At 42.6% G+C, this 72,089-nt stretch overlaps 2 protein-coding genes across 2 annotated transcripts; both read left to right on the top strand.

Moving 5' to 3' along the window:
- Positions 1–16,314: 16,314 nt before the first annotated feature.
- kat6a (K(lysine) acetyltransferase 6A) lies at positions 16,315–56,242 on the top strand. The gene is made up of 17 exons (XM_061071992.1): positions 16,315–16,418; positions 18,259–19,677; positions 31,924–32,032; positions 33,302–33,417; positions 34,532–34,613; positions 34,877–34,991; positions 35,966–36,279; positions 38,120–38,232; positions 39,961–40,076; positions 41,285–41,426; positions 42,895–43,056; positions 43,933–44,026; positions 44,738–44,969; positions 47,505–47,703; positions 47,803–48,534; positions 49,343–49,604; positions 50,495–56,242. The coding sequence occupies exons 2-17, from the start codon at positions 19,012–19,014 to the stop codon at positions 53,917–53,919; spliced, it is 6,879 nt and encodes a 2,292-aa protein (XP_060927975.1). The 5' UTR covers positions 16,315–16,418; positions 18,259–19,011; the 3' UTR covers positions 53,920–56,242.
- Positions 56,243–58,070: 1,828 nt separating this feature from the next.
- On the top strand, positions 58,071–67,583 carry ap3m2 (adaptor related protein complex 3 subunit mu 2). Its single transcript, XM_061071144.1, has 9 exons — positions 58,071–58,151; positions 61,481–61,765; positions 62,725–62,896; positions 63,239–63,376; positions 63,521–63,606; positions 64,059–64,192; positions 64,354–64,561; positions 64,778–64,922; positions 65,769–67,583. Exons 2-9 carry the CDS (start codon positions 61,493–61,495, stop codon positions 65,867–65,869), a joined length of 1,257 nt encoding a protein of 418 aa, XP_060927127.1. The 5' UTR covers positions 58,071–58,151; positions 61,481–61,492; the 3' UTR covers positions 65,870–67,583.
- Positions 67,584–72,089: the final 4,506 nt, after the last annotated feature.

Below are 72,089 nucleotides of genomic sequence, written 5' to 3'. Positions count from 1 at the left end.
TTTTTGCTACAGCTAAGACCATTTTAAGTGCAAGTGCGTGTGTGTCTGTGCGTGTGTGTGTGTTTGTGTGTGTGTGTGTGTGTGTGTGCGCACCTCACACTGAGCTGCCCAGTAACATACCTGAATACATCTTTATACAAGTCTGAACTTGTCTCAGTCTTCACTGATGCAATGTTGAAAACACGCTCTGCAGGTGGGGAATAGTAGAGTCTGTTTGTATGTTAACTACGCACTTACTCATATACAAAAACAAATTATTTGTCCATCTGTCCAATTTCAGTGTTGTAGGAAACCTGGGTTTATTAGACTGGATTGTAGAATCCTAAAGACGTAGATTGTCAAAGCAGATATTTCACTCAAGAAACAAACTGTAAAGAATATAAACATGAATGTCTGTAGTATCTAAGTTTCTTAATTGAAAATGGTTGTAATGAAGATGCGAGAAATGACACTCGGCTTAGGTCCGGGTCAGAACTGAACCTGCAGCTGCTGCACGGGAATTAAAACCCTTATTTGATCAATGCATCAAACTATGTATCTCCAATAGCTGCAGACAGCACAATAAGAAGCCTGTTTTTCCTGTTCAGCTGTTTGTTAAAGTTCACTGAAGCTCGTCTCAGTACACAGAACCCTGAACTGGAGAATCAGTTGTTGTTGCCGTTATGGTATCGATAACATTATTTAAATTGAAGTTTCCCATCCGCTGCTTAACTTTATTAAAATTGAATGTATCTTGGGTCCAAATTGCTCTCTGGGCCAATAACAATTCAAATGCCAATGTGAAGCAAATAACATGAATGGTTTTCGAGACCTGTTCCACATACAGATGGACAGAGATCTCTGGAATAGATGGACAGATATATAGATGTAGTCAGGACTAGGGTTGCAAAATTCCGGGAATATTCAAAGTTGGAAACTTTCCATGGGAATTAACGGGAATTAACGGGAATAAACTGTAAATGTTGTGGGTAATTTATACTAACTGTATTTACCTTGTCATATACAGACATAAATATAAACATTTTGTTGTGTCATAGGCTGATTTGAGCCCTGAGGAAACTTTGGGCACTTGACTATACGCTTCTGCATCTTTGTGTCATTCTTAACATAGGTCTTTGCACAGTATTTGCAAATGTTCACAGCCTTTCCTTCTACTTTGGATGGGGTGAAATGTCTCCACACATGAGATAGTGCACGTGGCATTGTTCTGTAGAATAAGATGAGAAAAAAGTTTGTAAAAAAACACTAATGCAATGGCAGAGATATAAATAGTTAGCCAAACAATTGGAATAGTCTGTAAAAATATTTTACAATTGATGGATAAATTAATGGAAATAGCCTAGATGAACAGATGAACAATCCTCAATCAGCATGCTAATATATTTTCCCCAGTGATATCATGGAAACTTACCTGACCAGTCCTGCACACTACAGCAGGCCTCAATAGCCCTGCTGTAGTGTGCAGGATGCTGGGAATTATCTGTGCATGTGATGGAAGAATGCACAGTTGAGGATTGAAATTCAACGTGCAGCGTGTGCTGCATTCCATACATCTTTAAAATAGTGTTTTGAATGATGTTTTTATTGCTCAGCGTTTAATTTGCGTAGTTGTTTTTTTTTTCAAAATTCCCAAAATTCCCGAGCTTAATATTCCCGTGGAAAGTTTCCGGAAAGTTTCCGGAAATTTACCGGAAACTTTCCGCCCCTTTGCAACCCTAGTCAGGACTGATCATGTATTTTCCATCACCAAGTTTATTATTTTATTTGATCATTGAGCCATTTAATATCCACAGCAGCACGTTGGAAACATCCTGAGATGGTGAGGTAACTGTATCATGGATGTCCTGCAGGGTTTGAATCTCTTCACATGAATTTCCTCCACACTCCAGAAACATGCATCCCCTCTGGACATGGATGTGAGCCATTCCTTTCTGGCTCTGAGTAGTGGACTATGGACCTGTCCAGGGTGTGAGCTCACGTCAGCCTGTTGCATGCTGGGAAATGTTCCAGACCCACTCCCTCTGTATGTTTCTAATAGAAGCAGCTATGAGGAAATAAACTACAAAAAGTGCTGCAGTGCAGATCTGCATCAGAAATTCTCAATGATATTAAAATCTGTTCTACCTGATGCATGCTGGTCCTGGGGGTCGAAGTCCGCTGAGGCAACATCAGTAGCATGGTGTCTCCTGAGGAAGCAGCCAGTCTACCATAGCAACTGGAAGACAAGAACTGTTGCTATTTCTTGAAGAAATCCCCGAAGAGATGCTCCATCTTCAACTCTGCTCAACTGTGTGAGCATCGAGCGGAAAGCAGCAACTACTTCTGCGAAGGGGCCTCAGAGATTTAGTTTAAGAAGTGTTGCAAACTCAGTGTTAGTAAATAAAAAATATGTTGCACTCACAAAACAGGGCTCTTCACAAGACACATTTTAAAAACAAACCATAGTAAAAATAAATAAGCTAAATATGTTTTTTAGACTCGATAACTAGTAAATATGTCATTGTCAGTCTGTCAGTCCTGTTATATTCCTGACTGAAATATCTCAGCTATTGGATAGTCATGAGACGTTCAGGGTCCCCAGAGGATGGAGGCGAGAATTCAATGGTGCCCTCATGTTTCCTGTAGTACCACCATGAAGGTACTAGTTGCTGGATGTTCCAAGATGGCGCCGCGGATGGCTGCCTCGGTGATTTGGTGCGCGAGGTTTTGTCTTGTCTTGTTAGTTAATTCAGTTTTTTGCCTAAAAACTGGGAGCTCTTTCACCAGAGAGATGCTCATGAACATCAGGGACACAACTCCGGATAATTTATTTCCGACTTTCATTGCCCCAGCTATCGAAATTTTGGACATTCTTGTAAAAGGTGCGCTCACCTTTGTTCATATTGCACATCCCCATTTCTCTCCTGCTTTGCATTTTACTTTTTAATTAACTTTTTATATCTTGTATATATCTGTTTTTGCATTTTACTCTTTATTTAAATTTTTAGGTCTTGTATATATATTTGTTTTATATACAGTTATTTCTTTCTTATGTGAAGTACTTATTGTGTTTTTATGCTTTATGTTAAATGTATGCACCTTTTTACCAAAGAAAATTCCAGGTAGGTGTAAACCTACTTGGCAATAAATCCTTTCTGATTCTGATTCTGATGATCTCCCGACTTTCCATTAGCGCCATCTGCAGGTCAGGGTTTTAATGTGTCCAAAACTTTGGTTTATGATCAATCTTTGCAAAACTGTTATAGCTCCCATCAGCCTCTACTGCACGTTGTATACCACACTAATGAAAGAAAGTGGGAAAGCTAAACACAATTGTGATACTTAGTCATGATATCTGCCAGCAGGACTTAAATGTCTAATTTAGGTTAAATATTTGCATTTTAAATTGAAGTGTCCATAGACATCAACCATGATCTCTTCTATTGGTCAGCTCAGTTTGTTTACTGGTTGCTATAAACTATAGACTGTATAGAAAGATGGATGACATGACAGCTCCTCAAAAGTGAAGCCAAAGTCTCATTCGCCACCTGGTGGCTGGCAGCAGTACAGCTCAGAAATCCTGCATCCTCCATGTCCATGAATTGGACACGGACCAAACGAAAAGGTCAAAGAACATCTCAAATAATATTTTCTCAAAGATGTTTTATGTCATTTTAGAAAATTCTTATCACACTTATGATTGTTCAGATCATAACTGTCCTGGTAAGTTTGGTTTTAACTAGTCGATGTTATAGAAACATGATTGACAGCTGAGGTTTACATGGGACACAGGCTTTTATTAAAATATTTAGTGCACAAGTTGCCTGCTAAATGCAACCAAACACTTTATCCACCAAGTTCAATAAAAGTATTTTTGCAGTGGCTTTAGCGTTCAGGAAGTTGCAGTAAAAACCCAGTCAAGCGATGGTTAAGTGTAACCTTCCATTGACGTCAACAATCTGTATACTTGGAATATACCCCAAAGACTCCATCAGAACAACGAAGCAATCGAAGATGGTTGACTTTGGACTTCTCCATGCAAGGAGAGTGATTGCACTATATTGGAAAAATGTAGAACCACCATCACTGGCAATATGGAAGAAGGAGTCGATGACTTGTCTTGGACTGGAGAGATTGACATACATTGTTAAAGGTAAACAGGAGGAGTTTGCTTGTATTTGGGAATCATTTATGTCATTTTTGACCAATGAAACGGATAACACTGACTGAACAACAGGTTGTGAAATGATCCTGCCTTTTTTTTTTATTCTTTTTCTTTTTTTTTTTTTACTCCATTAGTTTGATGTCAGTTGTCATTGTCCATTTTTATTTATTTATTTTTTCTTTGTCTGTGTGAATGAGTGGCTGTTCGAGGGGATATAAATGAAAATGTTTGTAAATTCCTCATAAAGTTTTATATGCACTTGAAACTTCAATAAAAAATTTTGTTAAAAAAAAAAGAAAAAAAAGCCAGTTAAGCTACAAGCTCGACTGTGTGAATGTTTTCACTAAACTCTGTATATTTTCTGTGTATTAATTCCTGCACTAATAAAGCCCTCTCGGAGCCAAAGGTGACCTGATGAAGATCTGCAGTGGCTGGCTCCTCTGTGAGAAATGGGCCAGGCCGACACGTGTCAGCCATGATTAATGAGCAGGTGTTTGGGTCGGTGTTAAGTAAATGGAGTCATTATTGATGACCTCAGAGCTCCCTGTGTGTTGCCAGTATCACCGATGACTTCCAGGCCCTCGCTCCAGTAAAAGGGGATGTTGTGACTCTGCGGGTCAGGGAAGGACTCACAGCCCCGGGGTCAGACTGGAGTGTCAGCCATGGTGGGGTTAAGTTGAATTTCTTGGACTGATGATGACCTCAGAGCAGGAAGTTCACTGGCACGCATGCAGGGCTGCCTGGCTCTCTGTGGACTCGCTGTGACTTGCTGCTGTCGCAAAGATTAGAGCTGAAAGTTTCATTCATGTTTATTACAAAGCTTTCGAGATGGCAGTGTCATTTCAGACTGAAATATCTGCCCAACAGAATGACTTGATTTTACATTTGGAACAGATATCTATGGTGGCTAGGGGACACATCCTGATGAGGTTATTGTTACTGTTATGTGATGTCTGTCTTAACATTTGGTTGCCTGTTATACAGTGTGTCTGGTTTTGATTTAAACTAGTACCTCTAAACCTGCCTCTTTGAAATGGGATATATTCTCTGACTGTGGTAATGCTGGCTGCTGCTTAATTTCTGAAACTGTAAAAATGACCCTCAGTAATGGAGGGCATATGAATATAAGCAAGTAAAGATAGAAGGCAAGAAAAGGACATAACACTTTAGTGCTGCTGTACAAAGAACTGTTCACCTGTTTATTCAAAATTCAGTGAAGCTTGACTTAGTATGCACAAGCCTGAACTGAGAAATCAGTTATTGTTAACTCCCTGTTGTTATGATCAACAATATCACTTGCGCTGATGAGTCCCAGCCGCCGCTGCCACAAAGCACAGGTCATCTGTTAATTCAAACTTTATATTGAACCCATCACGTGTCCAAATTGTACTTAATTCAACAGTGTACTTCCTTGGTTCCTTCACAATACACACACCAAGTGTGAAGCTGATAAAATGAATGGTTCTCGAGATATGCATTCTACATACAGACAGATTAGATTAGATTCAACTTTATTGTCATTGCACAGTACAAGTACTTATACAACGAAATGCAGTTTAGCATCTAACCAGAAGTGCAAAAAAAGGCAGTAAAAGTGCAGAGTATTGTGCATATTTAAAGTGGAATATGTAAATAAATAAGATATGTACAGTAAGAAATATATATGGAATATAACAGTATTAAGAGGTATTGTATGATATAAGAACGATGAATACACTATGAGCAAGACAAATATATAAATATATATAAATATGAATACACTATAGGTGGGATAATACAGTAGTAAAAAAAATAACAGCCTAGTGCAAATGTTCTGAGATTTCTGGAAGAAGATAGATGGTGATCATGAGAAGTGTTTTACTTCCTATGTAGGTTAGCGTTGTCAATGTAAGAAGGTTCGTATGATGACATTATCTATATTAGTATTTAGCTCAAAGCACCGCTATGCTGAGGGGAGTCATTATACCCCATGTAAACTGCTTGTCAAATAAACTTAGACATAGAAAACCTTAATACGTCCTCTGAGAGGTATTTTATGGTGCAGCACCGGACATTCAAATAAACATCCAATAAACAGAAACAACAATACAAATCATATATAACAGCCACCATAAATACTACCCTACTCCAGGCAGCCATTTAAAGTGTATAACAATAACCATATACCTGAAAATACAGCCAACAGTAAACCATTGAAAGAAACAGAAACCACAATGATCCAGCAGCCATTGTTAATATCATCAGTGTCCAGGCAGACATTTAAAGTGCACATCAATAACTGTTCACTAAGGATTATAATCAGAATAAATAGTGAGTAATATACTGCACATCCCAATGCACATCCACTAGACAATTGTTTTTCTCATCCCCTGCTCCAAGCATTGCCCCTCACTCGTCATGGCCACCACATCTTCTGTAATTGAGTTATTGCCATGGGAATAAGTGAGTTTAGCTCTTTCTCCTATCAGGGTCTATATGCCTGTGACGAGAGGGGACTGACTGGAGCTTTGCTGGAAGTGGACGGGACGTACCTAAGTGAACCTCGTCTGTCCTCTCAGTCGGCAAGGTCGGGAACAGGAGCTACAAGTCAGCCTGCTGCTCCTATGGTTGACCCACAGGTCTGAACCTTTTTCTCCAATTTGTTCTTGTTGAGTGATATTGAGATGTTGATACCAGCGTTCAATAAAAGCTAATACATAATAACAAATTTATTAAATATAATTTTTTCACATTTGCTTTCCTAAGAGAAGGGATGACAGTCAAGTTCAGAGCTAACTTTTGATTCCCAGAGTTTTCATCTTTCTTAGTGCAGTCTCAGCCTTTGAGCCTTCACCATGGTTGTTGGCTCTTGTCTGTTTCTCAAATCGGATCAGTCAGTGATCTTACATGTATTAAACTGTGTACACACAATACTCACTGGTGTAGAGTGTGAAGTTTGACAAGATAGTGTTGTCAAACACAGCCATTGTGCACTCACTGGAATTAACGATGTTGCAACAAGTGACCTTGATCGTCGGCTGCCAAAATAATGGACCGTCTGCTTTAAGCCTGGAAAATACATAAATGTGCACTGAAACCGATGTTTCCATGATTACCCGACTAACTTCAGACTATTGTCACTGCTTCAGCCAACACAGCAACCACTTGGAGAATCCGTTGCTTTTTACTCAGTTTCTTTCATCCTCCAGGTACTTATAGCGCGCTGCCTATGCCATGCCTGTGGATCCACATTTGCAGCAGGTGTGAAAATCAAAATCAGGGGACCACCAACGTCACTACAGTTCATTCTGATTCCTTGACAACCCAGACCAACCCAGACCAACCCAAACCAACCCAGACCAACCCAGACCAACCCAGACCAACCCAGACCAACCCAGACCAACCCAGACCAACCCAGACCAGACCAACCCAGGCCAACCCAGACCAACCCAGACCAACCCAGACCAACCCAGACCAACCCAGACCAACCCAGACCAACCCAGACCAGACCAACCCAGACCAACCCAGGCCAACCCAGACCAACCCAGACCAACCCAGACAAGACCAACCCAGACCAACCAAGACCAGACCAGACCAGACCAACCCAGACCAGACCAACCCAGACCAGACCAACCCAGACCAACCCAGACCAACCCAGACCAACCCAGACCAGACCAACCCAGACCAACCCAGACCAACCCAGACCAGACCAGACCAGACCAACCCAGACCAACCCAGACCAACCCAGACTAACCCAGACCAGACCAACCTAGACCGACCAACATACAGGACGGTTCAGTCAAGACCGTCTTGTCGAAGCTGGTGGCAAGATCGGAGATCAAATATGTCAGTGGGATTCATCAAGGGACCACGACTGTCTTTACAACATTTCATGGAAATGTGGAGGAGGGACCAGCTAATTAACTGACGATGCAACCAAATCTCATGATAAAAATATAATATAAATATATGTTATGGGTATTCAAATACTGACACGTACATTTGGACCAGTGTGCAGGTAGACTGTGTCATTTTTTAACTGTATAAAAATGAAAGATTTACCTATGCAACACTGTTAAGTGGGCAACCAACCATCAATACAACTAAAAGTCAATTAAGATATTTCCCCCTTTAAGATTTATGTCAGGCTGCAAAGTGGGTAATGAAAGTGCTTATGTATTCTGCACATAAATAGGCAGAAAATCTGATTTGACATGAGTCTACTCAATACTCCTACTCCTCCCATGTCGATGCCTGTTTCCAGGCAGAAAACATGCAGGAGGAAAACCTGGATGGATGAGACATGATATAATCATCGCTCTCAGCAGCAGGTTCTGTTGTCTTCTTCCTTATGAGAAACACAGCAAGCCCTCTGTCATCGTCACCTGGCCTATAGATACCGATATCCAAAAGCACTGCAGGTATTTATCATGTCACATTTGCCTCAGGATAATCTGCGAATCTTTCATTTCCATCAATATCATTACATAACATGCTCCATCTGTTGCTTCTTGTTCGCACCGGGGAAGGCAAACATGCATATCTTTACACTGACAAGAATCAAATTATTCAATTAGGGAGCATATTGAATGAGTAACTGATTCACCACAGTTTACGTAATGACAACGCTGATTATTACAGCCTCTGTAATGCAATTTAGGACGCGCGTGGAGGGCTCATCACTCATGGGAACGTACACTTCTTTGCCTTCATTACCCTGCAGTATTGTGAGAGTGGCATCATTAATATGAATGACTGCAATCTGAGGGGGCTTTAATATATATTGCCAGGCTCATATTGATGAAATCGAGGATTCATATCATTTTTGTTCACTCGCCCATTATCCAACATATCCTTTCGGACATAAATCTCTCTCCTGCCTCTTAATGGAATTCATTAAGGAGGTCTTTATGTTCTAATGTGAGAAAAAAGCTTGTTGTATAAGTAAATGAGTGCTTGGTTTTAAAAAAAAAAGGTGGTGGTTGAGGGAGGGGAGGGGGTTATGGGAGACTTAAACAAAGCCTGCCGAGCTCTAGAGGTTAAGTCCCCCCCCCACCCCCCCAATACCATGCCCACAGGAATGTGTGTGTGTGTGTGTGTGTGTGTGTGTGTGTGTGTGTGTGTGTGTGTGTGTGTGTAAGAGAGTCTTGGAGGCTGTATTGTTGTCTGTGGTGCATCCTGCTCTGCAAACACTGCAGAGCTGCTCCACTCCGAGTCTGCTCTGCTTGGACTTGGGAGGTCTGATTTCCAAACAGTCAAACAAGGCATCATGGGATATATTTGTTCTTTGTTGTGTGAAAGCAACAACAACAAAAAAATCATCTCTGCTGAAGTTGTGTGGTCACAGATGAACTTTTTCACTCTCAGGGAAAAACTAGCTTGATGCTGTTGAACCAGCGTGAACACGGCAAACCTCCAGAACAGATCGAAGCTAAAGGGCAAGGCCGTGGAAATCACTGTTGTCTAGTTATTCTCTTCCCCATATCTTAAGGTTATCTCACTTCCCGCCTTTATTCTTTCCACTCTCGTTTTAATCAAGCGCAGTATTTTGAATGGATGTGCACTCCATGCTTTCTACTCCACTGTCTGAACTTGTCTGGTTCGTTGGTGTTCTTTTGGCATTTAGTCAGTATATTCAGGTTAAATTTAACGTTTAGAAGATACGTACAGTTATTCACTTTCATTAAATGTAAGATTCCATTAAAAGTGGAAATAGTCTCAAAGAAACAAAATACACCGTCCAGCATTTCTAAAGCTTAGTAATTCCCACATTCTGTAGCTTTCTATAGCTACAAAAACAATTGTCTTGTCATCACTAACTTGGCGCCACAGTGGTCTATTGTTGGTGCTTTTCTAAATGCATAACAAATGATATCAGAATTCGCTGTAATGAGTATGTCAGTGTCAACCTTTATGCTGATGATCCAATTGTATTTGTTCCTGGCTGTCACTTAGACGTCAGTGTACCTCTAATGATTTCCATTTATCCCCATTGATCATTGACTTGTTTCAGTGACAAATAAGACCCCCATTATATTCTCTGCATCTACCCGAATCACATCTAACTTTAACTGAGCATTACAAACACATGATAATTTGACCACAGACCAAATACATTTGGACCTCAACTAAAAAACCAAAGGGGATTTGTGTATAGAGTTAAAGGAATAAGAACATTTTGGCAAAAGTATCTTATATCTTTCTCATATCTGTACAGTCAATAAAAAGTTGAAACCAGCAACAAATGGAAAGTGCTATCCTGGCTCAGTTTGCTGACCAAAATAGTTCAACACGAAATCTGCAGTAAAACTGTGAATAATGTGTTTTAAATTTGGGCTTTTCCGTGGACGGAACACAGACAGTGTAACATATTAGTAGTGAACTGCAGAGGCGCTGATTCAAATGGAATAAACTGCAAAATGCCATTAAGCTTGATTCTCACCCTTTGACCGTTTCACTGTTTGATGTTAGTTCGTTTGTATGCTGATTGCATGCTTGTCCGACTATGAAAGTTTTCTGTTCTCAGGTCTCTCTCGAATCGTGATTTCCATAAACCCACCAGATTAAATGTCTGCCGTATGACTCCTGCCTTTAAGAGTAAGAGAATTAGGAAACAGATGTGTCAGGGGTTTTCTTGCTTCAGCACCATTTATTACCTTGGCTTTTTCCTCCTCTGCTGCTTTTAATAGAGTTTAAGTCACAGCTATTTGTGCATGTTAATGGCCTTGTCAGAGGTCCCTGCTTGAAGTGTACATACACTTACAGCGACTGTGAACCACAGCAGGACAATTGATTTGTCAAACAGAGTAGTTCAACCACTGCTTATGTCGGGCGTACAAGTGTACGCTGTGGCACTCTTGAGCACTCGCCGGCTCAAGTGAGAGAGATGGTGTTTCCTGAGAGGTTTCAGACAGCAGGAGAATGAGAGGTGTCTGGTCTGACTTTCAGCTCAGCGCCCACAAGCTGCACTTCACCTTCCAGCTGCTCTCCGTCCCTTTGGATCCGAGGCAGGGGAGCGAGCAGGGGCCACAGGGAGGGAGGAGGCAAGTGGGTGGGGGTGGGGGGTTACTGGACGGGTGGGGGCATGCTCTTGGGCGCACAGGCCCCTGGAAATTTCCGTTTGTATGTTTCAGCTTTTTAGGATTGGGAGGGGTTTGGGATGGGATGGTGGTGGCAGGGGGGGGGGGCAGTGGTTGGGTTAGGGTTTGGGGACTTGGCTATGAGCCAGACACAGCAGGAAGCCTGCTAGTTTCACACGGACAAAAAAGCAGCCTTGGACAGAGGCTGGCTATCTGAGCACAGCCCTCCAGCCATCACCCGAAAAAGAAAAATAACAGGAACTCAGAGTAGTGGTGTGCAGGGTGGTGGCACAGATTGACTGGAGCGTACTCACAGCTGCAAATATGCAAATCTACGCATTCTATCAAGGCAAAGTTAAAGACAGCCACGGAGGATGGAGCTCCTTTCTTTTGGATTCCAGCTCAGTCACTTCCAAACCTGCTTTTGATCATGTCCGATTCTTCAGGTCTCATCAATTCCCCCGATATTCACCTGACGTTTCCACTGCTCTAGCAGCCAAGGTTTCACTTTGGGTTTCAATTAAATTAGCCGTGTGTCAAGTGACCATGTTTACTTGGAAAATAAATGTCCCCTCAGCTGGACTCAGTATATAAACATCCTCATTTACTGAAACTAAACAGACAATCAATCAGGTCCTATTTTAAGTCCATTTCACAATAGGGGACGTGACATTTAACCACAGGAGGGTTTAGAATAAAAAATAATCCTTTTTACAGACTGGAGAAATTGTCACAATTAAAACCTGGTAACAAAAAAAATAAACATCTACACAACAAGCATGGTAATTAAGCGTGAAATGTCCTTTTCTGAGACTGAAAGGGATGCCCTATGTTTATTTGCCTTGGCAAAGTTCCAGCTTTTAAAACGGAGGCAAGAAGAAAGTGAAGGCGATGGAAGCCTGAAGAGAGAGAGGTGCCGCTGTGCATCAGGTGGACAGGATGTGTGTGTTCATGTGTGTCAGAGAAGGGAGGGAGTGAGGCAGGGGGGGGCAGGTGGACACTGGTGCAGCTTGCTGGGGGCTCGGGGCCCCTAGCAGGTGGATGCACAGAGAATGGAAATCCCCCCAAAAAATGGAGGGATTAAGGGGATGAAAGGAAGCTAAGGATTACTAGTCTCCTTTTCTCCACTGAAGACAGAATCCAAACCAGGGGTCTCATACCAAAACATCCATTTGTGGCTGAGGGTACAACATAAGGCTAACTGTTCAGTTTTTCAATCACATTAACCACCAGAAACTCCTATTACCCGAAACTATATTATAGTAACCCGAAATTATATTATATTATATATAATATATATTATAATTATATTTAATTATGTTTATTTTATTTCATCCTCACTGTATAACCGTAATGCACATACCGTTTGTATTTTGTATTGTTTTTGTGACTGTTTGTATTGTACTGTTTTGTTTTGTGATGTGTATTCTGTTTTAGCACACTGAGAGCCACTTTACCGAGTCAAATTCCCTGTTTGTGCAAACTTACTTGGCCAATAAACCTTTTTTTCTGATTATTTGGAAAACCATTAAAATTAGAATTTATGTTATAAGATTGTTACTAACCCTAACCCTAACCCTAACCCATTTTTACACAAACGTGAGCGTTTATAGAAGCAAACACGTAATTTTTCTTCATCGATCAATATATCATATATTTCTTTGTTGAGTCGAAAAGTTATTTGGTCTGGAAAAAAGCAGCTTAAATATCTGCCATAGTTTTTTAGGGTCTAAGGCGACTTTTCTAAAAGTCTAAAAAGTTTACATCGAAGAAAAAGAAGATTCTTCCACTTGCACCTGAAGAATTGTTGACGTTTTTACTTAGTTAATTGATTTATTAGGTTTGACGTACTGAAAAATGCTCTTATTTACTTTCTGTCCAAGAATTAGATGAAAGGATTAATAGCACTCACAAAGTCCACTCACCAGCCCCTGTGAATCTCTCTGATTAACGTGTTGCACTGAACCGTCCGTCCTCAAAAAACAAATCAAAACTCTTCAGAACTGCTTTTAATGTTTGATTATGACATGTTGTTAAACGCATTATATAAATCAAATGTATTATTATTTATAATTATCAGTATCTTGTTTGTATTCCTCTACCTTGTAGATAGCCAAATATTTCTTGCACAGGCGTGAACTTCAACTTACTGGTTACCTGGCAACCTTCTGATGGCAACCACGCCTCAGGGAGTCACTTCTCCTGCCTGAATTAAACAAACAAGATATAACATTTGAATTCTTGAGGATTTTTGGGTTTTGTTTTCTCATGATTAAGCCATGCTAAGAGGCAACTGTCAATTTGAGTGTTTACAGTAAGACACACAGGTATTGGCTGTAGCTCCATATTTAACAGACAGACATGAGAGTTGTAATTAATATTCTTATAAAACATTTAAAGAGAAAGCAAATAAGGGTATTTCTCAAAAATCTTGAACCACCTACAAACAATGTATCAGTTTTCAGAATTGTTTCCCACTTGTCATTTATTCACTAAAGGTTTATGTTCTAGTAAGTTAATATAACTTGAGTATATGTACATGACTTTTATATTTTATATGATCGTGTACTCTGTATCTGTTGGCCCATCTGCATTTTTAATTATCTTAAATATTGTACAAAGCAAAGATTTGTGTAAATTGATATTTAAATTGATTCACCCGACTGCAAATCAATATGATCTTACAAAAATAACTGTAAAATTACTCTTGACGCCTCCACCCCATCCATGTGTTTGTTTATTTCTGTTGTGTATTGGTGAACATGGTCTCTGTCGTGGATCATGCTACACAACATTACTTATTCATAGCCGGGAACGGTAGATGTTGTGCAATTTTCCCCTGAGTATTGTCCATCTGTTGGCTGGACTACTGTACACACTAATGTGATACGTGAGTCCTCAGGAGGCGCCCTAATGGCCGTTCATGTGTTAACACTTCACACTATTTATCTGTGTAATAACACCATCATTAATTAAAATGAGTGCCTTGTCGTTGGAATGTGATTTATCTGTCCCAGAAGAAGGACAAGATAAACAGCAACTAAAGTGTGACCTTACTGGTTTTATTTGATCACCAGTGCACTGACACCAACTCCACCTCTCACAAGACACCTCTAACATGGGAAAACCTCAGGTCTAATTGCTTCCTATAAGACACTCCATAATCCGTCTCTGAGGACTGCTGTACACATCATTTTACACAAAGCTGCAGATAATTTAATTTCCACCCTGGGAGCTTTCAGCATTACGCTGTAATAGAAAAGGAAGATTGCTGCCAGATTTCCAACCCAAGTGCCTCTGTATCACTATGATCGTAAAACTGAAGCAGCGAAATCAGTTTCCCTTTATTGATTGTTTTTCTTATGAATAATAAGAAGACTGTACTTAAGCTGTTCACGGTTCCCAAATAAAGATTCTTAAGTTACGGCGCAATATGTTATACTCGACCCCTCCCAAATAGCTAAATACTTTGGGCCCAGATCTGGCTCACACTGCCACGTTGTCATTCAGCTCACATACAACGTGGAATGATCGGGTCCACAAGTAAGCCATAATAATACTTCATGTCATCCAAAGGTGCCAAAGGTAGCCTGAGTTTTTTTTTGTGTTATTTTGGCCATATTCACCATTTACCGCCACTTTCTGTTGTGTCCGAGCCACAAGATGGACAGAAGTGTCACATCTGGGCTGTGTGTTCTGAGCCGTGATTAATAGTCCCTCATTTTTTAAAACTGTAGTCTTAATTCTCTACAACACATTATAGGACTAAAAGTATCAATTACCTGTGCATATTCTGGAGCTAATCACATTTAAATGGAGCATGCTGCAGTTTTCACATGCACACGGCGAGTGACACCTTTACATTATGTCGCCTCCATCTGTCACCAGATGCTGTAATTTATGTTGCTGAGAAAAAAAATCCCTGCTTTCTGCAGCAAATTATGAAGAGAAGGTGTTCGACTCAACTGTCATTTAGATAGATAGATAGATAGATAGATAGATAGATAGATAGATAGATAGATAGATAGATAGATAGATAGATAGATAGATAGATAGATAGATAGATAGATAGATAGATAGATAGATAGATAGATAGATAGATAGATAGATAGATAGATAGATAACTTTATTCATCCCCGAAGGGAAATTAAGTCGTCATAGCAGCTGGTATATTTGAATACAATAAAATACAATACAATAGAATAAAATAAAAAATATTGAGGTAGAAAGAATAAAAACAGAAACACAAGATAAATAGGTAGATAAGGTGCAGTGGCAAGATGATGGTAATAGTATTGATGATATGATGGTAATGTTATTGTTACACAGTATATAAAAATAGTACAGTATATATAGTATATAATATAACATAATATATATTTATATATGATAGTAATTATACCAATATAATAGCAGTATATAGTAATAATTTAATGAAATGTAACAAAGTGGGTTGGCCGCAGACAGTTTACATAATCGCTTTCTTTGGTTGGGAGAGGATAATGCTCTGTCTCACAGTCTGGAGAGAGCAATGCATCGGCTCACTCTTCTGCATACACACATAATAACACCGGTTATCATGAGGTGTAACAGCTCCACAGCAGCGTCTGATAACCACGACTGGATCTGTGGCTCCAATACACTGCAGTGAGGAAGGGGATGTCTGCTTTGATCTTTAAATACCCTCTAACGCTAAGGCATGCTCATTGGCTTTGGTGTTTTTTTTTTTCTTCCCCATTTTTCATTATTAACAACTGTTGGGGGCAAAAAAATGCAGACGCTCCCTTGCATCTCCCTCATGTGGCTGTAGCAGCACAGCAGAGCGAGTGAGAACACCTCTGCTCCCTCTCTCTCTCTCTCCCTCCATCAACCATCTGTCCTTTTATTCCATCTCATGTCCTCCAGCAGTATCCACACCCCTCTCATAGCAACAGCACCCCACCTCCCTCCCTCCTTGCAGTGAATCTCTCCCCCCTTCCCTTCCCCTTCCCTTCCCCTTCCCCTGGCTCTTCGGCCCGCACCATGCAGACGCTCCCTGGGCCCAGCCTGACGGTTCGGTGTTCCCCCCTCCCCCACCAGCCGTGCTCCTGTTTCACTCAAAGATGGCGTCGGCTCTAGAGCCCCTGGTCTCTGCTGGCTGCATTTCGAGGCTTGTTGTTGTCTCCGTTTCGCCCGGTTTTGGCACCTTTTGCTCGGCGGCTCGTCACGATATCCCGGTGAGTAGAAGAAGCGGAAGCCGGACATGGAAGAGGGAGCGACGGGCTTGTTTTTGTTTCCAACACACGGCAACCGCTTTCTGCCGAGGTCTCTCTCTTCCCCCCTCCTCTGGCAAGGCAGAACCGGGACCAGCGAGGGTGTTTCTGGTTTGGGGTTGAACCGCTGAGAGGTGGAGGGAGAGAGGGGTACGGAGAGGAGGATGATAGCCGAGGTGGGTGGTGGGGGGCTCTGAGAGAGAGAGGGGAAGCCGAGGCCCTTTTAGCCACTTCGCTCCAGCGGCCTTGTCTCCAGCGCATCGCGGGCTGTGGCGGTACGTGGGAGGGCGGTTGTCGGCGTGGTGGTGTCCGCTTGCAGGACGCCTCCGAGCGGCCACGGGCTGCTGGCCGCCCCGGGGGGCTGCGGAGGGCGGGATGTGTGCTGCGGGGAATCCTCCGCCGCTTCCTTCTCGCAGAGATGGCCGTCTGCAAGTTGCATTGTGCCTTTTTTTTTTTTTTTTTTATACAAGGCCGCGATTTCAGGTTAATATCTGAATGTCATTCAAAATCATATTATTGGCCCCGGTCGCAGCGCCGTGGTGCTCGGTATTGCCCGGGTCTTCTTTTTGTGGCGGAGGTAGGGAATGCTGGGTTTGTCAGTGCACAGCCGCCGGCTAACCTATAGTTTCATGCTGTTTACATTTCGGGGTTAGCAAGTAACGTAAGTCACATAATGGCAACGTTAGCTCGGTGGCTAGCATGTGTCGCTAGCTCGCTAAACAACAGCAGTAAAGCGGGAAGGCTTGTTGTCGGACTCTTGGCGGCTTCACATCGCACCAGGGACCGCTAACAAGCAGGAAACAGTCCGGGGATGCGACTCTTATGTCCGCTTACATTTTTGAACCAGTGTCGAAGCTAATGTTTGCTAACAGTCTGTGTTTTGACTGCATCATGTTTACGTTAGCAACCCCAACTAGCCCCAGAGTCAACCTGCCAGTGCTGTTTCCAGGAAGATGTTTCCAAGATGTTTTGTTTACTCTTTTATTTCTCATAGTTTCAGTCATATTATGGCATGTATGTACAATTTCTAGTATTAACCAGTAGTTTTCTGGTCATACTTGTTTGTTGACAGTATTATGCCACACTGGCTGGTTGTGATAGTACAGTAATATTGCTGTAATAGGAAATCAAGCATGGTTACACACTAATCAGACAAGCCAGCTGTTTAGTGGTGTTGCTAAGATTTTTGCTCTTTTATTTCTCATAGTTTCCGTCATATTGTGGCATGTATGTACAATTTCTAGTAGTGTTTCTGGTCATACTTGTTTGTTGACAGTGTTATGCCACACTGGCTGCTTGTGATAGTACAGTAATATTACTGTAATAACAAATCAAGCATGGTTACACACTAATCAGACAAGCCAGCTGTTTAGTGGTGTTGCTGAGATTTTTACTCTTATTTCTCATAGTTTCTGTCATATTGTGGCATGTATGTACAATTTCTAGTAGTAACCACAGTTTTCCTGGTTATACTTGTTTGTTGACAGTATTGTGCCACACTGGCTGGTTGTGATAGTACAGTAATATTGCTGTAATAGGAAATCAAGCATGGTTACACACTAATCAGACAAGCCAGCTGTTTAGTGGTGTTGCTGAGATTTTTTTTGCTCCTCTTCTAGTATTCATTTATTATAGTAGTGCATGCCAAAGCCTTATTTGTGGATCTGTGTGAAGACACTGTAGCTTTTCCTCAAAAGCATGCACCCTCTTAGGTTCTCTGACCTAACACTGAACTTTGTTGCTGTACTTCCACTTTTATCTGCAACTTTTTCACCAACCTCTTTTCTTTGTGTGTTTCCTGCAGGATTTGTCAGCTACCGTGGTGCAATCGGCATGAAGGCGATCAGCCCTGGCTGCTCCCTCGGGTGAGATATCTGTTCCATCCCAGAGCTGAGAAGCCCAGAGCTGCTGGTTCAGAAGCAAAGAACAAGTGGAAGAGGAGGGGAACGTGAATCAACATCTCATGGATCGTCACTATTCGCAGGAAACATTTTTACTGTATCGCCCTCGCCATTATCATTGAAACACTAACTCCATGTCTCGGAGAAGATGAGCATCTTTCACTACACACTCTGAGAACTGGATAATTTAACAGCAGCCCAAAACTGACTGAACAGGTGTTGACGGACAAAGTGGGAAACACAACTTTTTATTTCTGAACACCCCTTTTAAAGATCTACTCTACGTTTGTCTGTGTACTGTTGGAGTTCGAGTTGCTAATAGACCTTTTGCTTCCTCCACGCCCCCTGCCTCTCGCCAAGGACCGTCGCCTGGCTGGGAGTGGGTGGAGGGTGAACGTGACTTTACCGGGTGGAAGCTTGGTTCAGTGGGTTTTTGCTATGGTTAGCTGCTCCCATTCGTGCTGCTCATACTCAGCTTCTGAGGGACTTTCTGTTCGACCCCAGGATAAGGGATAGTAAGCAGGGAGAGGGCAAAGAGGAGGAGGAGGCGGCGCTACGGCGCAGGCCAGGTATTTCCTCGCCTTACAGTCCCTATTGTTTGTCAGCTGCCATTGCAGTAAGGCCACACGGCCTCTGCACCTACCCAGGCTGCAGCCATGGTGAAACTGGCAAACCCAATGTACACCCAATGGATCCTAGAGGCCATCAAGAAGGTCAAGAAGCAGAAGCAGCGACCGTCAGAGGAGCGCATTTGCAATGCAGTCTCCATGTCCCATGGTCTGGACCGCAAAACGATTCTCGAGCAGCTAGAGCTCAGTGTCAAGGATGGAACAATCCTAAAGGTCACGAACAAAGGTCTAAACTCCTACAAGGACCCTGAAAACCCTGGACGCTTTGCTCTGCCCAAGTCTAAAGGTGGTGGCAGCTCTGAAAGAGGTGGGGGAGGTGGCAGCAGTAGTGGCTGTGGCAGCTCTCACTCCTACTCTGGGAAGAAACCGGGACTCGACTGGAACAAGCTGATCAAGCGGGCACTGGAGGGGCTCCATGAGCCTGGTGGCTCCAGCTTAAAGAACATTGAGCGCTTTCTTAAGTGCCAGGCTGATGTGGCGGCCTACTTGTCGGGCAGCGGCTCCATGGGGCCTGGCCTCTTCCACCAGCACCTGAGGGTGGCCTTGAAAAGGGCAGTGGCCCATGGACGTGTGGTTAAGCAGGGTCCAATGTTCCAGCTCGTCAGCCGCAGCAGCTCCCAGGACGATGGGACCGGAACAGTGTCACTGGGATCACTACCACCTGTACGGTTGATGCCTCACGAGAAAGACAAGGTAATGTCTGTGCACACAAACATAAAATTGGGCACATCTGATCAAAAGGTTACTGATCTTTGTTGAAAACAAAAGTTTGTATATATATGTATATACAACAGACATGTAAAAAAGTAATCAGGTGCCAAACACTTTGGTCTTGCAGTGTCAGACCTGTCCGATGAGATCACAGAGTTCCCGCTGAACCAACAACTGTGTCTGCGTTGTTATTGTGCCAAAAAGCTGGCATTCCCTCCAGTCCAAAAAGTGTGGAGCGATGGAGAGATAGTGAATGGATGTGTGATAAATATAGAAAACTAACGCTTCCTGGCTCCTTTTGCAGTAAACACCACACACATTCAACTTGCGTAATAAGTGCTGCGTGTCTAATTGGCCCTACAAGGCCATCATTTCCTATAGTACAGTAAGGTCTTAAAATACGTGGCTATCAGCTGGACGTTTTCATCTGGCATATGGTGTTGTGGTTTACAGTGGGCATATTGCAGAGTAATTTTAGAAGTAGCTGAGAAGAGCTGGGCAGCAGCTGTAAGATCAGACACATACCAGTGTGAGCATCTCTCCACAAATTGCAGTGTGTTTATTATGCTATCAATGTGTGTTCTGGGAAGACAGGCCAGGATGCAGGTTAGACATCACTGAAGCTGGTTAACATTGCATGTGTGAGAGCTATGGTCCAGCCAAGCAGGGCCAGAGTGATGCTGGGTGGGCGGCTGCTGGACCAGTGGATGAGGAGGAGGTCAGGGGAGAGAGAGTCACATGGCTTCCAGTCTCCTGCAGGGAGTGTGGACCAGCTGCTGGGCTGCTCCCTGTCAGTAGCTGTCAAGAGATGGGCGAAAGAAAGGAAGAAAGAAAGAAGGAAAGACAGAAACAATGACAGAAATAAAGAGAGGGAAAGGGAGGAGCAGAGACAAGCGAGTGAGAGTTGGTTTGTGTAGTGCTGCCAGAGGAAGAGGCCTGGATGACGCAAGCTTCAGACCTCTGTTTCCAGAAAGTGAGAGAGCGGCAGAGACGTAGAGGGAGAAGGGCGCGAGAGACAGAATGAGTTAGAGAGAGAAAGAGGGAGAGGCAGACATGCAGGCGACAGAAGAGAGCAGGAACACACCCACTTTTGTAACTTGATCACAGAGCGCAGCCGCCTGCTAACCTCTGGTTGTAAGGGCCAGGGACATGTTCATTCACAGACACACACACACACACACACACAATACTTACTGCCGCACACAAAGAAGGAAGCACAGTCCTTACCACAAACTATCCTGACTTGAGACCACACACACACACACCTACAGTAATGTATTTCTACAAGCCTATATATCTGCCAACCGTTTGGTCCACCAACAGGTCACATGTCACCCAGGTCACCAGACAGTCAGTGGGACAGTAGACTCGTCCTAAACACTGTTTTGACTGGCTGCTGGCTTTATCTGGCCCCTGTCTGGTCATGTCTTTGTGGCCACAGAACCCTCTGGTAAAGACACACACACACACACACACACACAGTAGGGTAGGATTAGCCTATAGAGCAGGCTGGAGTCACATGGGGTCTGCCTAACACAGTGACCTGCTTGGCTGCAGATGGTCCACCTATTAAGACAAACAGAGATCAGCCACTTCCTCATCTAGTTGCTCAGCTAATGACTGGCTGGCTTCCCCATATGAGTTAGATATAAAAACTCAAACAAAAGAATGGATGCCTTGGTGTCAAAGCTTGCTATGCCTTTACAAAGGTGAGTACAAATCCTTAAATTCAAAGCAAATGGGCAGAAAGCATTTTTTTAGTGATTCTCCTGTAAATTCCTCCATACTGCCCTAATCTAAGCTTATGAATGCATGGATAAGGTCGAAAACGTGTTTGTTTTTGAGGCTCCTCTCAGACCATAGAAAATCTGCTGCAGCAGTGAGGACGTTGACATTTGTATCTGGCATTCACACAAGCCTTTTTCACTCTTCTCTGCTCCTCCTTGTGATGTCTCTCCAGAGGAATCCGCCTTATTGCTGCTCAGTCAGGTGTGTTTTACACGTTGCTGTGTTCATGAAGCACATGCTCTTCTGTGCCTGTGCAAGTGGCACATGCATCAAAGAGATGGAGACTCTGCGCCAGGAAGACGGAGAAGGGTGTTGCATGATCTCTCTCGTCTGTTCCGTTCCCCTATCACTGGCGCGTCATTGCCATATCGCTCTGCATGATTGCTAACAGTTAAGATTTCCAGAGGGAAAGGGGGAGAGAGTGTTTGAAGGCTGAGGGGGTGGAGGAAAATAAAAACAAATGGATAAGCACAGGCTTTGACCCCATTGGCAGGGAGATTTGTGTTCTCAACCCACTGGTGTTTACGTCATTGCGCTCCATTCAAACGGGATCCCGGAACCTATTTCTGTCTCCCTGTCTCCCCCCCACTCACCCTCATAGGGTACCATTGCCAGGTCATGAAGGGGGAGTTGAATGGGGGAGCGAAGTCAACCAGGGGTCATGGATATATAGATGGCAAACCTCATTGCCTCCCTGAGCGCCCGTTAGCTGTGTGAGGATACAGCCATTAGGTGGGATGGGCTTGATGCCGAGCCTTTGTGTGTATATCCGTACACGTATTTAGTCGTCTGCAAGTGTGTGAGCGAGCGTGCATGCTGCTCCTTCTGTCATAATAGACAAGAGCAATCTCCCTGCCCTGCAGTTGCCCTCTCCTCAGCAGCTGGAGTGGGGTGAACCAGAGTTCTCCATGTCGACGTACAGTGTCATGGCTAGGATTCACGAAAAAAATGACTTGTTAACAACACACACACCATGTTGTGGTGATGTAAAACAAAATGCCATGGTGATTTCCCTCCAAAACATCCCATTGACCCTCTAACAGGATTAGCTAACGACAGCATCATGCAGATAATGGTCCGTCTGCTGGTAGTAGGTGTGTACCCGCTGCAGTACCTATTGCTTATTATGATCCGTAGTGGAGATATTTATCCACTGTAATTCATTCCTTTCAGCCGGTATTAAATCGACACCCACCTGTCTGGATAACATCACACACATCTGCCTCTCTGCTTGTGTTTGCTCAAGGTGAAGACATCATGTATCGTCTCTCAGGGGACCTTGCATACAAAATGTCCCCAGACATCGATTATATGCCTTGGGTCCAACCTGCCTCTTCATTTGTTTCCTCTGTGCTTCCATCCCCCTGCTCCTTGCTGCTCCATCATGTTATGTAGTCACAGGAGAGGATTTTGTGCCATTGCTTGATGAAGGGAAACAATCCCAGGGTTATAGTACTACACCACAGGAATGCCGGGAGAATGACTCAAGTTTGGAACCATGAAATGGACTCCATTGACTCTATTGTTAACTTTTCTTGAATTTGAGATTATGGATTGATCCATTTTGTAAAGGAGGAGGGGGAACTTGTATAACTGTGTCATTTCTGCCGCCCCATTTCCTTAACACTGGCATTCATTGTTTCCATTTTGTCAGAGCCCTGGCCTCAGTTGACCCATTATTAGTTCCTAAAGTCAAAAAAGCCGGGCTCCACTCTGATCACACCAGCTTTAACCTCAAACTGCACTGCCACCACAGGCTCAGTTCTTAATTGACATTTAGTGGTAAACTACACACCAGCAGAGAGATTGGAAAACTGTGGACCCTTCAAAATAATCCCAACAGAACTGCAACAGTTGGGCAGAACATTTTAATGCCAAATATTCAGTTTATCACCATCATATTCAGTTAATATGGTGGTAAAAACACCGTGAAAACATTTAATTATTGCCGCCCTATATCTAAACAAATCTTTTCTTCATTTCTCAGTTTTCCCTGCTGTGGTATATAGCCATGCAGATGCTTCTCATATATCTTCTCCCACCCAAAAAATGAGTCAGAATAAAAAGACCACCCGCAAGCATGCAGTCAAATAAGTTTGCCGTTGCTCAGATCGTCTGTGGTGCCGCCTCCTCTTTGGTTGAAAATTCAACAGGTGTTGTAAAGTTAGATAGTTGGTTTTTACTAATTCAACAAACTGCCTTACCTTTGTTCGTTACTTTGCCGTATACGCTGTAAACAAACAACACTTCAACACAGCGCTTCTCAGATGCTTTGCTATGTTTGTTTGCTCAGGACAGGTTTGTTTGCCAGTATCCTCCATTTGTATAGCCAAACACTGTAACATTAATGGCTTACTTATCTGATGGGTCAAGAAGCCAAACTGATTGTGAGCACCATCTGCTGTATTGTGATGTTCTGAAGCTGAACATGTTATTACAGTTTGAATATTCCACATTCCAATTCAATTTTGAAGCTCGACTAATAGTGACAGCCTTAGTATTACCATTTCCTCTTTTTTTTTTCATTAGATCTGTGTTTGATTGCCTTGCTTAGAAAAACCCAAAGTAAATACTGTCCAACATCGACCAAAGTTGGCAGCAGTCTGTCAGGCGCAGCATGCAACATTGTCTCATTTGGCATCAATGAAATCATGGCAGAGGCATTAACAGCAATTTCTCAGTCTGAAGTGTGATCATATTTTGGTTATTATAATAGAGCTGTGGGGAAACTTGACCGAAGATGGTCACCGTGTCTGCAGACCATGCAGAAATTAAATCACTGCAGAAGGGAGCAAGTGTTGCTGAAATCAAGGCAACTTCCAGCTTTATTCATGAAAATATGGTTTCTCTGTTTAACTTGCTAATAGCCTGTTAGTGATTTAAAGAGTCAGTGCTGCCTGCTTTTGTAAAAACACATTGTTGGAGTGGTGCTTCTGTTTGTGCCATTTGTCTGCAGACTATCCTCCCACACATGTACAAGTTACACAGCTCATTTAAAATCAACAGTCTTTGAAATGGTTCTTTAAGTGTTCAAGCACGAGAAACACTGTAGACTCGTATATTTATGTCTGTGGCTCTTTGCATTTGTGAAGTAGTTCAATAAGGCTGGGTATCGCCACTGATTTCCCAAATCGATCTGATTAGATTCAATATTGATTCAGTATGGCATATTTCACTGTACAATACAATTTTCTTGAATATGAGAGAGATTCTCAGAACTGAAGCTGTAAACTGTGCCAGGAAACCTCTAATTTGCAGCATAATTTCAAATATTAATGTATGCCGGTCACAATACCACATTTGTTGGTTAATGCCTGTATTCAGAAATTATTGTGATAAATTATCTTATTGTAAAAACATGTCATGGCAACTGATATTATATTATAGCATAATAACAATTGTGCTTACAAAGAGCAATGAACTTCTCTTAATTCTTAAGAATAATCTGACATTTGAACACACATGAATAAAAAAAAAACACACAACCAACATAATATATATAACTTACTCTTTAATACATATCATGCTTTTGGCACAGGATATATGTAACCAGTTCGGTAAACAGGATGGGATGATTATGATCGTATTATGTTAGTATTCTAGTGTTTCCTCTAGTAGTGAGTGTGTCTGCTCATTGCTCCTCACACACAAACAGACAAATCACATTTGTTTAGTTGTGTATCGATGGTGTCGAATCATTAAATCCGGATCGTAACGGTTGCTTTAACCCCGATGCCCTGGCTGAGCGAGTGTGGAGGGAGGACACGGCAAACTCCGGCACTAAACAAACCAACTGCTGCTTCTACCCTGATAATGAAGCATGGCCGCTGATCATTGTGCAGCGCGGGTTCGTAATAGAAACCATGAATTTTTACCTTTTTTTTGCCACTGTTCTTCAACAAATGGGACACACTCTCTTTGTTGTTATCCGACTCTGCCCCTCATATATCTGCTTCACTGTCTGTGTCGCTCTGTGAGTGTGGGCGGGGCCTGTCTGAGTGTAAACTCCGTCTCGTCCGTCTCAAGACAAAGATATGAGATGAGAGAAGTAACTCGCTAGCTTGCTATCATTTCATATATATATTAAAATATCTATTCCTCCTTTATATTCAGGCCATAAGACTTTTAAACTCCTCTGAACTGCAATAACTCCACCAAACCAGCACCCTGGAATATTTGCATATTTGCACCAGCACCATTATAAGCATATTTGCATATTTGCACTACTGCACAAATTGAACATTCATCTGTAAAGATATATATTTAGATATATATATTTTATTTTCTATTTAAAATTTTTGATATTCTATTTTATTGTTCTTCTATTTTATTCTTTTTTATTCTATTTTATACTATTTCCATTTTTATTTTATTTTTTTGGGTTGAAATTACTGAGCATTGCTTAAAGAGAGCCTGTGACCCAAGTATTTCATTGACAGTGACTGCTTCATGTTATCTCTGTTCATTTGACAATAAAAATCTTGAATCTTATATGAATCAATATCGGATCATTAAGATCGATATTAAGATCGTTATTTTAACCCAGCGCTGTTGTTTGGTAACTATAAGTTGTGCATTGAGACATTGCATTTACTCCAATGCAACACATTCGGTTGACTGTGAGACGCTGCTTCACCTCTTAATAGAAACAACATTAGCAGTGGTGTCGAAGCCCAGGGCAAGCAGCTACCAAGAGCCCACCAGTGGCTTTGATGTGAATGGCATTTGGCAGGAGAAGAGGAGCTGTGTGAGGCCTCGCGTATGGCCAACATCACCATCGGCCCACCAATGTGTTGAGCAGCTGTGGAAGTGACGGCTGGAGCGTGGCCAGCCCCCTGCTCCGTTTGATACAGTGATTTAGCTTTGTGCTCCCTGGCTAACCTCCTCTTTAATGGAGGGTGATGCTTGGCTGAAGGTAGGGCATGCTGGCACAACAGAGAGTCCTCCTCTGGCTCTTGTAGATGTCACATTTACACCAGTTAATTCCAAGCGCTCGAGGGATCTCCCGATTTGAAACGCCACGCGGTCTCCTATCGGTTAGCTGTTGTCAATCGAGCATTCATGCGTTTGTGTTTGTGTGCTCTTGAAATGAAAGTGAAACCATAGCGTGTCAAGGTGTGTCTCGTGACTGCTATCCCTCAGTGCATGTAATGACTTTTGGAACAAGTGCGTGTGCGTGTTTGTGCGCTGTCTCTGCTTGCGCGGCGTGTCCTGTAACAGTGATCAATGAGTTTGTGTTAGAGTTGGGGGCCGCCATAAGGATCTGTAGTGGTGGTGGTGGTGGGGGTGTGTTGCTGAGATTGGGCTCCCATATTAATGAGATCCTTGACTTGAGACGAGACAAGGACAACAGTAAAGCTTTCTCCTCTTTCTCTCCTTTCCTAATGCTTTTTATCCTTTCTTTCCTCCTCCATTTCTGCTTCTCCTTTTCGTCCTTCCTCTGTTGTTCTCTTCTTCACGTCTCAGTCTTCTGTCCTCTGGCTCTGGATAACATAAGTCAGTATATAAGGGGGTTCCAGGCTACCTGTAGTGGTCTGTAACCTATTACCTGCATTTGCCCCCCCCCCACCCCTTGCACATAATTTATAATTTATAATTTATATATTATTGGCACTATCACCAATCTCTGCACCTAAGCACCCAGATGCCCATAACTCTGTTACTGTATATGTTTTTATTCTATTTTATTCCATTTTGTTATATATTGTTTTTATATTGTTGTTTTATGTTCAGTGCACCAATGACACCAAGTCAATTTCCTGTATGTGCAAATATACTTGGCAAATAAAAGAATTCTGATTCTGATTTACATGGTCTCAGAAAATAGTACATGTTGCCTCAAGTATTAGTTTCAGCTTCTCGAAAATTACCTGAAGAATTAGGTAAACACTGGAGCACGGTGCTACATGATATGCAGTTGTTGTGCTCAAGTAACATAAACCAATGGTGGGTGTGTCAGCTGGGCTGCACTATTGTACCTTCACCTGTTTGTGGCTAGGCGTGTATTTATAGAGGAACCCGTAACTTGTAATACATGTTATTATGGACTTAAGGTGGCATGTCAAGTCCATCTAGTAAAATCAGCTAGTAGCCAACAGGTGCCATGAGGTGTGGCCTTGGCTCAGAACAACATTTTGTTCCCGAATCCTGCTTAGGTTTGGCAAAAGAAGAAGAACACATGCCAAAAGATGAACATACAGGCTTAAAATAGACACTCACACATCCGCACACATTTCTAGTGAAATGTCGGCCCTGTCGACGCCCAACTCAAGCGGCCAGTAGAAGTGAGAGATTTCTAGAGTGCTGTCACAGTGCAAGAGCAGACCTGGCAGCCAGCTGAGGAAGCTGGCGGAGGTAGAAAAGCCTGAAAAGGGGGAGGAAAACCAGCTCTTGGGAGGAATTTGAGGATTGTGTTTCACTGTTCCAATTTCCCTGTCGTGGAGGGAGGATTAGCTTTTCATTTTTTTAGTATCTGTTGTGGATTAATTTACAGTGGCAGCCAGTAACTGAAGCTTCACTGTAACACGCATCTCTATACAAGGTGTGTGATTTGTGTTAAAGGCGACGCTCACTCTCAGCTCTAGTTTACTCGAGCGTTCTCAGGGTGAGTGGGAGCAGTTCACCTCTTCTGGAGAGGAAGGGGTTAAGCGTCAGGAATGATTGAGGTGTTGGCCGCACGCAGGCTGCTCGGAGGACGGCTGCTGCAGATTTTCTCCAATTTTTTATGTTTCCCATTTCCTTAGCTCTTTCATCCTCTGAATTCTTGTTTTTGTCCTCGCTTTGCCTTTTTTCATACCGTCCTCCTCCTCCTCCCCCTCCTCCTCCTCTTCCTCTCTTTCTAGTTGCTGTCTTCTAGTTCTCTTCAGTGACTTTGTTGGCCAATACAGCTATTTTCATCGTAAAACCTTGTAGCGTTATCCAGTACACAATCACCGTTTCATATTATCCTCACCCGTGAAAAAATGGTTTCAGAAAATGGAGAGAGAGCTAGCGAGGCTCTATCTTCTTCTCACCTGCATGTCTCTCCCTATCTACCTCTCTCTTCACCACTGATTCTTTACAACCCTTTCTTTTTCTCCATTTACCTCTTTCTTACTCATACCTCTTTTGTTTCTCCCTTTCTGTCTCTGCTGTGTTTTGTGGGTGGGTAAGGTGTAGCGAGGGGCTGCTGGAAGTATCCTGAGTTAGAAGGAAATGAACCCAATAAATCAAGCTCTTGTCCCTGTCTCTTCCCTGCCAGGACCCGGTGCCTGCCCAGCTCTCTGCAGCTACGTGCATTTACACTCACGCTGTCCAGCAGGAAACCTCCGAACACCAATTTCACTGAATGTCATGGTGTTGTTTCCTCCCCCCCATGTTAAATAAAGGATATGGTCCTTTGTGGGTTGGGAGAGATGTTATGACCTTGGCTGTTAGAAAGCCTTTTTTCACGGTTTTGCAGATTACATCACTATGTACAGATTAGTGATTTTTTTTTCTTTCTCCAGCAATTCATCGCAGTTGCCACGGACGTGCTTGAGAATAAGCTGTTCCTCTTAAGAGGCCTTTTCCTTTGTAATTGTTCGGTCTGTAAATTCATAGTAACTTGTGATAGACGTTATGCAAGTATGAGTGTATGTCAATGAAAAAATGTTATTGGAGTTTTTACTACAAAACATTTTTTACATTGGTCGTATCTGCCTCCTTCAATACCACATATTATCACAGGCAGTCTAAATGTCTGTGCTCACTAGTGGTTAGCTACTACAAGATACAGCCTCATAAAGGATTTTGAGCATATGAATTGGGTCTGACTCGACTGCTCGAAGCGTAGACTGTTGCCATGGTAATCAATGTCCAAATAAGTTTTTTAATTTTAAATGATGTGTATTATCACGAAAATTCCTCAAACAACAATGGCAACATGTTGAAAACGTCAAACATCTGGATTAACATCCAAATTTGTGAAGATGGCTGCTGAACAGTCGAGTCCCAGAGAAATGTGGCAAATCATGAATCTGAGTTTGACCATTCACCTGAAAACTCTGAACCTGCCTTCAGACATGCATTGATCTCCGGCTAGTCTCTTATCAGTAGTATGGGAGAACACAAATGTCTGAGTCTACCCCGGAGTTTGCTCTTCAGCTCCCTTGTAAAACCTTGAGAATCTCAGAGTGAGCCCATCTGAGAATACAGCAGGATTATGTCTGGAGATTCACCGACAGGGAGTGGGTGCATTGATTGCATTTCTAACATGCAATGAATACAAAACTGCAAATATCTCTATTTTTTAATACAAGCCAACAAATTTGTCAAGAACGAGATTCAAGAGCTTTTTTGTGATATGGGCCAATGCCAGTGTGGATTTGTTGTTAATAAAAACACTTGCCACCTGCATTCTCTACCCAGGCCCCACCACTTGCCCGTATGATCCAGATATTTTCTCGCAGTCTCCTCCTGTGTTCTCCATATGTGAAAGACAAACTCAGTTCATGTCTGAAAATGACCTAAGCAGTAGCTTAGCTGTCTTGCATCTGTTAAATGCTGAATGTTAACGTAAGTATAATGTTGAAGTCTGATTTCTGGCCTTGTCTCTGCTTGACTGTGACTCATCAGCAGTTTTTGTGTTCTGCCACAGGTTCTGATAGTTTGATGTCTGGATGCGAATCCCCCCCCCCCTTCAGGACATTGTTGTTTTAACCTATTTGGCGTTTGTCGTCTCACATATAATCTCTTGCAGATTTTCCTGCAGTCATGTCACCCACTGTCTTCAGTGAAGTGCCACAATGAAGCATCTCTACACCATGATGCTACCATGATGCAACCATGCATTAACGTAATTGTTGTTTATTCCTATATTTATTCTTTAGTGTATTTTTTTTTCAGTTATGACTGTCAAACTAGATATTGTATATACATTTCCTGTATGTATTTGTTTTTCAAGTGGTTTAAACTGAGCCAGGTCATACAACAATGATGGTAGTCATCACCTCCACACAGGGTCAGTAGTGAAAAGCTGTTAAATTACATTATATGAAGACTTTTATCAGATCCTTACTCAATATCAGCCCATGTTCACAGTCCAGCTATCGGAATCAGTATTGGGAAGTGAAAAATAGTATCGGAACATCTCTAGGTCTTTGTCACCACATCATTATTGTTGCTCATAAATTATATGCGATTGACATCGGTTGAACCTCCCAGATACGAGTGTATTTAAAGTTAAACTATTCTGGATCTACTTGATTACACACAGATGTTTTTCATTCACCAGAGCATGTGGCTTCTAAAAACAATTTACCGTACCCGTGTTAAAAAGCTAAGCAGTAGGTTACCTGAGCTGTAATTATTTAGCATTTAAAATTTGTGCTTGCATCAATTTATAAAGGGATATTTTTTATCACTATAACTGTCGTAAAATCAAAATTACACCCATGGAAATTTGGGAATTGTTAAACAAAATTTGATAAAGGTCAAAACTTTTATAGGCATCGTAAATCAGTGTAAAGTATTTTCTCCTTTTTCAAGTTCTGACATTTGAAGCTACTAAAATTAATTTGTATTCACAACATTTATGTGAGCTGTAAATATACCAGCCAAAGCTATAAAGATTTCTATGGTTAAAGGAACAGCAATACAAATTCAACTTACTTATATCTGTGCTCTGTAGTAAACAAAAATGTGCTTGCAGGAAATGACTTGTGGTTTAGTGTGAGGTAGCACCACTTCCTCTTAAAGCTGCCAGGCTTCAGAAACTTTCAAGATTTGCCCTCAGGGGGGCCTCCTTGTGGGTTGGTGTCTGTGTGAAGTGCACCTGTGCTGCTTCAGGATGATGTGATTTTTAAAGCTTTACTGTTCACACAAGTCTTACTTGATGTCTTTATAAACACGTTAAGTGGTATCCAGCCTTTTGTCGTCGTGGACACAAACCTGGCTAAGGGGTGTGCTTTTATACATTTCAGATAATGTTTGTTTTGCATCTTATCACACACCTGCTGACACAGAGTGGCTTTTCAGGGACACGTTAAAAGATTTATGCAGCCCCGGAACTGGAAGACTCAAAATTGGGACATGCTGCGACTCCTCAGTCTGTACAACCAGAAGCAGCGAGTTACAGCCTTTGATCAAACAGCTCAGGATCCGGCAAGAGGCGCTGGCACATAATGGCAGACTCTAACATGACACTGTCACATAAATTATACAAGCTCAGTCATCGCAGTAACTCTGATTCTCTTTATTATCCTGAACCCTCTGCTCACAGATCCCAGGCTCCATGGTGTCATTGTCGTTTTCAGTCTGCTGTTAGCTTGTTAATACACACAGCCGCAGTCCTCCGCTGTGGCAGGACACACAAGGCCACTTTGTTGTTCTCATTTGTACAATGAAGCTGTTAAATTGTCCGTCAGTCTAAACTTGTCCCCCCCTCTCTCTCTCTCTCTCTTCTGCTCTGTCCCTCACCAGCCTGTGGCAGAGCCCATCCCAATCTGCAGCTTCTGCTTGGGCACCAAGGAGCAGAACCGCGACAAGAAGCCAGAGGAGCTCATCTCCTGCGCTGACTGTGGCAACAGTGGTAAGTGTGAATTTTGGACAAGTGAAATGTGAACTTCTTTTAAAAGGATCTTGCCACCAGCCCGGTCGGTGACATGGTCATACTCTACTAGTACATACTCAGGTAGAAAATAAGAACACAGACGTCATTTTAGGAAGATTGCCCACCTATCTCTGTCCTTTGATGTGTGTCCGTCTGCGTCTTCAAATGTCATTTCAGCTACGTTCATCTCTTCCTCTTCAAGTAACATTTCTTTTATCTCTTGCTCGTGCTGGTTACACGTGAAATTCCTTTTTCACTGCCTTCATGGCTTACTCTGCAGCAGACAGTTTACAACAGCTTTTACTTCAGCTTCAGTCAACATTTACTCTCCACATACACTTGAGCTTCATTCAGTGCTCACTCTTAAAGGAAGGATTGGTGAGTTGTTCCTGAAACATGAGTTATCTTATCTGTTAAAATGCTCTTCATGTCCCAACAGCAATCAATAAAGTCATCTGAAATAAGGAAAGAAGCTTGTGTCTGTGACACTTGCAGGATTGTTATCAACATAACAAACCATTTAATTCAGACTGAATGAAATTGATACAGAGACATACACTGTTGAAACAGAGACGATTTGAGAGTCGGCTTCTAGCGTATTTTTTGGGGGGCCGGGTTTTGATGTATGGGCTGATCGGAGGGGGTGGGGTCTATCCGTTGCATATTGCAGCCTGTTGTTGCTTGTTGTTGCAGGATTGACAACCATAGTTAAACTAGCTTGAACGTCTTTTCCATCTTCCATTTCAAATGATAAGTCTTTATGGTAGTCCTGTCTTTCATTTCACTGCTTAAACTGACACCTGATAAAAAAAAACAGAGTGATTGAATACACACATACTGGTATTAGTTTGCGTTCAGTATATTTTAGATACAATTGATTCCCTGTAAAGTCTTTTTTCTCAGCCAGGAGTTGTAGTATTCATACAAAGGCCTGACTTTGCCTGGTGAAAGCAGAGGACAGATTGTTCTTTCCTCAGCGGGTTTCTTTCCCAGACAAGGCTGTCTTGTTTGCTCTTCCTCAAACAGAGCAGAAGCACAGCTCTGACAGATTGTCATTTATGTTTGAACAATCTCTTTGCAGCCAGGTTTGATTCAGTGAGGGCTTTAATTCCAAAAGGAGCCTTTTTTTTCTCTCTCCTACGGATGATGTAAGTGGGTCACAGCTGTCAGTCAGCAATGCCGGGGAAAAAAATTCTAAAGTTGATTCACTTGTTTTTCTTTTTTGTCTGCCTGTCTGTCTACCTGCAGGCCACCCGTCCTGTCTCAAGTTCTCCCCAGAGCTCACAGCGCGTGTCAAGGCTCTGTGGTGGCAGTGCATCGAATGCAAGACTTGCAGCAGCTGTCAGGATCAAGGAAAGAATGCGGTGAGTGGATGAGCGAATATGGCGGCCTGGCAGCCAAACGGCGTCTGTGAACGCTCTCTTTTGCTCAAGTGCCAGATAGGGATGCAGTTAGACATCTCTGTGGTCCTGGAATTGAGCTATTTTAGTCAGGCTTGGTATGATTCCTCTTTCCTCTTTCTTGTCAAGTTTGAATTCATTGTTATTCAAATTCTTGCAGGGACAGTTATCCATGAGACAAAATGCACAATGTATAAAGACTCACAATGTTGACATCCATAATGTAATTGGAGAAAAGAGTCAGTCAGGGTTGATTATATCCAAGTATTGTTAATTTGTAATCTTTTTATTTTTAATTAAAAAAATTAAAACTAGGAGGACTCTCAGTAGAGCACATACCTCCGCCAAGGATGAATAGCTCCCTTGCGTTACCAAATTGCACACACTCATCAGCTTCATTCACTCATGCACTGAACTCTGCAGTTCCTCCGTATTTTTTCTGGAGGAGGAACAAATGTCAAGAGTGAGACGCTTCGCAGTTTCTGTGTGTCGTAAACAAAAATCATGTGATCTCCGCAGAAGTGTTAATAAGTCACTTCCTGCCGCTGCCCTCGGCTGCTCAACCTCTCGCCTGAAAAATGCGGATAATTTGATGCACTTGTGAACTGCATCAAATGTGCACAGAACCTCTTGCTGGGTCGTGCATGTGTGAAGGGCAAACTGCGGGTAAACTCCACAAACGACTATGAGTTATTCCCTGGGAAATCTGTGAATAAACACCCTATCTCACAATATTAAAGAAAGGCGTAAAAAACAGAATCCGACCCCTGATCAGGATCCACATCCAAATTTTAAGGATTTGTCCCTGGCTCATACCACATCCTGACATGTTTTGTGGCAATTTGTCCAGTAGATTTTGTGATTTTGTGTAATGCTACAAACCAACAAACACATGCTGATGAACGAGTTTTGACCAGTGGTTTTATTTTCAGTCAGAGTGATGACTGACACATAGTAACATTTTAGTTCATTATTTTGTTATAGCGTAAAGTAGATCACCCTTGAATCAGGTCACTGAGACTCACCCTGTATAAAAACCTTTGATAATCATCAACACTTGTGTGTCTGTGCCGTACAGGACAACATGTTGTTCTGCGACTCCTGTGACAGGGGGTTCCACATGGAGTGCTGTGATCCTCCCCTCACGCGGATGCCAAAAGGTAAATAAACAGAACTGCTCTTTTAACTCATAACCGCCACATGAAGTCCACCTGTATCTGTCCAACCTTTCATGTACATACATGATCGTCATAGTCAAAGAAAATGATTAAACATATTTTGAGTTGTTGGTGCCAATGAACTCTATTGAAACATCCAATGCTTCTCTTGGATACATCCCAGTGTTAGTATCTGCACTGAAGCCTGTCGTGTCTAATCCACCCCAGTGAATGTGAACCTGTCTCTTTTTCTCTCCGTTTCTCAGGCATGTGGATTTGTCAAATCTGCCAACCCAGGAAAAAGGGAAAGACGCTTTTACATGAAAAGGCAGCACAAATCAAACGGCGCTACAGTGCACCGCTGGGACGGCCCAAGAACAGGTAAAGAACTGCTTTAGCTCATGGTTACTTCTCCAGTGTCAGTACGATGGGGAGCTTTATTCTCCAGACTGCGCTTACAGACGTGTTTTCCTTTTATTGCGATTTATTTTCTCTGCCTGTTTCATTGTATAATGTGTCTTAAAAAAACAATGTGCAGGGTTAATTTCTGTTCCAGTATTTACAGCAGTGTTTCACATTAATTACCTAGACATGCAGTTCTCAGCAGGCTGGCAGACCTGGGCATAACACCTGCCACCTGTCCTCACTGTGAGGCTGTCACTCTGCTTTGCATGAGAGCACACTGCATGTGTGTTTGCTGGACAATTACAATAATCAACCTACACTGGCCTGAACCTTCCCCTCAAGCAGCTACTGCCACAGACTGAATCTAAGTGTGCGTTCACGTGCTCACAAGAAGGTTCCATTCCCCAGGTTGAGATGCTGTAGTTATGACTTCATTGTGTTAATTTGCAATGAAGGCAAGAGGTGGAAAAAGAAAATAAAATGCGTTGCATTTGTGTTAAGAGCATTTCAACAACACCTTGATGCATTTGCCTAATATTTACATGGTGACAAAGAGCAAAGGATAAAGTTGGACTGACATATTAATAATTTAAAACATTTGCACATTAGCCATTATAATATCTGAACAGAATAGACGGTGGTGCTCTGTGCTTATGAGAGATGGATGTACAGTTGGCAAGAGACAAAAATGTAACATTTGACAAGTTCATATTAGTAACTATTTAAAGCTGATTTTAAAATTGTACAAACCGGTTTATAAGTAATGTCAGTAATTGTATTGTTCTTCCTTGAGATGACATTCACATGAATTTTACTAGTCAGGAACAAATTTCTGATTGTTCTGAGACCAAATGAACAGCTTAAGTTCAGTGGGATACATTGAACGGTACATATGTAGTTCCACAGACTGGACTTACTGTGCTTAACCATACTCCTTTACTCCTCATCAGGCCCGGGCGGCCCTTCAAGAAACTTGGGCGTGGTCGGCGGAAGCGTTCGGTCTCGGCCAACTCGTCCTCCAGCTCCTCCTGCGAAGGTTACCCCGGGGACGATCGGCTGCTCTTTTCGATGCGGGACGACGACGACCTTTCACAGAGCGGCCTGCGCTTCAATAACAAGACCAAGGGCCTCATCGACGCCCTCACAAAGTTCTTCACACCGTCACCCGAGGGCCGCAAGGCACGACAGGAAGTGGTGGACTACTCCCAGCAGTGCCGCATCCGTAAGAAAGCCAATCGCAAGGGAGAAGGAGATGACAGGGGGGGTAAATATTAGTTTTGTTCATCTGCTTATATACACAAAGGGGCAAAATATATATAGAACACCTAAATTTTCCCTGTTGATACGGTTCTTTCTACAATGGTAATGAAACGTTGTTTGGAAAGTTCGTCTCAACACTGTTACAGAAGTACCCACACATTATGGGGTGTTTCTACTTTCAATTTCTGTCCAGTTCATCATAAAGCAGCTGGCTGTTTAAGTCTAGAGACTGAGCTGCTGTTTTTGTCTCATTATCCTACTGTAGGATGACAATTTGACATCAATATCATATATAACTTTGGCAAGGCCACTAGGGGTATTTTGGTCGTCGGCGTTACCAGTGTTTAGACACATAGTAAATATGTAACTTGCTCACGGGTCACACCGGCTATTAACTTTTTGCAGAGAGCTTCAAACTCTACAGTGAAATAACAGCAGAAATCAAACGTCATAGATCTCACTCAGTAAACACTGTTCAGACACTGAGCCAAAACATGTCTTATTGTTTTAATATCCTAATATCCAAAGGCATTGGGCATCCTTTTGTAATATTTTGATCAGAGGTTGTCAGGTGGCTGGTTTGTTAGCCGACTCAGCACTACCAGGTGTTACTGTGATGCATAGACTGCAGTGCCTCACGGTTGTTTGTCCCATTTTTAAAAAAAATAATAAAAAGTTCCGTTACAAATTAAGTTAATAAAGAACAAAAACACACAGTGTCAGTTGCCACTGAAGAAGAGAATAGAAGCAGCAGAGCAGACTCATCAGGAGCTTCCATGGAAGCACTCGTATTTTTGATGGTTTTCCTTTACTGTGGATAATGGGGGTTTATACATATCAAGTTTGGGCATATCCAAGTCATAATCCAACGTATTTACCCTTTATGTGTATAAAAGACCAGCTCAACCACATATATTACTGTATCTATAAAAACACATATGCACCTATACTGGTATGACTCATGCTGTTGCTGATGTATTGACTTGTGTATTCCGAAATTGACACATGACAAGAAAATACCTAGTAGATTATGCGTTCGCCCAAATAAAGTAATAATGATAACTTTATTTGTATAGCACTAATCTTACAAGGTTACGAAATGCTTCACCCAAAAATCTATGGCAAAAAGAGGAATGAATTATAAAAAAGTTACATTTTAGGAGCCAAATCATGACATAATTCGTTCAAGACCTTAAATTTATAAATATAACCAACAGTTCCCACAAGTGCATGTTGGAGGCAAACTCCAAAATGCACTGTTTAGTAAAAGCAAGGTTGGTCACACATTTAAGTTCGGGTTAAGGGGCGGCAGCGGCTGATCCTCTCGGTAGAGCTCAGGTTGGTGGTTCGATGACACTCTCCACGGTCTGCATGCTGAAGTTTCCTTTGGCAAGATACTGAACCCCGAATTGCCCCTTATAGGAAAAAAGAGCTGCCCATAGATGCACTGTATGGATGTGTGTGTGATAGGCAATGAACTGTACTGTAAAGCACTTTGAGTGGTCATAGAGACTAGAAAGGTGCTATATAAATACAGACCACTTACCATTTAAGTGGCTAAACACTTGCAAAGCATTTATTTTATCGGACCCCCCCTACCTACCCACTAGTCTTTAACATCATCCCCTCTGGTGAAGCAGCAAACTCCCTCCAAATTAGGAAGAACATATTGTTTATCAAGGTTTATTCTAAGAAAACCTTTAACCATGTACCAGTGTCTCATTGCCCTCTACCTTCTGTGGAAGGAGCACCATTGTAAAAATTAATGAGCAGACTTGTTAGCAATCTGTCTGGCATTCCTCTCTGTAGATTTGCATTAATGTCGACTGTGTTTCAATCCCCAGACAATCAGGAAGGCAGTGACTGGCGTGACGAAGATGAAAAACTACCCGGCCACGAGAACCTGACGGAAAAAGACATTGAACTGTTTCGACAAATCCAGGAGTTGGCACTGCAGGTAAGCACCCAGGGAGACTAAATGATACATGTCTTTCAAATGTGGTCAATGGACAGAGATGGGTCAAAGGGACGAGAGAAGCTGAAGATGATCCAGATTGTAAAGTTAAACAGCATCAGCCGAGGAACGACTGCCAGGCTGCAGTCAGTGGACGTGATATTGTGTGCAGACAAGGAGCTGAATTTCATTTATGAGGAAAATGTTGAGAAAGAGTAGAGTCACCAGCTGCCAGGTTGTAGAAAGATGGTCACCGGCTCAGGGTCTGTGGGATGCCGGCATGTTGGTGGGTGGAAAGAGTCAATGAGCTGTGAGAAACCATTGTGTTTCAGCACTGAAACAAATTAATTTGCCATGGAACAGCTGCCAGGTTTAGCTTGTATATTAAAATCATCCATTACCATTGATGCAGGGCAAATGGAGCAGACAGTGTAGGATCCAGTGAGAATAAGAGGTTCGGTTTTAAATGACCAATAGATACATGGAACAAGGGGTGATCCAACAACAACGGCTTCACTACCAGGTGATTAAAGTATAATGTAGACCTTGGAATTTTGCTTGAATTTCACATGATACTCATGATTGATGATAAAATCTACTTCCTGTTTGGTAGGGCAAGGCTGGTCAATGTAATATACCCACTAGATTACGTGTCAGACTTGGCAGCATCCTCACAAGCTCTATAGTTAGTCTAAGTGTCAACTGTCTTATGTTTGAGGGCGTGAGCGTTGAGCAGGGCAGCACTAATGTCAGCGTCCTGCACTGACCGGTTAGCCAGGAAGTAAAGAGAGGAACCATAAATTAGCCTCATTAATGTCCTGTTTCACTGCATCACTGCAGCAGTAGATTGACCTGAAAGTGGGTGTTTGGCCGCTGTCGTAGAAGTCGTATTAAAACGCCATCTCAGATCCCGACTGGAACATCCACACCAGTGCTCGAGTGTTTGACGCAGGCAGAGTAGTAAGAATTAATGATGTGTGAAAAGGGCTGATGTGATGATTGAGGCTGAGAAGCAGTGGAAGAGAATATGTGATCATAATAAAGCGGCAGGCAGGGAAGTCCAAACCAGCAATGAATTTTGAAATCTTCCCTTATAATTCTATAGTTATAGTCTTTCTGTGGATACTTATGTGATGAGAGGTTGTACTTTTTGGCCAATTAACTGGATACTGATGTGTTGATGTATGGACTCCCAAGCTGCTTTCAGGCATGCACTGAACTCCAGATAATCTCCAGACATTCTCAGATGGAGCTGTAATTGAGAATACACTGTATATATATATTTTGTTATTGTTTCAAATATTCAAATTAGAGTTTTTCCAGCCAGCCCCCTAGTTTATAAACTGTGAAGAATGTATGAATGAGCCAAAGTGAGAAACCAGCAGGAGATCCTTCGTTGTGTGGATGTGACGCCAGTCTCGATAATCTGTAATAATAACATGTGAACTCTGCAGCCGAATTAAAGTGTTACACCCAGCAGGATTCATGCTGCAACACCCCTCACCTGAATCCTCTTTAAGTCTGTTCCGTTGTGAAGTTCATGTATGAAAAGAAACCTCCAGAGAAAGTCCAGACTCCCATTGTTCAGAGCTTCTGAAAAAATGTCTGAAAACGGGTGGAGCAGTCGAGCAATTCCTGAGCTGCCTGGTCAATATTGTAGCAAACCTAGAATTGACAAATCTTGATGTCTCTCTTCTTTTCTTCCTCCATCTTTTTCGTTCACCCCAACAGAAAGTCGGGGTGACGGGTCCACCAGATCCTCAGATGCGCTGTCCGTCAGTTATTGAATTTGGCAAGTTTGAAATCCAGACGTGGTATTCATCTCCCTACCCCCAGGAGTACAGCAGGTAAGCACCATAATGAAGCACACCAGCAGTAATGTGCTTAGCTCACAGTCTGCTTGTAGGCGTATAGCTTGCCTCCAGTAAGCTCAATTATAACGTTGTTTACACCCACTTCAGTTGGTACTCGGTCAGAGACAAGGAGCCAAGGAGATTCTGATTTGCTCAGGGTGCAGTATTTTTATGTGACTGCTGGATAAACTTTAACACTATTCTTACCAAGTCTGGTGTCATTAGGTATGTGAAAATACATTTCAGAATACTAGCATGGAAGAAACATTTACAGACTCTTTCCGAGCAACAATATATATAAGAATCCTAATGTCGAGTGTCATCAATCCATGTTCGTCTCAGGCATCGCTGAATTATTTGTGCGCTGCGAAAAGGGTTGCAAAAATGTAACTGCCAATTACTTTCTTCAAATATCCAATCAATCGTTTGGTCCATAAAATGTCAGTGAAGTAACAAAACTTGATTCCTGTTGCCTTTTTTGCTGGGCAACAGCCCATAACTCTACATAATCACTAAAACTGTCATAGAGCACTAAGAAAAACTGCAAACCTTTATGTCTTTTACGATACCATGCTACCCTTCAACATACCGATTCTGATACCTGGACCTAGCATATTGGATTATTATTCCCGTACATTGCAATAATTATTTTTTTAAATTAAAATTTAAATCTTAAAAGACATATTTTAGCTACAGCACACTACTGACATTGTAGGGAAATGATGATTTCAATCATTGTCGTATGACCTGACCTGAAAAACAAATGCATATAGAATGAATATCAGATCATCTTTTTATTATCTAGTTTGACATCCTTCCTAAAAAAGAACACAAATAAATGAATATAGGAAAACACAGCGGTTTCTTTAAATAACTCAAAACTGAAGCTTTGCATACACAGTACATGGTAAACTGCTCACATGTTAGCTGGCTCTGACTAATGCTTGACAATCAGAAATCACTCCTTCTTCGTCGCTGTTAAAGCGGTTCTTGCCACTGGCGGTGCAGCTCAACCACTGTCACCACATCTGCAACTGTAACTGAAGAAACTGGACTCGAAGAGGAATTTTATTAATTGGTAAAATAGTTCCTGATACATGTACACAGCACTTAGTTATTCAGCTGTTTATTTCAGTTCGAGCTGGGATTTTTACGACTGCACCTCCCTCTTCCTTCATTCTTCTCCCCCTCTCCCTTCCCAGGCTACCCAAGCTCTACCTGTGCGAATTCTGCCTGCGCTACATGAAGAGTCGCAGCATACTCTACCAGCACATGAAGAAGTGCAACTGGTTCCACCCTCCTGCCAACGAGATCTACAGGAAGGATAACGTCTCTGTATTTGAGGTGAGTTCACTGTTCAGTATGATGAAAGGTTGCATGGTTACAGTTGAACAGCAAACAGAAGATATAATGTGAGTGAATGAAGATGGATGACACTGAAACTAACAAAACAACAGGCCTCTGTTGACGCTTCTGCACCAAGTTTCAAAAATGTTGTCATGGTATTCACTTCAGAGTAGGGTTGCAAAATTCCGGGAATATTCAAAGTTGGAAACTTTCCATGGGAATTAACGGGAATATACGGGAATAAACTGGAAATGTTGTGGGTAATTTATACTAACTGTATTTACCTTGTCATATACAGACATAAATATAAACATTATGTTGTGTCATAGGCTGATTTGAGCCCTGAGGAAACTTTGGGCACTTGACTATATGCTTCTGCATCTTTGTGTCATTCTTAACATAGGTCTTTGCACAGTATTTGCAAATGTACACAGCCTTTCCTTCTACATTGGGTGGGGTGAAATGTCAATTGATGGATAAATTAATGGAAATAGGCTGGATGAACAGATGAACAATTCTCAAAAAGCATGCTAATATATTTTCCCCAGTAATATCATCGAAACTTACCTGACTAGTCCTGCACACTACAGCAGGCCTCAATAGCCCTGCTGTAGAGTGAAGGATGCTGGGAGTTATCTGTGCATGTGATGGAAGAATGCACAGCTGAGGGTTGAAACTCAACGTGCAGTGTGTGCTGCATTCTGTACATCTTTAAAATAGAGTTTTGAATGATGTTTTTATTGCTCAGCGTTTAATTTGCATAGTTTTTTTTTTTTTCCAAATTCCCAAAATTCCCGAGTTTAATATTCCCGTGGAAAGTTTCCGGAAATTTACCGGACACTTTCCGCCCCTTTGCAACCCTGCTTCAGAGCAATGCATCGTTCATCATATATGAAACCAAGTCCCACTAAATATTACCACAGATAATTAGAGCTCAGGGATTAAATGTTGCACACCAGTCCTTTGCTACCTCCCAAATGAACACACAGTTATTGTATTACTCCAGTATGTGATGTTATCTACCACAGTTAGAAGGAGGATTGGAGGAGTTCATAATTACCGATTTCCAGTTAAGCTCCTCTTCTGGGTCTTGTAGCACAGCAGCAGTTCCAGTGGATTGCTGCCTGCAGGCCATGGCCACTGCAGCTTCTGTTCCCTCACTCTGCGGTCCGTCCTGGCTCCAACCAGAGCAGAGACGGCTGGCGAGCTGCCAATCTCAACCTCCCTCCCTTTTTCTCTTTACAGCTCTTTGTTTTTCTCTCCGCCGCCCCATCTATCTGTCAGCCTCTAGAGACTCCGCTGAGATCATTGCTCGACACTAACTTCTGTTCCATTCACTTTCACTCCTGCTGCTCAGCTCTCAAACAGCACATTAAAGATGTACTCCTAGACTGTTCCTGTGATTCTTTAATTTAGGAAACTGTCTGTTTTTCGCTCATGTGTTTCTTCACTGATCCCACAACAGGTTGATGGGAATGTGAGCACCATCTACTGTCAGAACCTGTGTCTGCTGGCCAAGCTGTTCCTGGACCACAAGACCCTCTACTACGACGTGGAGCCCTTCCTCTTCTACGTCCTGACACAGAACGACGGCAAAGGCTGCCACCTCGTCGGCTACTTCTCAAAGGTTTGTTAGCGATGCTTGACATTAGGGCTGAGCAATTAATAGAAAATGGTTCAAAACCGCCATTTATAACCTCACTGACCTAAATGTGCTCATCTTGGTTAATTTGTTTAATACTTTCCCCGCTGCTAAGAAACACTGCTTAGTATTATAATGTTAACTTCAAATTACAATGCTAGAAATGCTACATTGAGTCATCATCGAATTATAAAAATATTCACTTCATTAGAAAAAATATCCCAGCTTTAATAGTTCCACATATTTTAAATACAGACCTTGTCAGAGAACTCTCAGGGCAATGGTAAACAAAACATAAAATGATCGTTCATTAATTTTAATTGAGGTAAAGCTTTGAAAAAATGGTTATATTGATTCGAAGTCATATCGCCCTGCAGTACTTGACATCATTTCTATGCTGGATTGAACCTCCACAGCCTCCAAGCGATGTTACATTTCTTATGAATTTTGCATGTGTCTTATCCATATGGGTTTGATCCATATTCATTTTGATGGGATACATACAGACGCTCTGTATATTATAATCACCCAGCACAAACCAAAACCGCTTAATGAACCAACATGAAGAGGAAATGATTTCCCATTAAGGGAAATTGAAATGCATTGGCATCACCCCACACTGGCACATTCCAACAAACCTACAAATGCTCATGATGTGTCTCAGATAAACAGTGGGTGCTATGAGCCCCCCGGCCCCCCTGTGTAGTGTGCAGGCACAGGTGCTCTCATTAACATGCGACCACGCTGCCAAAATACAGCAGTGGGTGGAGAGAGTGAGCGGATGTGGTGACATCTCTGCTGTACACCCACACAGAGCGTTTTTTAATCTAATGGTTGTCTGTGTCTTTTTCTATTTTACAGGAGAAGCACTGTCAACAGAAATACAACGTATCATGCATCATGATTCTTCCACAGTACCAGCGCAAGGGCTACGGACGCTTTCTCATAGACTTCAGTAAGGCTGTCAGCTTTAAACATAACACAGAAAACACAGTGATAAGACTAGGGTTGCAAAATTCTGGGAATATTCAAAGTTGGAAACTTTCCATGGGAATTAACGGGAATTAACGGGAATATACAGGAATTAACGGGAAATGTTGTAGGTAATTTATACTAACTGTATTTACCTTGTCATGTACAGACATAAATATAAACATTTTGTTGTGTCATAGGCTGAATTGAGCCCTGAGGAAACTTTGGGCACTTGACTATATGCTTCTGCATCGTTGTGTCATTCTTAACATAGGTCTTTGCACAGTATTTGCAAATGTACACAGCCTTTCCTTCTACATTGGATGGGGTGAAATGTCTCCACACATGAGAGAGTGCACGTGGCATTGTTCTGTAGAATAAGATGAGAAAAAAGTTTGTAAAAAAACACTAATGCAATGCCAGAGATATAAATAGTTAGCCAAACAATTGGAATCGTCTGTAAAAATATTTTACAACTGATGGATAAATGAATGGAAATAGGCTAGATGAACAGATGAACAATCCTCAATCAGCATGCTAATATATTTTCCGGAATCTTTCCGGCCCTTTGCAACCCTAGATAAGACTGATAACTGAGAAAATGTCTTGACAAATTAATACATATTTTTTGAATAGTGTTGTATAACATTTAATATGATGTGTGTGCCCTTGGTTTATTCCTCCCTCCCCACAGGTTACTTATTATCAAAGCGTGAGGGACAGCCTGGATCTCCAGAGAAGCCTTTGTCGGACCTGGGTCGGCTGTCCTACATGGCCTACTGGCGCAGCGTGGTGCTGGAGTGTCTCCACGAGGTCCGTGACCGGCAGATCTCCATACGACAGCTCAGCAAACTGACGGGGATCTGCCCGCAGGACATCACCACCACCCTGCACAGCCTCACCATGCTGGAGCAGCGAGGAGAGAGGTCAGAGCAAACACTGAGATTACAACTTAAAAGACACTCCACACTCCACTGACTGTGTTGACTCATGTAGTACGAACTTCCTCTCAGATTGCGTGGCGTTTACATTTCCTCAATGACCTGCACATGCTTTATTAGTTCTCACAGTCATTTTTTTTTTTTTTAACAATATTTTTTATTGAAGTTTCAAGTGCATATCAAACTTTATGACGAATTTACAAACATTTTCATTTATATCCCCTCGAACAGCCACTCATTCACACAGACAAAGAAATAAAATAAAAATAAAAAAAATAAAAAAAGGCAGGATCATTTCCTAACCTGTTGTTCAGTCAGTGTTATCCGTTTCATTGGTCAAAAATGACATAAATGATTCCCAAATACAAGCAAACTCCTCCTGTTTACCTTTAACAATGTATGTCAATCTCTCCAGTCCAAGACAAGTCATCGACTCCTTCTTACATATTGCCAGTGATGGTGGCTCTACATTTTTCCAATATAGTGCAATCACTCTCCTTGCATGGAGAAGTCCAAAGTCAGCCATCTTCGATTGCTTCGTTGGTCTGATGGAGTCTTTGGGATATATTCCAAGTATACAGATTGTTGACGTCAAAGGAATTTTACACTAAACCATCCGTGATAAACATTTAACTACATTTTCCCAAAATACCAAAATCTTAGAGCATTCCCATAGGCAGTGAATCAAAGTTCCCTTTTCAGTCAGACATTTAACACAAACATCCGGGATGTTAGGGGAGCTCACCGTCATTATTGACCTTACACTAATAACACTGATGTGGACAAAGAAATGTCAGTGGTAGCATCTGAATGGATGCAACATGTCACTTAATGGTGACAGTATGAGACTCTGTTTTAAACAAGGCATACACTGACCAGACTTCTAATGTAGTTACATGCAAACATACCAGTAGTCTTGTGATTGTGCATCGATGTAGTTAGTTTAAAAAAAAATTATATAAAACACAGGTTGACATACATAGGTTGGAATTACTAAAATAAGATAAGATATCCTTTATTCCCACAATGGGGAAATTAAGATTTCAGCAGCAAGACTAAAAATAGGCATCCGTAAGTAATAAGAAACATGCAATACTGGTAAGTAAAGATCTAGGAATATAAAGGACCTCTACCCTCTAAGCATGCTCGTTGTGCAACAGTAATAATCTTCCGTGTGAAACACAGGGGGCCACTGAGCAGTAGGAGGGTCTGTCTACACACAATCACCGGTCTACACACAATCGCTGGCAGTATATGGATTTAACAAAACTTCCAGGCAAAGAATTTGATTGGATGATTTTAAGGAATCGGTTTACTCTAGGAATCGCTTCAGCCCTAGTCAACACCAAGTATCCAGACCTTGTCAAAAATGGTTAGAAAAATCTGCGAAGAAGTCTGGAATTTTTAAATTGAAATTGTACAGGAACCCTGTTATAGGTTCTGCTGGTAATGAACCACAGTCTGGCAGCACAACAAGCATCAACTGCCAAAAAAAGACTAAAGCAACTTCAGCTGAAATTCAGGCTTCTCTCCAAAAAGTGACATTGCGATTTGAAAATAATCGTAAAGGAAGTATTGCGTCTTCGTCAGTTTACCAGAATTCATTTTTTACTGTGCCGACACCTCAAGGATACCTGAACTGCATTATACCAAGTAGCACCTTATTTGGTTAAAGAAGGTGCTATTCTGTGATGCCAAGTTATGAGCAGAACTGTGTCTACATTAGGGATGGGGGGAAAAATCGATTCAGTTACAAATCGCGATTCTTGTGAATGACGATTTAAAATTTTTAAAAACATATTTATTGGTTTATACGGGGCGGGGGATATATGGGGGGAGCCTGTTGGAGAGCATGTTGACCAGCTCTTGTTTTTGCACAAGAATCTAAACATACCCAAGCACTAGCTTTGCATCACCTACATGCAAACAACAATAGCCTACATTTTGTTTATTTCAAAGTTTATATTTTAAGTAAACTTTTATTCATTCTACTTAATTTAGCTTTTATTTATTGTTTAACAGTAGCCTAAGTGGCATACACTTCTTAATCTGTCAGTTTGTGTGCAGTTGACAGGGGCTATACAATAATATGGCACATTTTTATTTATTTTCTCTATTGGCTGCCCGGCAGTCATTAAGTTAATGTTGATATTTGAAATAAAACTTGTAAATCTCTAAGTGAATTTGACTGTTGTATTTGAAGGTATGATTCAACTTTGTTCCATGGTCCAGTATTTAAAAAAAAAAAAAATAACCAAAAGAAATCCCAGGAAATCGTAAAATCGAATCGCAATACATATCGTATCGCCACCTAAGTATCGTGATAGTATCGTATCAGGAGGTCCCTCCCGGTTCCCGTCCCTAGTCTACATACACTTATAACAAGCTAACATTAACACACTGGTGTGGATGTACACAAACCGACATACATGGTCATTAATCTGGTTTACTGCACTCGTATGTAGTAGAACATGCAGACTTCGTCCTAATGCTCTTGTCTTCTTGTTGGTTTGTGTTTAGACTCGTCCTGGTGCGAAGGGACAAGCTGGTGACGAATCACATGAGTCGTCTGAAGGCTCGGCCGCGGCAGCTGGAGGTCGACCCCGAGTGTCTGCGCTGGACTCCCGTCATCGTCACCAACACCGTGGTCTCTGACGCTGATGGAGACGATGATGACGAGGAGGAGGACGAAGAACCCAAGAAAGACATCCACAAGGAGGTAAGTGCATTTCATTGCTATGCCTTAAATGGAGACGATGGATTAATGCACTTGTTCTTATTGATATCTTATGTATTTTTTTACTTTATCTATCAATAGATAAAACCAATTCACAAGGTCCCTCCAATGTCCTGGCACATGCGCCAACGGAAGAAAAGGGAGCAGGAGGAGGAAGAGGAGGAGGAGGACGACGAGGATGATGATGATGACGACGATGATGAAGAAGAGGAAAGGAAGGGCTTTTTGGGGTTTCCCATTGGCCAGAGCTCTCCAACGTCCCCTCCCATCCGCTGTCCACCCCCTGTCCAAGAACCCCCACGCCCCCCTCCCCCAGCCAACGGTGAACGCAGACCCCGGGGACGCCCACCCAAAAACTGGCCTTGGGGCAAAGTGAAGGACAGCCCGAGACTTGGAAGGCCACCTAAGATCCGGCCTGTGGAGGATGATGACGATGAAGATGAGAGAACAGAGGGAGGAAAAGCCACCGGCTCTGCCACCGGCCCCCCCTCCCTTTTCTCCCTGGACAGACAGGAGTCCACAGCCTTCCACTCACTGGACATGGCCCGGCACCCCTCCATCACCCCCGCACGGAGAGGGCGGCCCCCGCGGAAAAAGACCGGTCCGAAGCCCAGAGTGAGTGATGGCCCTGGGGAGGGGCTGGCCCAGCTCCCTTTGGTTTCCAGGTTAAATGAGGCTCCGCCCGTCCGGAAGAGCTGCTTCAGTGAAAGCAGTGAAGAGGAGGACGATGACGATGATGATGAAGACGACGATGACAGGAGAGCATGCTCCCCGCCCGTCCTCACTAAGCCTGCTATGGGGCTCAAATGCAAGGTAAGAATTAGGGGTGGGAATTGGCAAAAATGTGACGATTCAATAGTATTGCGATTCTGCGATATATTGCGATACTGCAAGTATTGCGATCAGATTCTGCGATATGTTGCGATTCATGTCCCCCATATTATTCAAAGGCATTACAAAAAATTAGGAAAATAAGACTGCTCAACTCTCTTCAAATGTCACATTTAATTCTGTGAACAACATTGTCTTCTACACATTAACTGAAGTGCAAAAACTTTGTCCTTGAACATTCAGGACACAGGACCTTTGTAATTATTTTCTGAATAGGAGACCTCTCACATGAACACTGAGCTCAATCATATAAATAAGAGGAACCTAGAGCTTCAATCAAATTGAGAAAAATAAACAAATGTGTACTACTAGAGTCCAGTCCAGTTGGCTGCAAGGTCATGACCCAAAATGTTAAATTCATTTGGGAATATTGGCATTTTTGTTCAGAAAAAGGAGTTGGTCAACATGCTCAGATGTTAAAGTTCCTCTGGAACGTTACTATATCTCCTGCAGTGGAGAACATCCTTTCCGCATACACACTAGGTATCTTTTAAACTCTGAAACTCTCCTCGTCATGCTTGCCAGCCAGGGGCTGTTACATATGTAATTGTAAAAAAAACTGAACAGAATCGATTTTTTCCCCCACCACTAGTAAGAATCAATGTTAACATTATTGATACTGTAATAACGTCTCAGAATTAAATCCTCAACTAAATATCTGTTCCAGTTGAGGTGGGTCTGTAGCAACGTTTGCAACGAAATTCAAATGTCCATCTTTCTTTCCACCCAGAAGCCTCTGAGAAAACGCCGCTTCCGCCAGCGCAGCCACCCCCACAGCAGCGTGGTAACAGAGACCATCTCCGAGACCACCGAGGTCCTGGACGAGCCCTTCGTAGACTCCGACTCGGAGAGGCCTATGCCCAGATTAGAGGAGGAGACGCCACTGGGCCACCCGCTGCGCCGTTACCCCCCCGCTCGCTCTGCATTGAGGTTGTCCGACCCAGCACCCAAAAGAGGCCGGCACTCCAACCTCTCAGATTCAGAGGAAGATGGTGAGTAGAGATGGTTTAGATGTCGGTCATTCCATGCTAGCCCCTCCCACTTCATGTCATAGATTGTTGTAAAAACTTGTATCAAATTTAAGGAACTTTGTATTTGATTAACTTGTAAAAGTGGGTAAAATCAGCAATTTCAATAAATTCATGAACTGTTTTAAAGACACACAATGAATAGTAGCAATCCAAAATCGGTATTCAATAATAGCAATAACAACCTGATTGCCAGAAACCTGCTGAGGCAGAGATTTAGAATTTTATAAATTGTATTCTCTCATTGCAAATTACTAGGGCTGGGCAAGTTAACTCGTTTTAATCGAGTTAACTAAAGTGATGAGTTAACTCGATTGTTTATCCGCCAATTATTTTCTTTTTTCCTGTTCTGCAGCAGTCAGCAACAGACTTTCACAAAATAAAAGCCTGACTTTCACAATAAAACAATAAATAATCAAACCTGAGTTAATGCGAGATAAAATAATTAATCGAGTTAACTCATCACTTGAGTTAACTCGATTGAAACAAGTTAACTTGCCCAGCCCTACAAATTACCATTAGACTTATTCAGATGTTCAATTATTGTTTCAATCCATTTCAGTGATAGACTATTAGTGAGGCCTAGAGTACTTATACATGGAATTGCAGACAAAAGATTTAGCGCCAAACTTCAAAGATTCACAACTAAATGAAGTGTTGAAGGATTTTGCAATGTTCCATGAATTTAAAAGAACATTTTGCTGAATTTTGTTATAGAAAATTCTCAACATGAAGTAGTTAAAGGTCTGACCTCTGGATGACTTGACATGGTTGTCAGGATTTAATGATAATTGCACAAGTAGTGTTTTCTCTAGCTTTATCTAACACTGGCTCATTTTCTTATCTCCTCTCAGAACTCACACCTGTGCTGAAGCCAGTGGCTGATCTGACAGCAACTCCATCAAATCCCCTGGCAGCCAACTCTGACGTCCCGTTGAAGAAGAAGAAAGGCTGGCCCAAAGGAAAGAGCCGCAAACCACTGCACTGGAAGAAACGGGGACCTGGTCGACCACCTGGGGGCGGGTCCAGGGCTGCAGAGAGCCAGGCCTTAAGCGGGGATCCCCCACCCCCTAAAATCAAGATGAAGCCGGGCCGCAAGCCCCGCAGCTGGTACCTGCAGCGGGCCCAGGAAGAGGCCGAGAGGCAGGAGCAAGAAAGACAAAGGCCGTTGGAGCAGCAGCTGGACAAAGACCCTCAGCTGCTCCAGAAGGACGATCGCAAGCGAGTCTTAACCAGCACGGAGAGGAACCCCAAACACAAAGACTCCGACGAAGAGGACGACTACCTCCCTAAGCCTGTTGAGCAGAAGGTGCCCAAGAGGAGAGGGAGACCGCCCAAGAACCGCAACCTCTGCCAGCCGCCACAGCCCGCCCCCAAACCCCCTCCTCCCTCCGAGCCAGAGGAGGAAGAGGAGGAGGACGAAGAGGAAGAGACTGAAAGAGCCTGGGAGGAGGACAAGCCCAGCCGTCCACTGTCCCGTCCCCTGCTGTCCCCGTCTTCCTCCTCTTCCACATCAGGGCCCCGGGCCCCGCAGTCCCGGCCCCAGGACACAGACATGGGCGACAGGGAGGAAGAGGATGATGATGATGAGCGGGAGGAAGAGGAGTGTGGCAGTATGGGCAGCGGTGGCGGGAGCATCAACCGACGAGCAGCCGTCACTCCAGGAAGCAGGCGCAGTGAAGACCACGATGCAGACGATGAAGGCGACGGACACTTGGAGGAGAAGAGCAGCAGCAGCAACAACAGCAGCAAGAAAAGAAAGAGTCAGGACTCTGAAGAGGACGAAGACGATGAAGACGAGGAGGAGGAGCCTGCCTCCCGGGCGAGCTCTCCCCCGGTCAAAGAAGAACCCCAAGGCGGAGAGGCTTTTTTAGACACGGAGAGCAGCGCGGCCCGGGACTATGTCAGCAAACAGGAGGAGGAAGAAGAGGAGGAGGAGGAGGAGGCTGAAGAGGAGGCGCAGGACACCAAGTGCCGGCCCCCCTCGGCCGACCCGCAGCAGGAGGAGCGGCGGCGCCGAGAGCAGGAGGAGTCGGCTGCGGCGGCGGCGGCGGTGGAGACGGTCACGGCCATGTCCGTCCCCCCCGAGCCCCTGGAGCTGCAGCCGCTGCACCCGGACGACAAGGACGTCACGCTGCTGATGGAGCCGCAGCACACACACTCCCACCCCCACCAGCACTCTGAGTTCAAAGAGGAGCTGGGCCACCACCACCCGCACCACCCGCACCACCACTCCAACGAGCTGGACCTGGAGACCATGCAGGCGGTCCAGTCCCTGACCCAGGGGGAGGCCCAGGACGAAGAGGCCGAGCCCCAGCCGCACCACGGGGCGTACCAGGACTGTGAGGAGACCCTCGCCGCCTGCCGGACCCTGCAGAGCTACAGCCACACGGGGGAGACGGAGGAGGAGGCGCTGGCCTTGGCGGAGGAGTGTGGAGCCTCCCAGCACAGCAGCCCCCTCCCGAACCCCCCGGTGCAGCCCCTCCCCGGTCAGTCTGTGCGCTCTGTGAACAGCCCGGGGTTGCCCTCGGGTATCATGGACACAACGTCAGCCGGGCAGAGGGGGGGGACACCACTCCCCCCCGGAGCAGGTGGAGGTGCTGGAACCGGCTACACCCAAATCACCCCGGAGCACCCCGGCTCTCTGTCCGCCCCGTCCCAGCAGAACATGGAGACATCGCCCATGATGGACGTGCCGTCGGTGCCGGACCACTCGCAGCAGGTGGTGGACAGCGGCTTCAGCGACCTGGGCAGCATCGAGAGCACCACGGAGAACTACGACAACCCCAGCAGCTACGACTCCACCATGGGGGGGGGGAGCAGCGGGACCGGCACCGGGGGCAACGGAGGAGGGATGTCAGCCGCGGCCGTCACAGGAGCCTCCACCGCTTCGTCCTCTTCAGCCTCCTCTTCCTCCAGCTCGGCCCCACCCTCCTCCTCCTCCTCCTCCTCCTCCGCCTCCCAGTCCAACAGCTGCTCCTTTGTGCCGGCCCCCCCCCTCACATCACCCACGGGTAGCGGAGGGTCCCAGCTCGCGATGGGCGGCTGTGGCCTCATCCAGCAAACAGGACCAGGGCCCAACAGTGGGCCGGGAGCCGGTAACGTAGGCAGCGGCGTGCCCCAGCCCCCACCACCCCCACCCCAATCCAACACCCCCAGCTGTGGCATTAAGTCCCCTCAGAGCTGTGGTGTGATCGAAAGACCTCCCAGCACCAACCAGCAGCAGCAGCAACAACAACAACAGCAGCAACAACAACAACAACAACAACAGCAGCAACAACAACAACAGCAGCAGCAGCAGCAGTCCCAAAAGAAGGTTCCTCAGCAGCAGCAAGCCCCCAACCCTCCCCCCTCAGCACCGCCTCCACCACCGCACCAACAGCAGCAGCAGGCCTTGTCCCAGTGCAGTATGGGTAACGGCTTCGCCTCCACGCCCATGATCATGGAGATCCCTGAGAGCGGCGGCGGAGGAGGAGGCCGCACCCTCTACGAGCGCATGGGTCAGGACTTCGGCACCGGGGGTTACCCTCAACCCTCTGCCACGTTCAGCCTGGCCAAACTCCAGCAGCTCACCAACACCATCATGGACCCGCACGCCATGCCCTACTCCCACTCGGCCTCGGTCACCTCCTACGCCACCAGCGTCTCCCTGTCCAACCCGGGGCTGGCCCCTTCCCCCCACACGCCCCTCCCCCAGGGCCAGCCCACCATGACGCCGCCTCCCAACCTCAGCTCCGGCTCCATGAACCTCGGCTCCTTGCAGCTGCAGTGCAACATGCCCGGCTCCAACATCGGCCTGGGACCCCCGCCGCACACCCAGAGGCTCCAGGGCCAGATGGCGACGGTCAAGGGCCACATCTCCATCCGGTCCAAGGCCACCCAGCAGCTGGCCCCGGCCCCCCACCAGCAGCAGCTCTACGGCCGCAGCTCCGGGGCCATGCAGGGCACGCCACGCACCCTGGCCGTGCAGCGCGGCATGATGCCAAACCTCATGCCCACCCCGGCGCAGTACAACTCCATGAACATGACGCCGCTGAACGCCATGTCGGCCGGCTACCGAATGCCCCAGCCCATGATGAACAGTGGTTATCACGGCAACCCCCCTTACATGAACCAGTCCGCTCAGTACCCCATGCAGATGCAAATGGGCATGATGGGAGGGCAGGGTTACCCCCAGCAGCCTATGCAGCCCAATCACCACGGCAACATGATGTACACTGGCCCCTCCCATCACAGCTACGCTGGTGTCCCAAAGCAGTCGCCGTACATGAGTAGATGAGCAGCCAGGACCTGAAAGAGGAGGCACTAGGCCAGAGCTGATTCTCGCTGTACTCTAAATGTCAAATGCTCCTGTTCACCCTCTCCGGTGCCTCAGCCGGTACCGGGGGGGGGAAAGCGCCTGAAAGAAACCGAGAGGGTCTTTAGGGGGTTCCTGTTTTTTCTATGTTGAGATTTCGTCCCCTTTTATTTGGGCTGGTCTCCCCTCCCCTCCCAGCTGGCTGTGTACGGGAGCAAGTCTGCAGGGTTTCTGGCGCGGGGGTGTGTGTACACGGACCACGACACGTGCCGCGCTGCTTCGTGTCGGGCGAACACACGTCGGCAAACGTGGCTTCACACAGACGCAGGAGACTCCGCCTCCTCATCAAGTGCAGGAGGAGAGCCGGGGGGAGTACAAGAAACAACGAGGAGAGATAAATCAGGAGCACCTTGCTTTGTCGGACTGCGAATGAAAAACTGAATATATTCAAACATGCACACAATCTTTTAATTCAAATAGGAAGCCTTACCTTGAAAAAAAGAAAGACAGTGAAACATAGTAGGCGGACTCTTGTCTTGTTTTGTTTCGTTAAACATGATGTTAAATCTTATTTTTGTTGTCGATGTTTCTGTTGATTGTTTTTTTTAAAATACTTGTGTGCAGTCAGACCTCTTATATGCTTTGGTCTTTATATGTGCAGTGATACACTCGTGCTCTCTCGGAAATACCCAAACATCTCTGCAGGCCACCGGGTCACACGGCTTTTCACCTGGTTCCAGAAAAGCAAAGGAGCGGGACCTCCGGTGTGCGAGCTGTTTGTTTTTTTTAGAGTCTTTGTCTTCCTGGAACGGACAGTGTTGTTGTACCTAAAACACAGCAAAGACACAGGAGGAGACGAGCGCGTTATTGTCCATTTTATGTCCATAAATAAAATAAGTAGCATTATTTTCCAGTTTACCGCCGCTCTGAAAACGTTTAGATGTAAATATTCTGGTACTTCCCAATATCCAGCACACACAAACACACACACACACAGGCTAGCTGTCGCCAACTGGTGGCTGGCTCAGGAAGCACTCAGCTGTTCCACACTCCACTGACAGACGGTGTACAACGTCAGCCTTTTTTTTTTTTTTTTTAGCAGTTTAGGAAATGCAGAACAACCAGTGGGATTCCCATTGGACTGCTCTAAAGGAAATTATAGCTGACTTCCCCTCCTTAAGTGTTAGTGACCCAAAGAGGTCGAGGAGTCTGCTTTTGAATGGTGTATTCTGTTGAAACTGTATTTTTTTTGTTGTTTCTTTTTTGCAAAAATCTGCACTCCCATTGGCTAGAAACGTGGCAGTAAGACAGTATGCCTTTTATAAAAGGTGTGCCTAATTGCCTGATCTAGTGCATGGACTGGCCCTCGTATAGAGAGGCACACTCTACACATGAAAGCAGGGTCAGAGGTCAGAGGTGAGTTAGTGTTCCGAGGTCCTGTCGGCTCTGGAGGTGAACGGTTGACCTTGTCGCTCCATGTACCAGTATTCAAAGTCAAAAGAGGAGTTTTCGTTTTTCTTACAGACGTGACACTGCATACTTCAGTTGTGTGTATTGTTCTGTTCTGTACTTCCTTTTTGTTGTGTTTCTTTCTGAATTTTATCAGACTGGGCAGCTTTCTTTTATGACACAAGCTGACTCTTTTTGACTTTAGAAAAACCTATTGTAGAGAAAATGTTTTTTCTATAATATAAAAGGAAATTCTGACATTGATATTGGTACTGTCATTTTTTTCACTTATGTTTCAGGAAAAAAAAACAATACATATTTTTTAGCTCGCCTCTTGGGTAATACTTACTAAGAAATTCAAAATTTAAAAAAATTACCACTCACTTTTAGTGACTTTAAGATGCCTTTAACCTCTCCATTCCATCTCATCTCTAGAGTTTTTCTATCTTTGTGTAGTATATTAATGCTATTTTAAACAAAAGGACTACAAATATCTAAAGGTCACTTGGCATTCTTTTTTTTTTACTACTTGTGTGTGTATAGGATGACTTCCTTACATTTAAGAGGCATGTAAAAATGAGCTCAGTATATTTCTGTCTGTTTATATCGCTTCCCTTTTTGTATCCTTTGTAATTGTACATGTTGCGTTGTATGCTAAGAGATGGCGCAAAATAAAGAGGCGTGACAGCTGGGCAAACAGTGAAGGTTGTTTTGCGCCCAGCAGCCTCAACTCTCGACTCTGTCCCTGTATGTATTTCCATTTATTCGTTTTTTTTTTTGTTTTTTTTCTTAGCAAGTACTTTCAAAGAACTCTGTACATTTTAACATAAAATGAAAATAAATTATGTTGAGCCATCGTGTTTCCCTTGAGCCTTTTATATTTGTATCTCACTCAGTTCAGTTAAATGATAAAATAAGGTGGCAGTCCTAACTATCTACTGCTTCATTATCTTCAGCACCCAAGTCATATTCTAAATCAGTTGGCCCTCTTCTATAAGCCGAATATTTAGATTTTGGAATATGGATTTGAGTTAATTTTAAAAAACAAGAAAGGAGTTTTACATAAAAATGGGTAAAATAATTAAAATGTTTCCAATTTGAATGCTACTCCTCACATTTAGTTCAACATCATCCAATTGTGTAGTTTCTCTACCTGTGACACCTGAGACGTTTTCTAACAAAGAACTCAAATTTAATTAATTTTGATAAGTAGCTAATAGATCTGTGGTAGCCTATTTTATTTCAAGATATTTAGTTTCACACACTCCATCAAGAAATAATCAGTATACCCCACAGTGGGCCAACCCTAAAAATGAACCTCAGCCTTTACTTGTTAATTAAGAGAGTGCTATGACTACTTTTGGCCACTAGATGTCCCAGTACAACTCGTTTATATCATAATAAAGCCTTTATGTGATAATAATAGCAGCATCTCCTCACCTTCTAAACACAGGAGTCACGTCTGTGTTAGAAGTGGTTCCCACAATACACCAAAGGAGGAGGACTGTGACTCAGTATCTTCATCATGCTGGGACTACACATAATGTTTGTTAATAATACAAATAATCACTGTTAACATCTTTACTACTGGTTCTACTCATCTACTACTGGTCTATCAGAAATATATAATAGATTGAGATCAAGAGGAGGATGTGCTGAGTGCATTAAAGAAAGGAGATTCTTGTTTCACTCCAGCGATATGCAGCAGATGTGTTGGTTGTGGTGCGTGTGTAACAGGTGTGTGTTAAAGGGACACAAGTATCAATGCATCTTACATGCGTCTTTATTTGTTGGACGTGAATTCATCTGATCATTATGCAACTTTAATTAATTAATTGAACAAGAAAAATCAATCAACCAATCAATAAATCAGATTTTATTTATGTGATACTTTCATACAAAAACAATGTGAAAGCACAAAAGTATGGAGGACCATACATGACATAAGTATAAATAAATAAATGTAGAAATAAATAAATAAAAAAGGAAATAAATACATTAATACAGAAATAAATAAATAAATACGTTAATAACAACAAATGACAAATGTCTAAACAAATGTCTTAAATATATTTCCACATTTATTTATTTCTGTATTTAATTCTACATTTATTTATTTATTTATACTTGTGTCATGTATGGTCCTCCATACAAAAGGGCTTAACATAATAAAAACATTCCATCCAAAAAATAAAATAAAATCTCATTAATTTGCAAAACGGAAGATATAACAAAAGTTTGTGTGTGTGTGTGTGCGTGTGTGTGTTTGTGTGTGCGTGCGTGTGTGTGTGTGTGTGTGTGTGTGTGTGTGTGTGTGTGTGTGTGTGTCTGTGTGTGTGTGTGTGTGTGTGTGTGTGTGTGTGTGTGTGTGTGTGTGTGTGTGTGTGTGTGTGTGTGTGTGTGTGTGCGTGTGTGTGAAGTTTGAATGGAAAGAAACTCCACAAGATGAAATCTGATACTGAAACAAAATGTCAGACCAGGCTCCATCTCACAGCCAATCAGCGGCCAGAGCTGCTGCTGTTTACCGCGGCTCTCCCTCCGCGGTCCAATCACAGCGCAGCCCCGAGCCCATTTCCGTATTGTCGACCTATCCCTGCATTGAGTAGGCGGGACCGTGTAGCCTCGGCCTGTGATTGGTTCGCTGCGGTCCTCGGGGCTCCTCTCATCAGGATCTGCCTCAGCAGAACCGGAAGCAGCGGCTCAGTGGCTCTTTGGGAAGAAAAACGGTGCAAGGCGAGAAGTGAACATAGAAGCAACATTCCTCGGTGAGTGTGTGTAATGTGTGAAGGAAGGTCGCACCTTGTGTAAAAGGTGTTGTTGGTTTCCGGCTGCTGATGTGTGTGTTGCTGCCGGAGCGGGCGACGGGGCTGCTCCTCTGTCATGAGACCGAGGAGGAGGAGGAGGAGGAGGGACGGCTGTAGCATCATATGTGCAGATGAAGGCCTCCAGCCTCCCACAGATACACTTCCTCTGTTAAAACACTTCTAGTAGTCCTGGTTCTATTCCAGTAGACGTGTCCGGGTTCGTGTGGTTCCCTCTCGGCTCTGAACTCGATATCTCTGCCGCATATTTAATGAATACTCCGGTGTCACGTTTCCTCAGCCGCCGTAAGTTGGACTGAAGAAGACGTGTTGTGTGTAAGCTCCTTTTACCAAGTTACACGTTTAACCCTTATTGCCTGAATTAATTTCCAAAAATAAAATATTAGCTTAGTCTTTGCATTTGTGAATTATTAGAGCAAATGCCTCAGTTTTATGGGCATCAGACGTCTCAGTTCATTACAATATGTTTAAAATTATGTAAAAGGTCAAGTATAAAAATGTGTATCTATATCACATATACAGAATATTTAAGATTCTGCTCACATTAAACATGCTGTAGCCTGAATTAATTTACAAAAATAAAATATTATTTGTGTTTTTGGCTGTCGTACAGATGCTAAATTAAGTGGAGACTGTTGATTTCAATATACCATATACAATAGATATAAAATTTAGGTATGATGCAAATTAGAGACATTAGGCCTAATGGGGCATAACCGTAATTTAACAAATTTTCCAATCTCCGGTATGTAGATTATTATACTGATGCTGCTTTTGATTGAAATTGAATAACAACATATGTTTCCGTACAATCATTGCTGTTTTCCATCATCACAGTATTTAAAATACAGCTTAATATCTCAAAATAACTTTGCTGCACAGTACCAAGGGGCTAGTATGCATTTTCCACTCCGGCCACTAGATGGCAGCAGAGTACTTCCAATTACCTTCATGTTATGTGTAGTATTTGCACCATCAGGCATTAGTGGGATAAAAAGACCGGAGTGGGGTTTGAGGCAAATTCGCGACATTCATCTACAAGAGGTTAATGTCGACGTCAACAAATAGATGCAGTAGCATAGCCATCAGGAGACGCTGGACCTGTGACGTGATTTTGGTGAGAATACGCATTATAACAGTGAAGTTATTGAATATGTTTAATAGAAAATATTTCCCAAAATGATGCTAAATATTTTTTTTCTGAAGTTAGTACTGTAGCATAGCCAGCAGGACTCCCCGGACATGTGACGTGATTTTGGTGAGAATATACAGTATTACAGGGAAGTTATTGAATAGTTTTCATAGTAAATATTTCCCAAAATTATACAAAATCACTTTTTCCTAAACTTAGGACTGTAGCATAGTCAGCAGGACTCCCTGGATCTGTGACATGATTTTGGTGAGAATATACAGTATTACAGTGAGGTTATTGAACATTTTTTGTAATATCTCTTTTCGGTGTTGCACTTTGTAGACGGTCCCTGCCCACTCGTTTCTCAGCAAGCTGTACGTAGATAGATAGATAGATAGATAGATAGATTGATAGATTGATAGATAGATAGATAGATAGATAGATAGATAGATAGATAGATAGATAGATAGATAGATAGATAGATAGATAGATAGATAGATAGATAGATAGATTACTTTATTCATCCCCGAAGGGAAATTAAGTCGTCATAGCAGCCGGTATATTTGAATACAATAAAATACAATACAATAGAATAAAAAATAAAAAAAATATTGAGGTAGAAAGAATAAAAACAGAAACACAAGATAAATAGGTAGATAAGGTGCCGTGGCAAGATGATGGTAATAGTACTGATGATATGGTAATGTTATTGTTAGACAGTATATATAGTATATAATATATATTTATATATGATAGTAATTAAACCAATATAATAGCAGTATATAGTAATAATGGCAGCAACAGTATATATAATATTAATAGTAAATAAAATAATAATAATAATAACTAGACACCCATGTTATGTGTCCATCATGGAGGACGAGTCATATTGATGAAAACTGGCCTGTAGCCCTTTGTCCACATTACTACGGTGGGAATTATGCAGCGTTTGTGCTTTAACAACGTTTCGCTTATGACTTATTGATCCGGGAAGTCCGACTCTGTGAATGTCTTGCCAACTTCACTGAACTTTAACGTGATGCGTCTGCGAGCCGTCCATTGACATGTGAGACACAAAGTTGGACTGATAAAGGCTGTGACCATGTAAACTACACTCTCATCTGTTTTAATCCTATGGGTTTACCTGGAAGCCCTTTATACAGATTAACCTTTTGTAATATTTGCTTTAGAAAAGGGTGTAGCACCATTCTGTCAACGTGATTAACCAGCACTCATCTACCACAAAGACTTAATATGTGCTGCTCAACAAAGCACTCCAGTGTTGTCCTTATATTCAGCTGCATTAGTTTGAAGCTCCAGTGTCCGACTTCACTCAAACACTGGTGAAATGTTCACTGACTACATACTAGTGCAAAACAAATAAATATGGCTGAGAAAATACATTAACTGTGAAATAACTGCATTATTACACAATAAGCGGCTAACAGCTCAGCAGTTCATTCTCAGGTGTGAATATAATATAAGTTCCATGTAGCTGTTTCAGTTTTAGGATACTCCTTACTCATTACTTTCCTATTTCATTATCAAGCATTCAATATTTTCTATTGGGGGGACTTCATATTTAACCCTGATTGATTTATTGGTTGGCTGACAAATCGACCAATATGAGCCTCTCACAGTCATCAGAATCTGCTTTTATGTTTGCTGATATAGCTTTTATTATACAGAATAAACAATGCAGAAAAGATTAGGATTTATGTTTACATTTTACATAACAACTGTGTTTCTTTCCTAATATTCATACTCTATTTATTTGTTTGAATTTATATTTTCATTTTATGAACAGATATTCATAATGTTTAAAATGTAAAATATCAAGATTCAACGAAATTTCTTTGTCATATGGGTTTGAAAACCAAATCTTCGGAATCATGGCAAAATATATATGGGCCTCTATATCGTCATCAGGATTTTTTTTATTAACCCTCAGTAGATTATCGGCATCAGGCCCAAATTTCACATCATGTATAGTTTTGCATTACTTCTCTATGATATCAAATGTGTATAATCCAGTGACCTCCACCTGAATTCTACATCTCTCACAGTTTATTCAACTGTATCCTGAAATGCTTTGGTTTATAATATGTGCTTGTTTATGTTCATATCCTTTGCCTTCCAGCCTCCAGCCAAAATGATCCACAGCCTGTTCCTCATAAACGCCTCCGGGGACATTTTCCTGGAGAAGCACTGGAAGAGCGTGGTCAGCCGCTCAGTGTGCGACTACTTCTTTGAGGCTCAGGAGCGCGCCACCGAGCCGGAGAACGTCCCTCCGGTGATCTCCACGCCGCACCACTACCTCATCAGTGTGCTCCGGCATCGGATCTACTTCGTGGCGGTCATCCAGAGCGAAGTGCCGCCGCTCTTCGTCATCGAGTTTCTGCACAGAGTCGTCGACACGTTCCAGGTTCTTGCCTCCTCTTTTTTCTGTACATTTTGTCATTGACCCAGATCTAGGGTTTGCAAAATTCCGGGAATATTCAAAGTTGGAAGCTTTCCATGGGAATTAACGGGAATATACGGGAATTAACGGGAATATACAGGAATTAACGGGAATAAACTGGAAATGTTGTAGGTAATTTATACTGACTGTATTTACCTTGCCATATACAGACATAAATATAAACATTTTGTTTTGTCATAGGCTGATTTGAGCCCTGTGGAAACTTTGGGCACTTGACTATATGCTTCTGTATCGTTGTGTCATTCTTAACATAGGTCTTTGCACAGTATTTGCAAATGTACACAGCCTTTCCTTCTACATTGGATGGGGTGAAATGTCTCCACACATGAGATAGTGCACGTGGCATTGTTCTGTAGAATAAGATGAGAAAAAAGTTTGTAAAAAAACACTAATGCAATGCCAGAGATATAAATAGTTAGCCAAACAATTGGAATCGTCTGTAAACATATTTTACAATTGATGGATAAATGAATGGAAATAGTCTAGATGAACAGATGAACAATCCTCAATCAGCATGCTAATATATTGTCCCGAGTAATATCATCGAAACTTACCTGACTAGTCCTGCACTCTACAGCAGGCCTCAATAGCCCTGCTGTAGAGTGAAGCATGCTGGGAGTTATCTGTGCATGTGATGGAAGAATGCAGAGTGGAGGGTTGAAACTCAACGTGAAGCGTGTGCTGCTTCCATACATCTTTAAAATAGAGTTTTGAATGATGTTTTTATTGCTCAGCGTTTAATTTGTGTATTTTTTTTTTTTTTTCAAAATTCCCGAGCTAAACTTCCCATGGAAAGTTTCCGGAAGGTTTCCGGAAATTTACCGGAAACTTTCCGCCCCTTTGCCACACTACCCAGATCTGACTTTAACTCTCCACATTCTGCTTGTTGTCTGTGATCTCAGGACTATTTTGGAGTGTGTACAGAGGCTGCCATTAAGGACAATGTGGTAGTGGTGTATGAACTACTGGAAGAGATGCTGGATAATGGCTTCCCACTGGCCACAGAGTCAAACATCCTCAAAGAGCTCATCAAGCCCCCCACCATCCTCCGCACTATGGTCAACACCATCACGGGTACAGTCTTCTTACATGATCACATTTAAAATGAAATAGACACGCTCCCCATTAGAGGAGGTGTTCTTAATGTTATGTCAAGTCAAAATACAGATGTGAGATAAAGTTTGTCAGCATGGTTCTGTGCAGGTCATTTGTTTTGAAAACCTCAGAGGATCCATTAACACAAAAATATTGATTGTATCTGTTATTATTGAATTATGATGGTAAAATATCAAGGTATATATATACACAGTCCAGAAATTCAGCCATCCTCTATAGTCATGGCCTGAAACACAGCAACATGAGATCCCTGTATACTAGTGACTGTACGTATTGTTTCATATCAATTTGGTTTTGCAGGCAGCACCAATGTGGGTGAGCAGCTCCCCACAGGCCAGCTGTCCGTGGTGCCATGGCGACGCACCGGGGTCAAATACACAAACAACGAAGCTTATTTCGATGTGGTGGAGGAGATTGATGCGATCATCGATAAATCAGGCATGGCGCTGTACTAATTACAAAGAGACACGTAGATTAAACTGACATATATATATCTGCATGAAACATTTACTTCAAACATCACAATCTGGTACTCAGAATTATTTATTGTTTGTGTATACTCATTGTGTTCTCTCTCCTCAGGCTCCACAATAACAGCAGAAATCCAGGGAGTTATTGATGCCTGTGTAAAGCTGACGGGGATGCCTGACCTCACCCTGTCATTTATGGTGTGTTTACAAACCTTTTCTTTTTACTCTTGCAGATTCTCAACAAGTTATCTCTCAGGGCATCTACACTCTCTGACTAATGTAGACCATTAGAAAGTGGTATATACATGACTATGTTACAAACAGAGACACAGAGCCCAGAGCATTTGTGAATTATTAGAGCAAACGCCTCAGTTTTATGGGCATCAGACGTCTCAGTTCATTACAATATGTTTAAAATTATGTAAAAGGGCAATTATAAAAATGTGTATCTATATCACATATACAGAATATTTAAGATTCTGCTCACATTAAACATGTAGCAGCCCTTTTTTTGCTTTAACCAAAATGCTTTAAAAAGAGTTTGAATGGGCGCAAAAGAATAAAAATACAATGGTTTAAACTGCAGGAAATACTATAAAATGTATTCTGGTTTAACCACCAAGCCAACCGTTTGTGTTTCCTTCCCCCAGAATCCTCGGCTGCTGGATGATGTCAGCTTCCACCCGTGTGTTCGGTTCAAGCGGTGGGAGGCTGAGCGGATCCTCTCCTTCATCCCCCCAGATGGAAACTTCCGGTTGCTCTCATATCACGTCAGCTCGCAGAAGTCAGTGCTTTATTCTCTGTTTTATCACATTATCTGCTATACCACGTTATGGAAAAGACACATACAACCCTTTATACTGAATTCAGTTTATAATCCATATGTTAATGATCTTTAAGCTGTATACTTACATTCAAATAATTGTTGTCTTGCTTCTTCCTCAGTCTGGTGGCAATCCCAGTGTACGTCAAGCACAACATCAGCTTCCGCGAGGGAAGCTCTCAGGGTCGTTTTGATTTGACCCTGGGCCCCAAACAGACCATGGGTAAGTCTGTGGAGTCGGTGCTGGTCAGCAGCCAGCTGCCCCGTGGAGTCCTCAACGCCAACCTCAACTCCTCCCAGGGAACACACACCTTCGACCCAGTCACAAAGGTACTTCCAAATGTGTCCAGGTGTGATCATACACCTAAAACAAGGAGAGAGTAAATGAACATAGGAGTGAAGACGTTGCTTGAAGTTCAATTTATGACATTAAAGCTACAGGTGTCCAAAAGTCGTTGTATGCTTTCATTCTGCATTGTCATAGTGTAAAAAGGAAAGACTTGTGTTATTAATCTCACACATATCATACCTTTTTGTTTTGTCCAGATGTTGACATGGGAGGTTGGTAAGATCAACCCGCAGAAGCTTCCCAGTCTGAAAGGAACCATGAGTCTGCAGCCCGGAGCCTCCAAACCTGACGAGAACCCCACCATCAACATCCAGCTCAAGATCCAGCAGATGGCCATCTCAGGTACACACACACACACACACACACACACTTACACTTTTAACAACTTCACCTCTAATAAGAGTCATTGTTGTGTCTTATTGTCATTATTGTGCTTCTATGAAATCGTCTGTGAAAACAATAGTTTTTTCATTGCTGAAATGATCTAACTAATAAAATCTTACACATTTTATTCATTAATCATATGATTTATAGTTTTATTAAATATTTTACACGTTTATCGTAACACGTTTAATCTCAAATTGAGTCACAGTAGCATTGAAAGTAGTTCACCCTCAACCCCCACATTCAAGAGAGATATGTAAATCCTGCTCAGCTGACAACCACCTGACTGTCTCAGCCTGTGAGCACAGTGACACAGTGACCACTAGATGGCGCCAAAGGCAACAAATAAACCTCCTCAATCTGTTATGAGCTATCTGAGTTTTTTATAAGAAGATTTTAAAATATTCTCTGGTATAATTGTTTCTGAAACGCAGAAATTTGGATACATGAAATTAATAATTTCCGTTTGTTGTTAACTTAATGTATTAACATGTCCTGATCAGCCAAAATATTAAAACAGATAACTGGTTTTAGTGTTACGTTAATTTATCTTTGACCTTTGAGATTATTTAATAACAGTTTATAAATCCTCAAAGACCCAATCTCCATGGAACAGCATTACATGTCTTTCTCTTGAGAAGCTGTAGCTGAAACAAATGTCTCTGGAGGTTTTATAAATTCATCAGCATCTCCACTTTGAGCGACACAATATTCACACATTTATGCCACACACTTATGAAAGCACATTGGAGTATGGATGCATTGGAGTATGGATGAATTCATGATGACTGTGTCGTTCAACAGGGCTTAAGGTTAATCGACTGGACATGTACGGTGAGAAGTACAAACCTTTCAAAGGCATCAAGTACATGACGAAGGCTGGCAAGTTCCAGGTCCGGACATGAAGACTCCTGCTCAGTGACGACTGGACCAAACCACAATAAGACAGAGGGGTTACGTGTTGGAGGAAGGGGAGATGGTACATACCCTGTGTATATGCTTTTCAGGATTCACCTACACCAACTGGAGGGTCCTTGTAGCAGATGAGAATGGGCCATTTCACTTAGAAACGTGAATTAAAAGCATCAAATGCCCAGAAAATAAAAATACATTTCTATCTGAACTGAACCCAGGTCAAACCCAGCTGATCACAATGTGCTGTATATCACTCCTGAACAAGAATTTCCCTTATAATTTTGATCCTAAGCTCAAATCAAACCCAAGCCGTTCCAAGTTTCATTTCAGGCGCAAGTTAAAACTACATTTGAAGCTCTCACTAACAATCTGCTGCCGTCCTGTTTCAGACTCGAATGTGATCCGTCCTCCACTTGTCCAGTATTTCATTTCCGTAATGTTTGTCTGGATCGATGAGTGCAGGTGATTATTATTTGCACACCAAACAAGAGCTATTAGATATTGGACCAATAGTAAATCAAAAAAATTCTGAAAGCATGAGTTACATAGTCTGATTAAAATTACAGTATTTCCCCAAAGACCGCTGCAAAATGAAACAATATCTTTGTCTTACAGCACAGTAATACACCAAACTAAGTCAGGAAACTGTTGCTTGGCTGGATTTGCTCTAACGACGGACACCTTTTGTTCCAAGTCAAATTTAAAATTTCCATTTCTTTCTCCCACATTTAACAGAGTAGAGCTACTCTGACCCTCTGTGTTCAAACCATTCCCATTGCGAACTGCTTGTGAAACTTACTAACATGTGTCTTACCCTCCTGTGTGATTACTCCCCCATCGTTCCTCTGTTTTCTGTTTGCTCTGTTCCTGCGCTCTTTTCCGCGTTGCAATGATTTGATGATTTGATGTCTGTAGCACTGGAGCCAGCTCACTACTGTATGAGAACGTGACACTAGAGGCATCCTTGATTCTGCACTATCTGCTGGTACTAACATTTCATTTTAATGCAGGTGACAGGACAGTAGAGCGACTATAGCTGTTTATTAACATGACTGTTTCTGGGAGATTTCCAGGCCCGTGTTCACCTGTTTTATTCAAATAAAATTGTTATTTATTAAAGTTAACAAGTGATTTGCTAAATTAATATTATTGTGTTTACAGTGTTTCCATTCCCTGCAGTCCATCATCAGCTTTAATTCTATTAGAAACTTCATATTTTAAATGTGTTATGGCCAAACACCAGATTTTGTTTTCAACATATCCATCATAAAGATTCTTCCCCCTCTCAGCTTAACACTATGATTATCCAAAATGTGTTTTCCAGTGCATAAAAACAGTATAATGTGCATCATAATATCTATTTGTAAAGATCTTGTAAACACAAAATTATGAATGTCGCCATGGCAACTGGGATAAATCGCATAAACCGCTCCAAGAGTCAGGGTAATGAGTATGCGTGCCGCTGGGTCTCTGCTGAAATCAGCTCATATTCATCATATTCAAGCCTCGCAGGTCACAGAGGTTGATGGTTGCAAATAGAATGTGATATGTGAGCAACTCTACACCAACAGAAATATATGAAACTGTGTGAAAGAACAATGACAGGTCACTCAGAGGAGATGTTGATGGTTTGTATTTTGTCTGCTTAACAGCCTCCAGGGGAGTGTTATACTTGTGTAAAAATAAAGATTTGATGTGTTATAACTGGTTGATAACTCTAATTCCAAATTGTTTTATCATACTGTGAAGTTAATCACAAGTCTACTTCTCTTCTTGTCAGTGGTTCATCAGACTGTGGAGCTACTCTTTTGATGAACAGTCATAAAAGCATTTGAGTGGTTTTGTTGTATTTCTAGGCACAAATTAATATTTGTATGTTCATGTTATGGAAGCACACATAGATGCACAGTCAGATTTAATCCACAGCCAGAATAACTGGACTAGACCCCTGTTAATTTATATTTTATACATCATTACAAAACTGTAGTAGAACTAGTGAAATCACAATTATGGGAACAGAAACCACAGAGGATATTTTTATTTTTCAGTCCGGACTAAATATTTTTTTAGCCTATGAAATCTAAATTGAAGTACATCAAAGTAAAAATGTGGAATATGGCCAAAATGGCCACTAAATGCAAAATAGCAGGCTTCCTGTTGTGTTTTTCCAATTGCACCGAAATACTTTTTTGTTTGTCTGGTCATGTTACACCTGTATATTGATTTTTGTGAAGACCGGTCAATGTGAACACGTTCCAGGGGTCTCGGGGGGGCACCGTTGAGCCATTTTGCGATGCCCATTGAAAATTCTGCAAATTTTGGTAAGAATTTGAGCATGGTAAAGCCCTCAAAAAGCCAATTCATTTGCCTGAATAATAATAATAATAATAATAATAATAATAATAAATAATCCTTACAATTTCAATAGGGCATTACCTGACCTTTGATCAGTGCTCGGGCCCTGATTATCACTGGTTCCCTGTTACTTTTCAAGATCAGAATCAGAATTCTTTTATATGCCAGGTATGTTTGCACATACAGGAAATTGCCTTGGTGTCATTGGTGCACTGAACATAAAACAACAATATAAAAAACAACAATATATAAGGAATAGAATAAAATAGAATAACGTATATACAGTAACAGAGTTATGGGCACGTGCTGTGCTAAGGTGCAGAGATTGGTGATAGTGCCAATAATATATAAGTTAAACCAATATCATTTTCCCCACCCTCTTCACCACAGCCGTACAGTAAGTGGGACTTCCCTGCAGCAGAGGAAGGTCCTGGTCCAGCAGAGGAAGATCCTGGTCTGACTCTGGTCCTGGTCTGTCTCTGGTCCTGGTCTGACTCTGGATCATGACACGGATCCTGGCTTGTGATAGCAGGAGGCTGAGGTACCCAGCCCGGGCAGCTGGGGCCGCTGCTCTTCCTCACAGAGCGAGGAGGAGGAGGAGGATGTCAGGGTCTCGGACCTGAGAGGTCCTGATCCTCATCCTGATCCTCATCCTGACTCCTGATGTTACAACATGTGGTTTTGAAAACCCACGTGTGACGTCAGCCTATTAAAACCACTGCCCTTTGACGCCAGAGGCTCCAATTAAACCGATGAAATCACAGATAAATCATTTTAGAACATTTATGACCTCACATGTAAAGACGTAAACTGATCACCAGTTTAACCCCCACATCCTCTGGCTGTGTGACGTCCCCCCCCCCCCCCCCCACCCCCACCCTGGCTCCAGCTGACAGGAGTCCACTCCATAATTTACTGAGGACTTTAACCCTTTCAGAAACTCTTGCTCTCTTTCTCTCTCTCTCTCTCTCTCTCTCTCTCTCTCTCTCTCTCTCTCTCTCTTGGACCAGACAGAGCAGCTCCAAGTCAGACTTATGTCATCAGGCCAAAACTTTTTTCCCTCCCTCTCCTTTTTTGTGCACGAGTATTTTTTTATCATTGGAGATTTTTGTGTTTATGTAATATCTAACACTCAAGTAAAAAAAAAAAAAACTTGCATCATCATCAGATAGTGGAGGGACTTTTTTTATAGAAGCATTCTTTTCTTCAATTTACAAACGCGTCTGAAGGCTGAAGTGAGGAGGACTTTTAAAGAGCCATGCGTCCCGACTGGTAAGTTGTGTATTCTCCTCTTATGCATACGTTGTGCACATGTGCATGGTTCAATTCCCACTTGTATGTTTCTCTGCAGAAATGTGTGAAGCCTAACTTTCCCTTCTGCAATATTTTCTCACATGCAAATGCAAATTAGGCTTTTGTTGTAAATGCAAGTTAAGAAAGAAAACCTACTGGGGACTCCTGAGACCTTTCGTGTGACTTTTCCTGACGCGTGGATGTAAATCAGAATCACACCCAGTCAGTCGCAGTGTGGCTTTTGTCACCCGGAGCCATTAGCGACCCGCGGGCCTGTGTAATGAGTTTGTGTAACACACTGTTGATAAGCAGCGTTTTATCTAAGTGTCGATCATGAGGATGTGTGTTGTGTTGCTGGCTGATCTGATGGGGGGGGGGGGGGGGGGGGCTGACCTGGACGTCCCGCTGGGGTGTTAGGACCACGTGGACACACAGTGGGGCTAACAAGGACCACGGGAACGACCCTATAACCACAGTTACCATGGTGACAACGATAGTTCCGAGCCTCACTTTAACTTTACCGCGAACTTTTGTGTTATTCAAGCATGTGCTTCATGAGGTGTTAGGGCGCGCTACTACTATAACACCTGATGAACACACATTTAAACACACAAGAGCTCAAACTATTACACACTAATACAGTTATTATGTTCATTAGTTTCTACTTGTAACTTTATCAGAAGTCTAAGCTATACACAAAGGGGCTAGTTTCGCATTTGCAGCAATGCTTTAAACCCACTGAGTTCCATCCTGAACGTCCATGTGGTAAGTTGACTTTTTCTTCTTGGCTAATTCAAAATCCTAAATTATATTTACATTTGCAAAATGAACTAGTGTAGAGGCAGCAGTGAGGTTTGGCTAATGCTTAATGTGCGTTAAGCATTAGCTAAATGTTGAGATGCTTCACTTTTGGCCGGTTAGCACAGCTGCAAACTAGCTAAATGTCGAGATGCTTCACTTTTGGCATTCATCAAAATGCTTTCCTAAATGTATTCACTTCGTCTCTTCTTTCCTGGAAGCAAAAATTAGGCATACACCCAGGACAAGTTCTTGATCACGCATGTTGTAAGTTTTCAGAGTTCGTTACTAATGTTGTTGTTATGTATGACTGATTGTCCGTGACTGATACATGCAGAGAAAACTCTTACATGCTGTTGATTGCTGTTTACCAACGGAACTGAGGTTCTCACAACCTCTTTGGAGTTTTTTCCCCAAAGAAATATATACATTTGCAAAATGAACAAGTGTTGAGGCAGCAGTGAGGTTTGGCTAATGCTACATGTATGTTGGCCAGTTAGCACAGCTTCAAACTAGCTAAATGTTGTGATGCTTCACTTTTGGCGTTCGTCAAAATGGTTTACTAAATAAATTCACTTTGTCTCTTCTTTCCTGCAGCAGCTGACAGGTCACAGCTACAAATATTGATTTGTAACTGTGACCTGTCCAAGATATTAATGCAACAAGTTTTTTTTAAGTTAAGATCATTTGAGCGGAACTTGGTTTCACAACAGTGTGCATCTAACCATATGTGCAGAGGGTTTTGACCTTTTATTATATCATCATGTTAGCATAAATCAATGGAAGTAAGTGCTGCACTAACTGGAACACACATCACAATGATTTGTTGTTGCCCACACTGCTGCTCCCTCACTTCAAATTTAAAAAATATAAGTGAAACCGAGACAAGAAGTGAGTCTTTTAATTTTTATTATCCACAAAATTCGAAATTCACTGCAGTGGGCAATTTCACAGAGTGGTTTTAAACTACCTTATGTTTGTGTATAGTTCCCTCCACAGCATGTTCAGCTAAGCCTGTGAAACCAGGCAGCAGCAAAGAAACAGTGGGATAGGGTTTATACAATACACGTCATTGACGGTTGACCGGAGCGTGTGACCACAACACAAAGAGGACTGTCCCTGCCATCAACTTATCACCCCCATCTTTCATTCAGGATGCACACACACACAAACTCACTCACACACACACACACACACACACACACACACACACACACACACACACACACACACACCACTGCCAGGTCTGCCACAGTTTCTTCTCAAACTGCTCACGTCGCTCTGTGTGGCTTTGAGCCGACTGGATACACAACTCTGGCAGCTGTGTTTGGAGAGCAGACAATATCAGACTGCAGTCACAGATCTCAGACTGAATATTACTGCAGGACAATTCATCCGAAATCATTTATTGTTAGTTTTTTACTCTAATAACAACATTTCTATAAAATTGGAGGAGTAGCTGCCTAACAAGATAATGTTTGGTCAAAAGTCTACAAACTAAACCTCTGCATGGTTTTTATAAGATAAGCTAATTGTTAAGCTAGCTTGTTTTATTATCCTTTTATGTTATATCTGTCTAAAGTTGATAGCTAGTTGAACCATGGACTTGGTTCCAACTGAAATACACTTGAAATGAAATTAATAAATAAAGTTTTGTCTCATCCTTTGCCTTTGCTCTCTCTGCACCCCTCCAGACTGTGTCCCGACTGGGCAGAAACTGCTATGACTCCTCAGGCTCGAGACACACTTCCATACTTGTGGTGG

Source organism: Limanda limanda, chromosome 5 (assembly GCF_963576545.1).
Source record: "Limanda limanda chromosome 5, fLimLim1.1, whole genome shotgun sequence".
Lineage (NCBI taxonomy): Eukaryota > Metazoa > Chordata > Actinopteri > Pleuronectiformes > Pleuronectidae > Limanda > Limanda limanda.
Note: the sequence above shows the minus strand (reverse complement) of the source record. Positions and strands in the feature narration are given on the sequence as shown.

What these genes read in the sequence shown, in the direction of transcription:
- ap3m2 (XM_061071144.1), top strand. Translation starts at nt 61,493, where the DNA reads ATGATCCACAGCCTGTTCCTCATAAACGCCTCCGGGGACATTTTCCTG. An exon ending in ACCTCACCCTGTCATTTATG is followed by an intron (nt 63,607 to 64,058) that starts GTGTGTTTACAA and finishes TCCTTCCCCCAG; the next exon opens with AATCCTCGGCTGCTGGATGA. An exon ending in CCTTCGACCCAGTCACAAAG is followed by an intron (nt 64,562 to 64,777) that starts GTACTTCCAAAT and finishes TGTTTTGTCCAG; the next exon opens with ATGTTGACATGGGAGGTTGG.
- kat6a (XM_061071992.1), top strand. Translation starts at nt 19,012, where the DNA reads ATGGTGAAACTGGCAAACCCAATGTACACCCAATGGATCCTAGAGGCC. An exon ending in TGCCTCACGAGAAAGACAAG is followed by an intron (nt 19,678 to 31,923) that starts GTAATGTCTGTG and finishes GTCCCTCACCAG; the next exon opens with CCTGTGGCAGAGCCCATCCC. An exon ending in TACCCCCAGGAGTACAGCAG is followed by an intron (nt 40,077 to 41,284) that starts GTAAGCACCATA and finishes CTCCCTTCCCAG; the next exon opens with GCTACCCAAGCTCTACCTGT.